Here is a 66,462-nt window from a genome sequence, read left to right as displayed (position 1 = left end):
TGCAGGTAGCGTGCAACAGTTGAAGGGGTTATTTTCTTTTCATGAAGGTGGTAGAAGAATAGGGCAATCATCGCCAACTGGCTGTGGGGTAGCTGGTATGCTATTAGACCCAGATGTAACTGTTCTATGTGAAAAGGATGGAGCAGTCCAAAAGAAAAATGGAAATATGGAAAAAATCTGCCCTTGTTAAAAGCAGGACAACAGCCTGCCTGCCAAGTGTATTTATTTTTATCTGTAACATTTGGCTTTTTTTCAGATTCCAATGAATACGAATTTTAAAAAGCCTTTTTAATGGCAAAATGAATTACTTTTTACCCAACTCTAACACAGGGAAAGGAGCTTCTCTTTAAAAAAATTTCACAGTAGAAATTCTCAGTGGGTTTCTGGTAAGAGCCAGAATACATACCCTAGAGCCAAGGCTGAGGGTTATGTCCTGGGCTACGCTTCTGTAATTTGTGTACTCTTGGTTATTGCTTAATTTCTTGTGCCTTTAAATTGCCTTGGAGATATCAGTACTGATTTGCCTATGGCTATGTTCACACAGACCAAAATGTGCTCCAAGATCCACAGATATCGAGAGCTATTAAATGCATTTTATTTTATTTTTTTTTTATTTAAGCTAACAGCAATGTTTTAACTGGCTGAACAGCCAAGTGAATATGATGAGTGTCAGTGTATTTCTAAGCTGTAAGAGAAGCACAGCCCATGACTCAATGTAGGAAATTTTGTAAATTTAGATGGGGCAAGCCACAAGGACAGGAATCCCAAGGCTGACTCAGCCATGCAAGAATGCCATCAAAAGGAAGACATGCCACTTCTGTCATTTAGTCACCTAAGAAACAAGCATATGAGGAGCTGAAAGGACAGTCAGACATGCTTATGCACCCTGAGGAGGATAAACTGGGACTGTTTCCCTGGAGAGACCTAGGAGGCAACCAAGTATAACTTTTATCTGTCAGACTAATTTTCTTGTGTGGAAGATACCTGAACTTTCAATCCCATAGGTAAGGAATTCATCCCTTCTGCACCCCTTTTTGCCTTTCTGCTGAGTACTAGGTCAATTTACCCATAAAGAGCAAAATGGTTCCTGGGCTTTTCTTCACAGGGTTTTTTCTGAGGAACATTTGGAGCTGTAGCTTTATTTTTTTTATTAACATACTCATGAATGTTCTTGAGGGCTGTCAATGAGCTACAGCTAAAGCAGTGAATTTCACAGGCACCTGAAGGAAGTGTTTATGTGTACACAGAGTGGGGTCACCCCTTTCGCTCGGTCTCAGCTTACTGCTCTTTAAATCAGCGATACGTGCACGTGTTGCTGTGGTTCACAAACAAGTTGGAAGCAACAGTGCTCATGTTTCATGTCCTCTTGAACACTTCCGACGAACTCCAGCTCTTCGTTCTCCTCTTCACCAGTCTGCCCTGACCGCGGCAGGTTAGTCTCAATTGTGTAGGGCGCACAGGTCCCAGCAAACTCTGCCCGTGTCGCGAGCCGGTGAGACAGGCACCGGAGCTGGTCCAGAAGGTGTGTGACTGCACAGGCAGCACTCAGATGGGGCAAATATGGGGGGGGGGGCTTTCAAAAGAGTTTAGCTAAACCCATTCAAAAGCGTTTAGCCCCCAAAATGGGGCCTTTCATCCCAGTTTAGCACACAAGTTTGGGTGCCTCACCAGCCCCTGTTACATGACTTTTAATGTCCTATGCCAGGCTCATCTTCTGTCTAGCCAATCATGAGCCAAACTTTTTAGTCTCTGTTGTAGTTTTGAGTGACCAAAAATAGTCTAAGGGAGATCCAATCACTCCAAACATCCTAACAGTTGGATATTAGGTGCAACACCAGTTGGAGCAGCTCCTGGACAATTTTGCAGCTCTAGATGAGCACTGTTGTGGTCCCTGTTGCCCCCTTCATGCAAAAAGAAGAAGAAAATGAAGAAGAAAAGGAAGAAGAAAAAAAAAAAAAAAAGATGATGATGAAGAAGAAGATGAAGAAGAAAAAGAAGAAGAAGAAGAAAAAGAAAAGCAAACAAACAAAAAAGAAGACTGTTCTGGGTTGGTTCCCCAGACCTCTCACTGCAGGTTCAGTGCTGTGCTGCTGGTGCAGGGGAGGTGGTGGGAACCTCTGGCCAGGAACAGAGGGAGGGCAGCGTCAGGCAGCATGGATTTAGCTTGGCTTAAATTTTTCTGGATCCATACCCTAAGCTCTTTGTGACAACAGAACTGCGGATGGTGATAGCCCAGCACAGCTGAGCAGCCCACATCACCCCACCGTACCGCTGGCTCCTGCTCTCAAATTCCCACTGAGAGGAATCCCACAGGTCACATGGAGAACTGAGCTCACAGCTGGGTGTCAGACAATCCCAAGCTCTAATCCTGCTCTGCCAGCTCTGTGCTAGGAGACACGGTGTACCTCAAGGGCATTGAGCAAGTTGTGTCAGCTTCCTGTCTCTGTAGACCATAAAAACTAGTTATAGAAAGTGCTTCCAGAGTGGCCTTTGCTCCAAGGCAAGATTAAATAGAATTAAACCAGTCCTTAAAAAACCATAGTAGATGGAGCTCCTAGCCTCCCTGAGCAACCGTCCATTGCAAAGTCTTTCTTAGTGTTTTGTCATCTTCTTAGGTGGAAAGTAAACCCATTAGGTTTTGTACCATCAGCACTGGACATGAAGGACAGTTGACAGCGGATAGTTGTGGTTTGGCTACCTCAGAGTGGCAACACATGGCCTCATCTGTGAGTGACTGTATAGCATGTTAATACCACAAAATGCTGTGTCTCATCCTAATGCTTAATTAAAGACAGGGTGACCAGAATTGTTCAATGGGTACTGGGTCCTCTGACGGTCATCCATTCGAAAGCTAATAGGGCCCACAGCTCATTGCACCATTAGCTAGCTGCGATCCCACCAAGAGCATGATTAATTCTGAAGCAGTCAACTATTCCCCCAGCAGTGTGCCGCTCTGCCCCTCCTCAGCTATATTCTCCACCAGAAGAAACATGGTGGTGAGTAAATGGGAATACGGGGTTGTTGTCACATTTGGGGATCTGCATGACCCAAGATTGCCCTCCCATCTCTTGCTTTGCCTGTCGGTTTTCTGATACTGTCTCATCCTTGTGTTGACACTAGCAGTGCCACCTGGGATAAAGTGGTAATGGGGTGATAGGTGCAGAGGTGGTTCTTTCATCAGGATTGGGCTACTTTATCATTTCCAGGGTGGAACTTCTGATCAGAGTGGTAGAACCACCCTGAGCCTCTGGGTCTCGGGTGCTACTGTTGTAGTGGGACTCACATGCCTTAGATCACTCAAAATGAAGTCCTGAACTTCACTCTGTCATATTTCAATGAATGTTTAAACACCTGCTTTCCAAATCAGCCTCTTTCCAAGCTGATAAATATTTAGCCCCTTCTCCACTTGGAGCGGTGGTCTCAAGAGAATTTCAGTTTGACTACAGCACTGTTTATAGGGTATTTCCTAATTCAAGGTTAATGCATCTCTTGGGCAGATTCAGGGTGTGTCTCTCCCTCATTTGCTTTTCACAAATAAGTCTGGAAGGTTCATTTTTTCCTGGGGCAAATGGTGAAGCCATTCAGTTTTCCATCCTCGGGATGGAAAACCTCTGCAGGCCCATTCAATCCTTTTGCTGGGTCTGGGAGAGAGCTGCAACGGTCTCTGTGCGAAGGAGAAAAAAAAAAAGATTCAAATGTGTCCACCGCATTCCAGTCTTTCTGCCAGCAAGAGATGCTGCCTGCTGCCCTGAGGTCACAGGAGGTCTCCAAGGCCGTTGCTGGCATTTAGAGGCAAGCCATGGACTTGGGTATGTTATTTCTGACACAGAACATCATACTTTAAAAGCAGCACATCTGATTTAGTTGAAACCAGCTGGGAATGACCCGAAGGCAGTTCAGGAGTTGCATAATTTATTACAGTCAGCTTTTAAGTGAAATTAGGGATTTAGTCTGGAAAAAACTGTAGTTCTACTCTGATCTCCCACCTCTTACACGAGATATTCTATAATGCTTTAAAATGCAACCGCTGAGCTAACCAGTGGCAGCATTTCCTGCACGATATCTACACGGCTGCTTGTGAGCAGGACTCCCACTGCAGTACAAGGGGGAAGGCTGCATAAAAATAGATGAGGAACTAAGGATGCTATACCCTTTTATTTGCTTTTCCACCAAGCGTTACGTGAGGGATCACCTTGCTGTGAGAGGGAGGTGGGCACCATGCTGCCAGTGATCAGACTTCTCACTTGAAGGGCTTTCTCACCAGCTTGGCCTCCAAGAAAGGTTTAACTCTGGTCAGTTTTTCTTTTTTCTTTCCATGTCTCTTCCTATTCCTAAAATTATCGCTTCCAAAATTATGGAGGAAGCATGCCCCATCACTTCTATTTTCTCCTGCTGCCCCTTCCCTTCATTTCAGTGTTTTGCATAGAAGAGGCTTGCTTTTTTCCATGTTTGGTTTGGGACATTTGTCTGTTTAATAACTCTCTCGGAGAAATACTCAGTGTGATCCAAGTGTTATCAGCTTGGGCTCAGGGTGCTGTCATCAATGTCAATCCTTTCCTCACACGTCTCTGTGCTGGGCTCCACATGGTCACGTCAAGAGGCACCCTGCAACCTTTTCTTTCCCCTTCAATCCTCATCTGGCATTGCTCGTGTCATGGGAGATGTAAGTACGGGAGGTAAGGGAAAGCCAAGCCTAAACCACAAAGACAGTCTGAATCAAAGCTCCATCAAGCTGCTTTTCCCTTCCCACTGGCCCTGAACAAAGAATAAAACATCTTTTCATCTTATGTCTCACTCCCAATGAAGAATGTGCTTCCTAGCAGACATCACACAGGCTTTTAAATCCCTGAATGTGTTTCAGGTAGAGGGTCCTGCCCTGATGGTTGGAAATGTGATAAACATAAATCAGAAGTTTCTCTGGTGGGTAATAAAAGATAAAACTGAAACTTCCACTATGAATCTAAATAAATAGTCTTCAGCGGTGGTTTCTCTAAAGCAAAAAATCCACAAAGCATTTTTAATACAGATTGTATTGGAAAGCAGCTACATAATCACCTGCACCACATCTGAAATACATAATTGCAAGTTGGAGGACAAAGTACATTTTTTCTGGTATTAAAAATTCTCTATCGGAATAATATGATAAATATAATGCAGTATGCAGAATCAGCCTGATTTTTATTTTAAATGACTTCTCCAGTACCATAGGGGTATGTCCTTTATGCAGGTCCAGCCTCCAGTCAGCCAAACAATTACCCCTGTAACAAAGGCCAAACATTTTGCCAGCTTGCAAGAATTGCCAAAACTGTAATATGAACTTGTGGATCTCTGGACATATTCTTGTACAGACTGGTGTCTTTCTGTGTAATGGGGCACTGCCTCAGATAGCCTAACAAATCCCTTCTCAAGCCTGTAATTCCAGTCTTTGTTTCTGCTCTATGAATTCTGTGCCTCAGAGAGAGAAGTCTGGGGGCTTTGATCGTACATACTGCGCAGGTTGCTTCAGATCCTCCAGTGTAACCTTATATTTTGTATATCAGCTGCTTGCTTCTTTGAGATAGCATACATTTAAGAGGCAACAGTGATGAAATGCCGAGATAACCTCCTACCACGTGTTCCCAGCAGGTAGCTATGGCACATGAGAGCTGCTCAATGAACACTATAAGAACTAACCCTATAGGGACTTACTCTCTACAAACTAATAGCTCTATTTCTTACCAAACCTGTGGTTGAAGTATCACAGCAATTAAACACATATCCTTCTCTGAGACTGAGACTATTGGTAGTTAAGTACCACCACACCGCTGCGTTTACTGTTGCAGAGCTTCCATCCCGTCTATTTCTAGAACATCCCAACAGTTTGACTGATTGAGTCCATACCATGACTTCACTCCAGTTTCTTAGTTCTAAATAGGGCTTGGTGGAAAGATTTCATGACTGGATAAAATGTAATGCTGCCGGAAATAAGGAGCAATGGGTAGAGCACAGACCTTTATCACAAACTTCTGCAAAAACCTTGGTGAAATGAGTCTTCCCCGTTTGCAACTTCAGCAGTAACATTTTATTGCCTGAACCCTTTACAAGAACCTCTTGCAGTCAGATCTGGTTAGCACTAGGAAAATGCTTAGAGGTCCTGAACAAAACACTGGCACACATGTGCAGAGAGTAACTAATATTTAGACCAAATGAAAAACTTCGGGGTTAGTACGTCTACGAGCTTCCTTTCAGCAAGACCAAGGCAAGAAGTTGCCTTGGGCAAAAGCATTTTGCCAGTTTCAGACAAATTAGCAACACAAAAGACAAAGTTTTTGTTTCTTTTTTCCTTCATTAACGCTACAAAATAGATGTTGCTAAATTAGAACCCAACTGTCTTCATAGTAATAAAACAGGAGGTCAGATTTAAAGAGCTACATTTGCCCTTGTGTTTCTTGGAAGACCTCTCTGTCTCTAAGCTGACAGTGCAGCTGTTCGCTGAAAATTATGCAGAAAGATTAATAAATTCTTAGTTGGGAATCTCAAAATATAAGGCAGGTCCAACAGTTTTAAGTAAGCATGGATCACATTGTTCAGCTGAAATAGCTGACACATTTTTACCCTGTGGCTGTAGTATTTATCAAGTGCAAATAGTAAAAAAAAAGAAATTTAATAGGGAAAAATAAATCAATCTGATTTCAGCTGCGTCCAGTCACGATTTCTCCCAATGTCCCGTGATGATGCGAGAGGCTGGGGGATACAGAGTGTGACTGTCATCCTGCAGCAAAAATATTATCACACACCTCAAAGCCATTGGCTGCCTTTCCTCAAATAAAGTCAGAGCTTTATCGTGCACCCTGATGAAAACAGGATGGCCCCTTTCAAAGCGAGACCATAGAGACAGATGAGGCAGTAAGACGAAACCAGCAGGAGCCAGCATGCACGGAGCTGCAGTAAATCCAAGCTGTAAACAGAATGCCTCCTCTACTTAAAACCTTCCGAGGCCCCTGAGCTTTCTGAAAGCGCGGCGGCAGCACCGCTGCGCCCTTTGGTCTTACAGACCTGCAGGGATTCGGAAGGGGCACTGATTCCTGCCGTTGTGTAATGACTTACACCCAAGAAACTAATGTTCTTCACATCTTTAGGGAGAAATGCGTGACCTTTCGTGGGCAATCAGCAAGGAAGTCCGATATATTAACGAGGCAGAGCTGAGAGGCCATACGATAGGGCCATACATAGCTGCTGCCGCTCCTGCACAGGCTGCCTGCGGTCATCCCGGTGGCTCGCCCCGGCGAGGACTCCCTGTTCAGGAGCAGTTAAGCTTCTGACACCGTCAATCACAGCGCAGCACTCCTGATGGGAGCTGCTGTGAGAGGGTGTGCTGCAAACCTGCCCAGCATGTTTCACTTGCAAACCACGGGATTAGCAACTGCTCTGTAAGTCCCAAAACTCATGTTTTTCACATGGTTTATTAAAACATTTTTAGTTTATTAAAACTAAATCTGAGGGGAGCTGCATGCTGTGGTTGGGTTTCCAGTGTTCTGACCACACAGGAGCTATTAAATTCGAAAGCAGTTTATGATCCAATATTTGCACACGCAGATAATGGAACTGCTCAGACTAAGTCTGGTTTACAGACACAGTTCAGGTGGGTTTTGTTTTTCTTTTTGAGAAGCTGCTGATTCTGAAAACCAGGCCTAGTAGAAACAGAGAAGCCTTACCTAATGTTTTTGTTCTGAGAGTTGACATAACTGAATTTTAACAAGTAAAATGGCATTTAAAAGCATTTTAAGTGTCACATGTCTAGATTGCAGTATCTGGTCTACAGTTACTTACACACATTCGATATGCTGTTACCACCGTTACACAGACAGGCAACTGAGGCGCAGGGCAAGCTGGGGTGAGATTTGGGTTTTGATAAGACACCAACATCTACGTGTCTGAAGTGTGGATGCTTACCTGTGCCATGGGTGTCTACACTCTCATTACAGCCGAGGGACGTAAACAGAGTCTGAAGAGTGACTCAAGTTGGGCAAATGTAGCAGCCTACTTCGGGATGCATCCCACCCTGATTTCTCAGTATAAAATTATCTTTTTCCCAGAGAATACAGCTAAATCTCTCGATGCGAAGCCATGGGGCCTGTTGCATGGGGACACGAACCCCTTGAAGTTCACTGCAGGTTTCCACATGCCCTGCTGAGCTACCACATGCAGACAGTCCTCCCCGATGGCCACCGCCCTTTGAAGTCACCTCCAAAAGAGCACCAAAAGATAATCTGCTGGAGGTTAGACAAGATACTTCTGTCACACACAGCAGCAGCTTCATCCGGGGCACTGTCCTCCTGCTAACAACCTGAATGAGTTTTATGGCAAAGAAGGGACAAGGTGACAAATGTTCAGACAGTTTGACTTCCAGAAGGTGTTAGTTCTATCCATGCAGAGAGGGAACATCTGAAGAATGGGCCAAAGGGAGGAGGCTTAGGGCTGAAAATGGCTTGGGGAAGGATGTAAGGAAGCATATAATCTAGTTTTACTGGAAAGTCAGGAGCCACGAAGATCTGTAATGATCTGACATTGTATCACACTTCTGGAGGATTCCAGGACCAACAGAAAGGCTGTTCTGACAGTGAAAACACAAGGAACATGATTAACAACTTCAACTACCACCGCACTTGATTTTAGTCTGGGGGCTGCAGCTACAGCCGTTCAGGAAACAGATACGTTACATCTACAGGTAACAGTGCAACAACGAGGAAGTAGTGTGCCCCTGTGGCCAAGAAGGCCAATGGCATCCTGGGGTGCATTAATCAGTGGTCAGCAGGTCGAGGGAGGTCATCCTCCCCCTCTACTCTGCCCTGGTGAGGCCATATCTGGAGTACTGTGTCCAGTTCTGGGCTCCCCAGTTCAAGCACAGGGAACTACTGGAGAGAGCTGGTGGGGGGGCCACAAAGATGATCAAAGGACAGGAGCACCTCTGTTTTAAGGAAAGGCTGAGAGACCTGGGTCTGTTTAGCCTGGAGAAGAGAAGACTGAGAGGTGATCTCATCAATGCTTATAAATCTCTGAAGGGCGTGTGTCAAGAGGATGGGGCCAGACTCTTTTCAGTGGTGCCCGGTGACAGGACAAGGGGCAATGGGCACAAACTGGAACACAGGAAATTCCATCTCAACCTGAGGAAAAAGTTCTTTACTTTGAGGGTGACGGAGCACTGGAACAGGCTGCCCAGAGAGGCTGTGGAGTCTCCCACTCCGGAGACACTCAAAACCCTCCTGGATGCGCTCCTGTTGAACCTGCTCCGGGTGAACCAGGTCAGACTAGATGATCTCCGAATGCCCCTTCCAACCCTGACCATTCTGTGATTCTACGACAATTCATTTCTACTTGGCGGAATACAGTCTCACTAAATGCTCTGCACTGCAGTGTAGCTGGAGGTAAGTCGGTTAAGTCAGATAGCATTCACAGCGCGAGGTAGAAGGAACTCATTCCAAATCCAGATATCATCTCTAGACTGGATGGACGAGTTGACTGAGGAGGCAGATTCCTTACATAAAATAGTGGAACGATGATGATCTTACTCACCAGTGGCTGCCCAAGCTCCCCATGATTTGCTGAGGTCCGTAGCCTAGAGAGTCAGCACACACACTGAACAGGGCATCACGCCCAGCTGCAAAGAAAGATTCCAGTATTTTTCTGCTTTCTATGCCAGCAGCGATCTGTTGGGTTGAATCCTTGAAGAATACATCTTGGATTACAGTTATCCTTTGACCAGCCCCCCCATCTGTCACATTGCTAGTTAGAGCAATCAGAGCAAAGCTTTCTCTATTGGTCATTTAGTATCGCTGACTATTCTTCAGCTAAATATGTAGATAAGACCATTTTTTCCCCAAAGAGGAATCCACACTGAGACAACTTCTGTTCACTTTGAAACGGCCCCTGTGTTACACAACAGCTGCATGCTGCAGGCTGCTGCAGGTATTTGTTAGGCAATTGTGCTAATTGTATTTTTATGATGAGGTTTGGAGAGCTGTCCGGGAGTAAGACATTGGTAGTGAAGACCAGAATGGCCGAGAGCAGTCAGGGCTGAGATGTGATAATGTATCTGTGAGAAAGAGACACTTTAGTTATCTGGGTGGGACATTAGTTTAGCAGGAGTCAGAAGAGTATCCCAGCTCCTGTAAGGCCAGCATGGAGGATGTTAGAGCACAAAAGGAATCCTTTAAACATTACAGCATGATTTCATACAGGTTTTCTTTTCTTCATCTTGATTTAGTGAACTCTATTGATACCTTCTGCAGGCTTGTTATCAGATTTTTTAATTTTTTTTTAAGGGCTCTGAACATTCTTTGTATGCGTTTATCTCAATTTTGGCCAGTAAAACACCCTAGTAGGGCTGTGCCTTCTTCCCAGGCACCTTGCTGGCTGAGGTCTTAAATTTTGTTGGTAGCTTTCCTTTTTTCCTAGTCTGATAAGAATTCTGCTTTATCTGATAGCTGGCATTAGAATTAGGGTAATTCATAAGGAACACACAGCAGGTTTTTAAGAACTACTTTCTCCATAAGGAGTAACCCACATGCGATGGGTTGCCCGGCTGAGGAGCAGAATAGCAATGTAATGTACCACGTTCAAACACTTTTCTAAGAACGCAGAGCTTACAGGGAGACCTGCCAAGAAAACCAGTATTTCCCTCTCCAAATCACTGTATGCCATTCAGACAGAAGTTTTGGAGAAGCAATACTCCTAAAGACATATTATTTTTGTTTGGCAAATTGTAGACACGGTGAAGAAATAAAAAGGTCCGCGTACCATCTCGCTCAGGAATTATATTGACTCACATATGAAAAGGGCAGCACAGAACATAGATAAGAGCTGGATGGGATGCTGGGAACTAATTAAGAGCATCCCCATTTCAAAAGCAAACCCAGCAGCAATATCGTGGTCTGTATCTTCCCTGTCACGTGCTCTTGGCACCAACTTTGATACAAAGAGCTTGCTATTAGTTTTTGTACTAGGTAACCAAGAATTACCATAATCAAAAATATAAAACACAGGTCTGACCACTGTTTAACACAACTGACTGCAGAAGGGCTCACTTGCTCTCCAGAACTAATCTTCCTCTTACCTGTCTTGGGCACAGCAGGTCAGTTTTCATAGAATCATCTAGGCTGGAAGGGACCTTTAAGATCATCAAGTCCAACCATCAACCTAACACTGCCAACACCACCACTAAACCATGTCCCTAAGCATCACGTCTACCTGTCTTTTAAATACCTCCAGGGACGGTGATTCCCCGACTTCCTCAGGAGTAACATAAGCTGTATGGATTAGGTAACTAAAGCTACTGCTGGTGAAAACTTAATTCTTGATGTAGGACCTTGAAAGGGAATGCTACTCCCTAGCAGATTTCTGCTTTAGCAACTTGCCTTTCACACTTACCCACATTAACCTCAGGAGACTAATCACAGAAAACATGTTTTATGTTAACTGGGACTAGACTGCTTTTGCCATTTCATTTTGAATTTAAAAATAAAAGGAGATTCTCTGCTGACAGTTGAACAGGCATAGCCCTGACAAAGGACTATATGCTGAGGATCATTTCTTCCCTTGATGATGAAATCAGCACTGTTTTGGTCCAAAAGACTATGCTAACCAGAAAAATACTATCGTAGCATTTAGTTAAAAAAAAAAAAAAAAGGAAAAAAATAAAAGGATGTAGGTTTCTCAACAGTCTATCAATGTTATTGTATCCTGTGCATATAGGAAAGCCCCATCTACCAACAAAGGGCCCCAAATTGAGCTCAACTGCTCCAGCAGTTGCCTGGGTTTTGGCATCAGCATCCAGGAGAGCCGATTCCTGATTTTGCATGCCTGCCGATGTCATTTAGGCAAATACTTTGTGCCTGACATATGATACAAGCATTATCGTATTTCTTAAGCTTTAAACTCCTGATCGTATTGTGTCCCCAAGCTGCCACATACAAAAATATAATACGGGTTATGGCTGTTTTCAAACATGTTCTGTTTTTTCTCTGAAGTTTTTTCCTCAGAAAATCTTACACCCCCTCATCTAATCCTCAAGTAACAACTTTAAAATTCATACTGCTCGAGTAACAAAACTCAGAAAAGATGAATAAGCTTCAGGGAGGGAAAAACCACACGCATGAAGTAATGGTTCAAGAATTTCACTCCAAAAAGACTCCAAAAACTCTTTTAGAGCACTAACAAAAAGGCCTTTAAGTATGCTTGTCAGTAGTAATAGATAAAACCCACAATATAAAATATCAAGCTTCACAATTCCAGGCGTGTATTAAGCTGTTTACAGATGGGTAAGCCCTGCAGGTATTACCCAAAACTATGTTAAGAGAAAAATTTGAATACCAGATAAATTACTAGTCTCGCTCATTTTAGCAGGTTACTCCACAAATACTGTGAAGTTCAGCATGAAATAAAATTTGTCAGAAAATTACTTATTACTCATTACTTATGTTTTGATATTGATGCAATGATTCTACTTCTTAGGAGGTAGCTGCATTCATTTCAAATCTGTGATTTCAAAGAACTAATGGTTTACTTTTTCAAGCTCAAAATAGCAGATGTGCCATAGTTTTTTTCTTTTTAATCACCAAACTGTTGTCTTCCACAACTGTATATAAACAGCCTCAAACTTTGGAACGCTACCTTAGGGAGAAGTGTCAGGCTTAAACAGGGACATTAAACCTCCACAGCTCACGTTCTAGTTCATACTACCCTGCCCTTCCCTTCTTCTCACTCACAAGAAAACTCCGGGCAGTAAACAAATACATAGCAACGGGAGTCCTTCCTGTCAAAGGACACTGGTCCTTTGAGAGACAGAGGTTTAGTATCTTCTAAGCTTCCCTAAGCCATTTTCACTTTTCTATAAATAAAGCTGCTTATCACTGTACTTAAGCTTCAGGAACTTTAATTAGACCAGGAATTCCTCTAATGATTAGATAAAGGCTGTTGCAATGGATTGGGAACAGTCTTAAACAAAACCAAAAGGATCTCTCCTCCTTTTTCCTCTTTACATACATCTTACTTGGGAAAGTAACCACTGCCTAATAAAAAAATTGAAAGAAAAGCCTCCTTTCAAAAGCACGTTTTAACCTTGTGTTTACTAAGTGGAGAGGAAACAATTATATACCTCAGCACACCCTGTAAGTAACAATTCCAATTTTGTCTCATACTTAAAGCCTTAAAAAAAAAAAAAAAAAATCACAGAAGTACTAAACTTCAAAAGAAAATATACAGCAGATAAAAATTTGAAGCGCTGGACTCTTCAGCTGCTTTAGAGGAGGAAAGCAGACTGCTGAAGTGTCCTGAGCTCAAACGCTACAACATGCAAGACAAAGATTCACATCTGTAAAAACCTCTTAAGTTAGAGCATTCGTTGACAAGAGTTAACTATTTGGTACTCCTTCTAGAGTGTTTATTAATGAAGCCATGTTTGTTTGACCTTGAACTGTGGCTGGATTATTGCACTCGCCTGCAGGAGTAGCTGTTTGCAGAGAAGCTGCTGAGCAGCCGTGAGATGTGCCAGGAGGACAGGGTGTCACATTCTTACTCATTGTGTTTATCCACTAGCACAATCCAACTTTCCAGAGACATGAAAACTACTGCGATTTGGCAGTGGCTATCAACTGCTCTGTGGACTTGGCTAGGCGACCAAAGTTACTTTGAAAGCGTGTAATCAATATGCAGATCTATTTTAAAAGCTGTGCCACAATTAGCACTTAAAAACCACACAGTTTTACGCTAGTTGGGTCAAATTAATTTTATTATGCTCCATGATGAATTGCCACCAGTGCAACATCCTATTCACTGTACATTTCAAAAATTCACATACTAAAAATTTCAGTTCGATAAATGGAAAACTGAATGATTGAGAAGTTCTTACGGATTTCATACGTACAAGTGGCTAGCTGATATTGTCTATGCACATAGAGTGTTGAGATACAAAAGCCTCATGCTAGTTTGTTAATTGCTAAGGCTATCTGGACAGTCATTTAACCAGAATATATACGAGAGGCCTTCATTACAATGTTTAGCAACAATGCACCAGTATCATGAAACGCGATCTTCTGCTCATAGTGCAAGTGGTGGAGTGCTGAAGCATGCAGTTATGACTAACAACTGCCATTGCAGTCTTTATGCCTGAAATTTATCATGTACAAACCACTACTTTAAAGTAAATATTAACCCGGACACCACAGAATGCGAGTGTACTTTTTGTATGAAGAAAAAGAAATAGAAAAACCAAAAGCTTTCTTTGGCCAGTATCTACAAATCAAAGTTTTATTCAATAAGGTAACTTCAGAGCTCCCAAAACCTGGAATAGAAGTTTTATTAATCAACGGTGATGCTTAATTATTAACTAAATTACAGAAATTCCAATTCTGGGAACGTAACAGCTAAACATATCTAGTAAGTAGCATGTTAGGAAAACCTCTAGGCCTCATCTGCTTAATTTTAAAACACCCTATATGCAATAAAAAACAAGGGAGCAGTGCCAGAAGTTCTATGAAAGCCATACAAATATCTTCTTTATACACAAGTTCTTCACTGCCATTAGCTACCCCAGGCTGCACTTGCACTTGATCCAACGCTCAAGCCATTACAGCAGCAAAGCTAGTAGGAAGTGTTTCTAGCAGCACAGGGCAATACAAAAGTTACCGCAAGAAAGTGAGACCACTTGGACATTTTTTTCCTCAAGTTATGTGCTTAAATTACTCTTGGAAGTAAGTTAGCATCCTCTGAATAATTTAACTACAACCTTACCTCTCCCACTACTTTTCAGCAACTTGCCTTTCTTCTCATACGACTAAATTAATTCGCTAAAGACTAGGTTATAACTGGGTTAGAAATCCAAGCCGTATCATGCAGGTCCAGCCTGTCAAGATCAGGTCAACACTGGGTTTCAGTCAGTACAATTCCGATAACTTAAATTTAGTTCGATAGCTTGACTACAGTCAAAGACCCAGGACACTATGCATTAACTACACTCCAAATATGACCGACTTAACTAAACATTCTGTGTCAGATAATGTGGTTTTTAAGAAGATTTTCTACCTGAAAGTTACAGTGAGTACAGTAATTAATGCTGCAGATATGAAATACCCACGTAGCATAGATTAGTAATTTGTAATAGGCAGATATGCCAATGTTTACTGCACTACAGAGTACAACTTATATAGATGTGCAAGCTGTGAAATGAGAATCCCATTTTCCGTCCACTTATTCCAATACTATTCTCATGAATTGGGTTCTTGATCTTCATCACAACCCTTGGTCTTAAAGCCAACATATGAAGACAGAATATTGCCATAAAGTTCAGTATTTATTAAAAGTGTATATTCTGAGTTAATGGCTTTCCAACTTATGGATGTAGGATTGGTGTTTCAGCATTTGTTGTGTACCATAACGCAAAGACTGCAAAGTAATACCACTTATGTTTACTTTATTAGTACACCAATGTCCTACAAATTTTAAAAAGTAATTAGACATTATTGAAGCAAGCATTAAACGCAGCCCTTTAGCCTGAAAACCACATAAAATTGATTTTAAAAATAAATCAAACTGTAGCAATTGCCAGCCTTCAGTATAGCCCCCAGTAATTTATACTTCTTCATTCTGAAAGTAAGAGCTGGGAAGGAAAAAAAAATAAAATAGACTGAACTTGTCTGCATCAAAGATGCCTTTACCACTATTACAATGTAAAGCCACCCTGTTTAACTTCAGATAGAGTTCCCTAATTGAAGGATTTAATTACTACTGCTGTTCAATAGCAGTCCGTATTGCTACAGTTAGGGCAAGGCAATCTTGACAACTAGCTGTGCATTTCTGTACTGATTTTGTTTTATGTAAAGCATACTGTTAAGATTTGAACTGCAAGGTTGTGATGTATTTGAAACCATGCAATAGTATAAACCAGCCTCAACATTCATGTAGCATTGCATTTGCAATGAAGGGGCTAAATAAACTAAGAGCTGCATCACTTAAAGAACATAGTGCTATACTAGGTTTTAATAAGAAAATTTAGATACAGAAAAAGTAGGGTATGAAAATAGTGTTTTCCTTCTTGCATTATAACTAAATTACATTAAGGTTTTTGTCAGTCTCACATATTACATTTAGACTCCCTTATTGATGGAATGGAAAGTATTCACATGTACATGATCATCCAGGTGTAAACTTGCACACATTAACAGGGAGTAGCTTTGTAGAGGATTATGACAAACCTTTACAGATTAAATGAGGTATTGCACAGATTAATAAAAAAGCAAAAGGCAACAAAAATATACAGCAAATTGGTAGAACATTTACATGATAATTTTACAGAATCCATAGACAGAAAGTAGTGTTTAGTATATCATTCACCTTAAAAAATATATATATATAATAATATATGATCAATCATCCCATTCGTCATCATCCTCAAAGTCTTCTTCATCATCTTCATCCTCATCTTCATCTGTAAGACAAAAAAAGCAAATCACTTGCATGCACCGAATTAAGATGACAAACGCATTACTGATTTTTAGCATAACTTCCTGAAAACAGAACAATCGGTTCAAGGAATTCACAACAACACACTTGCTAATACTCTATTTTAAGATTTCTAGACATGACATTCAGTTTAGACAGATCTAACTTTCAGCCAGTATCTAGTTTGTTTCCTTTCTCACTCTCTTCCTCAGGTAGGAAAAATGTATCTTGTTTTGTGCTATGAGAAAAAGAATCAGGAGTTGTTATTTAAAACTTACTACTTATTACTCTTACTTAGAGAATTATCAGAGCAGCCAGCTTTTTCTAGATTGGTTTTTAAACTTCAAGGACAGATTAATTTCTGAAACGTAAGACCTGCTTCCCCAGGTTTACTACATAACAGGATTTCTTTTTATTGTACAAGGAGATAAAAAATTTTTGTGAGCTAAAGTCCATTGTGGTTACTGGAATAGTCTAAGCTGTGTAATGCGCATCAACTTCAACAAGGTTTGTTGTTAACTTTATTGAGCCTTCCACTATTTTTAATATGTATCATAATTTAAAAATTGTAGCCTGTTAAAATTAAGCTACTTATTTGTTAGGTACGAGCATTTCCTTCCCTAGGTAAACACTGTCTTTAGCACCCTTCTGGTATTTATCATAGAATACCAGGTTGGAAGGGACCTCAAGGATCATCTGGTCCAACCTTTCTGGGCAAACACACAGTCTAGACAAGATGGCCCAGCACCCTGTCCAGCTGAATCTTAAAAAGCGTACGATGGTGGGGAAGCCACCACTTCCTTGGGGAGATTATTCCAATGGCTGATTGTTCTCATTGTGAAAAACCTTCCTCTTGTGTCCAGTTGGTATCTCCCCAGGAGTAACTGGTACCCATCACCCCTCGTCTTTCCCATGTGACTCCTTGTAAAAAGGGAGTCTCCATCTTCTTTGTAGCCACCCTTGAACTACTTGAACATGGTGATAAAGTCTCCCCTGAGCCTTCTTTTCTCAAGGCTGAACAAACCCAATTTAATTTATATAAGGTACCAAAATTGGAGATTACTACATAGGGCAGCAAATCAACAAACTATACTGCATTTCGTCAAATGGTTTGCAGACTTCTCTGGAAGAAAAATACACCAGAGCCTAAACAGAAGGGATGTAAACAAAGAGCTGCACTGCAGATACTGAACTGCCATTTATTAAAAGTTGGTATTTGAGAAGTGCAATTCCTCTTGCAGCCTTATTTCTCATAAGCACCGAAGTGTGAAAAGTTCATTCAGTACTAGTATGGGACTAGTTATCTGATTATTATCCAGCAGGTGGCACCCAAAGCACACTGGAAGCCACAGTTTTAAGAGAATGAATCTTGCAAGAGCTTTGGCTCCTCCAGACAAAAAGCATTAAAAACTTTCCTTCTAAAATATTTTGAAAACTTATTTCAGACACCTAGCAGAAAAAAATAAGTCAGTTGTAAAAAAAACCCAACCCAATCTTTATAACGATATTAACCTTAATTAGTAATATTTAATTCTGTCTTGCTGCAACTACTATACACCAGTAATTTAAAAGTAGCACGACGTAACCATTCAACCCATCACTAGGGGTCTGCCAGGAGCATTCTGTATTGCACTGTATGCTGAAATCCATGCTTTTTTCCAACAATATTTTATGTTGAATGGAAGTGCTAACTCTTGAAGACCTAACACCGTGAGGTCAGAAAAATTCCAGACTCACCTGAAGAATGAATGGCTTTGCTCCTTTTCTGCATAACTTCCATTAATGCACCCACAATTCCTGAGGTGGGTGCAGGTGTAGGTGGTGCACTCTCCTGACCATCAGATACCTTGGAAAAAAGGATACATTAGAAAGACGCCATTAGCAAACAGAACCTGTGTATTTCGAGACAAACTTCCTTATTAGGTTAATGAGTTTACTTTCAACCAGAAGGAAAAATGAAACCGCAGTTTGTTTCTTTAGCTCAAGCTAAGTTTTTATTTATTAAAAAAAAAAAAAAAATAATCAACTTTTTCTCTTTTGTCATACAACACAACTGTAGTTGGTCCATACTTAATCTTTTTTTCAGCTCTGACTATCATGAAGTGAGAGCTCACCTAAAGGAAAGCGCCTTAATATGACTGTAGAGACATGACTTGTGTAGCTTCATAAATATTATTTATTTTATCCTTGGTATATACCACAAAATATTTTTTATTGTTTGGGTTTATTAATCAGGTCTGCTTTGGGTTGATAGTCCCTTCTGAAAGCAATAGACTTTGATGCTAATAGCAAATAAATATTAACATGCCCTCACACTTTTTACATCAGAAGACTCAAGTGCAGAAGAACAGCCATAAACCAAATAGTACCTACAGGCAAAATTATTTTGAAGATATTCAGTGACATCAAGAAGAAATAGTAATAGTAATAGTAGTAGCCTGAGCTGCAACAGGAACAGCAGAGGCATCCCTCACGGGCAGCACTTTTCCAGACACAGGCAGCCACCTTCTTACAAGGCTCGACATTTGCAGAGCACAGGCCCATTTTAAGATGGAATAAATAAATAAATCAATCTAGCATTTGCCTTCCACTACCATTACTGCGAACTCATCCCCTGCAGTTGTTTAGATAATTTTACTGAAGCATTCAGGCGACCAGCAATCTTCCATAGTTCTTCCAAAAGTTCCTTACAGCCACAATACTGTGGTACCATCATTGTACGATTCATGCTTAAAGCTTTACAGAAAATTGAGTAATGAGTTTGAAACAAGGATAATTTCATGCACTGATACTCCTCTATAAGGAATACGCCTTCTAAGCATTTTCTCAGTACTATCATTTAAAGCATCACTTCAAAAACTCTACAGCTCTACAGGTTATGATCCATCTCAAAACAGAGCCTGTTCATATTGCAATACTGCAGACATTTGCAAGTCCCAAGTGGACACAGATGAGAAATAGGTTTTACTCACGGATTTCAGCTGTATACCCTGTCGTATCTGGTCTAACAGTGCATCTCTTCCTGAGCAGGACACTGGTCGACTGTTCTGTTCTACTTTCTTTAACTGAGCTCCTTCTCTGATTTGATCCAAGAGCGCTGCTTTGTTTGCTGCAGGAACTGGAAGCTGGTGATCAATCTCTGAAGGAAGGCCCGGTGGTGGAGGAGGACCAGGAGGGGGTGGAGGAGGAGGAGGTGGTGGAGGAACAGATGACCCACTTGCCGGTGGCGGTGGTGGTGGTGGAGGGCCGGATGGTGCAGATGACGAATGCGCTGGTGGTGGTGGAGGATACATCCTGTTTGGAGGAGGTGGGGGCACTGTGGCACCTGGTCTAGATGGAGGTGGGGGTGGAGGTGCTGCTGTGGGAGCTCTTGAAGGAGGCGGAGGTGGTGCCCCTCGGCCCCTAGCAGGAGGAGGAGGAGGGCCCGAGCTATGGGGAGGTGGTGGTGGAGGTGGAGGGGGTCCTCCTCTGCATGGTGGTGGAGGAGGTGGGGCTGAAACGAAACAAGACAATTTACAATTACATGCTACTCAGTACACGTAAGTCTTTTGGAGACTAGCAGAAAAAGAAAAAAGGCTTTGCCTTGCCTTGCCTTTTGCAAGGATCTCTGTGCCTGCGCAAGTTTTAGCAGTTCTGGATTAAGTTGAATATAGCTGAATATAAACTATGCTTACATGAATGCAAACCAAGCTCAATATAGCCCCTATGTCTGTCCTGTATTTTGGAAAAGAATAAACACTGCAGGAAGCAAGTGCAATACATAAAAAGACTAATTAAAGTCACAAAACAAGCTTGGTCATTAATTTTGGTTTGGTCCTATGGTAGTAATTTTCTTCATAATCCAAGTGTATCTTAAGTTGGTGTTTCAATTTCTCATAACAAAATGCAGAAAAATTTCAAAAGAATCCTGTAAATTTTGTTGAGCTAGGACAGAAGGCAAGAGAAAGAGGTTTTAGAAGATACACTTAAGTGAAATACAAAATTTCCACTTTGTGGAATCGATCCATTATTTCATTAAGGAATTACAGATGCAAATATTTTTTTAAGCATCATCTTCTAGTAACAAAAAAAATTATGACGCAGCATAAACTGACTCTTAGTCCCATTTACCAAAAATTAGTTCCTACAATATCTTTATGGAAGGGACTGTAGAAAGGAAACCACTTCAGAGCTACCTCAATGCACAGGATCATTTCTATACAAAGTGGCCTTGAAATGTACTTGCTCTGCTAACGGTGTTTTAAGTAGCACCGTTTCATTTCCTCTTCCATTAAGCATCTGATGGCTTATGGTACTTTAGGTTGTGTGGTTGTTGCATGTAACTACTTTATAATCTAGGTGCTATCATCCAACTAAGAAAATTCACATTTTCTTTCATATGCTTTGATAACAAAAAGGTTACCAGACTCAAAAAGGTCCTTCCTGTTACATGCTGATAAAGTAGGCTGTCTGCACTGGAATAGAGAGGGACATCCCTAAAAAAGGAATTTTGAGGAAGTAGGAGACACTAGTACCTCAGTGCCTCCTTCCCTGCTCATCTTAGAGAAACACGTCCCTTCTAAAACTACTGTTATGTTCTTAAGTTCCATAAACTGCTTTGTTTTTTTCTATCCCTTCAAAAGAATAACATGGGGAGAATCTCTTCTCAGACTTCATATATTTTGCAAGAGACGTATTGCCAACGTTCTTCATTTAAAAAAAAAAAAAAAATAAAATCCCACCACTTTTTGGCTGACATAACTGTAGTCTCCTTTTTGGCCATTGGAGGCCAGTATTTTCAAATATAACTTACTCAGCAAGCACTACAGACAGTTCTGTACTACTGAAAAGATATATAACACGGTCACGCTCCTGAGTCCCTACTGCCTGTAGATTTTGAATACAAGGTTTAAGTTTTCCTGTGGAGAAAAGTTTTACTTGCATCGTATATAGAGATATGCCACATCCAATCTGTGGCAGTAGAGTTCAGGAATTTTTATAAGGCTTGTCTGCACTCAGCTGGAGTGAAATGAAGGAGGAAGAATAAGCAGGGAGCACCATTGCCTCATCCTCTCTCCCTTCCCCCCAACAGATGGTATGAGCAAAGCAAGAAAATAATTTAGTCTTTTATAAATGCACATTAATCTGAACATGGCTATTAACAAAAAAAAAAAAGTACATAAAATCTTCTATTGATGGAATTGTCACTAAAAAAACCTAACTAACAGTACCAAAAACTAGGGAAAGGGCAGGAAAAACAAGAAAGTAACTTCTGTCTGAGCAGAACAATGTATCTGCAACCCTCTAGTCAACATCCTAGCAGTGTGAATAAATAAGCACAGAAATTCTTGCAATAAAACACAGAAAAATGTGTTTCAGTTGAGAAAGAACACTTCAAACAGCAGTCAAGCCTACACATCAAATAACATAATTGCAGATAAACCCACTGAAATACTGGAATATTTTATCTACCTCTATCAAAAAGCACAGAGGTAGATTATTATCATGCACGTTAAAGGTGAGGCAGCTTTTCTTTCAATTGCATACATGCAAGTGGCTGTAACTTGAAGTTAACACATACATAATAGAAAAATAGCCATTTTTAAAGTATTTTAAGCTAGTCATAAGACTCCAAGGCAAGTCTTAATCCCATTTTATGGTCAGGAGTCTGGGATCAACAACTCTGTAAACATTTAAACAGAGTTAAGAAACTGACAGATTTCTTACTAAGAAGAAAAATCATAACTGAAATTTTGCTTGCAATTTAACTAAGAAGTTTGACCATAATTTTTAGTATTGCAGTCAAACAGATATGGGCTAAGGTTTCTCATCTAGGAAAGAAATCACACAGCAGCATAAATACTTTGAAGCATATGCTTAGATGCCAGCTCAAATACATACCGCTCCACCGTGGGGGACCTAAGGAATAAATGTAACAAGTCACTGCACCCTGAATCCATATCTCTTCAGTCACTCGAACAATTTACTCACTAGATTCAAACCGCTATAATTTCAACGGCACTTATATCCTATTTCTCTTGAGAAGTGTTCTAGGCAAATTTTTGAAAGTTTGACTTTGGCAGTGTAATTTTCAGACTGATTTGCTACGTTCCACTAGATAATGCATCAGCTGAGATCACATTTAAAGGTTAGGCAGGAAATGGCTTATTTGAGAATTTTCTTGCAGCAGAAGCCTACTCAAAACTAGTACTTTTTACTTTAAATTAGGGGGAAAAAAAATCTTTTTTAAGTATTCATATAAAATTTTCAGGCCTTTAGATGTTGCAAGGTTCATTACACAGCGCTGCGAGGGTAAATGGGCACCACACATACACCTGTCAGGCTACTTCTATAACTGACAACAGAAATATCGCTAAGATTTTAATTTATTTCTAAGATTGAAATTATAAAATAACTATGCAACATACACAGTCTGAAAAATCTATATGCAATATATTGCATAGCTTTACAGTCAAACTAAGTGTTACTGGAAATTACTTAAAAGAATAGGCAAGATCCTTATTCGTTAGGGAACTCCCATGGGTCAATGCACGAACATTTTTACATAGTGTATGGTATACAGAAATGTTATGAAATCCAATGCAGCTGCGGTGACATGAAGTCCAGGGAAAAGAATCAAAAATTGCTCATCATTAACAGCTTCTACTCTAATCCTTAAGGCAAAAAACGCCTTAATTTTTACATGGAAATAAAAAGAATCCCACCTTGTCTGCGCAGTTCATTTTTAACAGCTTCCACACCTCCCGTTTTTTCAATGAAATCATATATGACCTTTGAAGTTTCTTTGTCTTTTAGTTGAGCCTCTGAAATTCCACACAGATCAAACAGGTTTTTCAGTTCTGGGTCTAAGTTATTCACCTGCAAGTCAAACACATTACTTTTCAGTAGCTTGAAATAGAAGAATTTTTTAAAATATCATTTGAATTTAGAAAAAAAAAACAAACACAAACCATGTAGTTAAAAGGAACAGCAAAGCCAAGGACATGTCTCTGGGTTGACTTTTCAGTCTGAAAGGACTATTTTAGTAAGTACCTTGCACAAAAACCTAAGTGTTACATGTTTTCCCCTCAATCCCAGATCTCTCTTATTCCCTTCTACTCCAACATCTGTTTGAATCATATTACAAAATCACAATTTATAACTATTTTGATGTACAGTCAAGTTTATTTAATGCCTATCTGTGCCATTTACATTAAAAAGCCTCTAAAGCTTCTAATTATTCAGTGTCTTGAATAATTTATAAATTACTTACATCAAAACCTGTGTTTGGATCCCAACCAACATGTCCAATGTGTCTAAAAAAGCAGAAAAGTCCATTTAATCAGCATAAAAAGGACCTCATTAACTAAAATAACAGGACACCAAAATACCTAGAAATTACTACCAGCTTCTGCCTCCAGGCTTTTAAGACACTAAGCAATTCTTACATCTAAGTCCTCACTTGAGAACAGAACAGTAAAGCTTCCCTTACTCTCACTTTTTGTCAAAAAGCTCAAGTGGAGAAGTTATTTTGCACCCTTTAGGTTATGGTCTGTGGTACGACTTTGATCCGTCATAAACAAACAGTGACAGTGTTGGTCTTCACCAGTATCGCAGCTCAAGTTACATACAAGTTATCCTACTGGCATATTTGCCTCACAATACTAAACACCAATTCCCACATGTTTGTACAAAACCAGCAATTAAAGTATCTTACATGGTAAGACGGCACTTAGCTGCACTCTACAGAAAACTTAACTAGACCTTAAGCTGAACAAAATAGACATTCGATCTTCTTTTGCAAATCTCACCACTTACAATTTAATGTTACATTTAGTGATAGGGTAACATATCTTTTCTTTGAATGTCATTAAATATTTTATCCTCTTATTCTCAGCTTCTCTAGGTCTCTTAATATTTATGAGTGCACATAGTGTTTTACAATGGTCAGAACCAAACAGACATTATACACAAAGTCTCAAATTAATTTTATATCTGCACTTCTGCACAAGCCCTTCCACAAATTCTGACCAGAGGTAAAACACACTAATGCAAATTATTATTTGCAATTTTGCCTGCATATGCTGAAGTCTGCATCAGTAGAACTACAATGGTGACCAGCTACAAATCACTATTAAGTTTTCTTTCTTTCAGTCTTCCTCTTTTTCTGCATTTTTCAGTTTAAGTAACATTAACAGATGCAGCACTTCACTGATACGCAGATCCGAAAGAACATGGTTGATGTCTGAATTGTCTAAGCACAGTCTGGTTAGGGAAGCATTTTAGCCTTTCTCTCCTTTTCCTTTCTGTCCGCTATCCCATTCTACAGAGCAGTCTCTCAAAACACTGTGCAGCAACATTACTGTAACTGGTAATACCAGCATTACTTTTATGGAGCTTTATTCTGGGAAGGCACGTCAGCAGAAGCAATGTAAAATAACTGTTTGAAAGAACAAGACATTTACTTGGCACGTAAAGCCCATACTGGTTTGCTAATACTTCACAGAAACTCATCTTTCCAGTAATTAACTCAAACTCTTTCAATTCCTGTTGCTTTAGCAAATAAAGGACACTTCTTTCAAATGGCAGAAGATTAAAACACCAAATTATAGTTCAGGAAAACAAGAGTTAATTCAGTAAACTGACCAAACCCAAGTCTCATGAAAATGAAGCTTAAAACGATACACCATAACTATTCTAAAAGATTTAAGATACGTAAGAAACAATATTAGAAAAAATCAACCCATTCCCAAGAGGCATATACAAGCATGCAGTACTTTCATCCCAAGATATAGGTACTAGCCTATATACCAGGAATAAGTAAGTCTGTAAACAGAAAGCTAGAGCCAAAAATATGGCCTTCGTCATTTCTGCTGTTCTGACAAGTCAAGACCCACATGTGTATTTTGTATGATGAAGCACAGCTAAGGCAGGCACAGCTGTAAGAATAACAGTGTTAAATAGTTGACCACTGAGGCTAAATACGAGTCTGCACTGAGCTGACCACTTCAATAAGACATTTTTATGCTGCTAAATTGCTTTTAAACTATTTTAGGATAGCAAGTTACTTTTTGTTTACAGTTGCAGTAAACCTCTCACCTGTGTATAAACTAACTTGCTTTTAAACCCCAGAGCATTCCAGCCAGCACTCACTGTAGTTCAGGTTAGACACAACAGTCACACATTTAAGTCTTGAGCATTTGCAAGTGCAATTGACAGAAAAAAAAAGAAAATAAAAACGCCATAAAAAAACCAAACCTAAAAACAAAAGAAGAAAAAACCCCACCAAAAATAAAACCCAACCTCAAAAGAGTCCTTACTGGAAATTAGATGGTGTTCCGATATCTGCCTTTGTCAATCTTCTCTTTTTAGTTTTTCCTTTCTTCTTTTCTTTGGTATATGAAATATTGTTGACTTGTGGAGTATAAAATCTGTTAGTTGTAATTTCTGGGTTTTTGATATCAACAGTTGCCATTGGTAGATTTGGGCCTGTGAAGGTAAAGTACAGGATTTTTACTGTTGTAAGTTAAATATTTGTTGAAAAACAAACTTACAGATAAGAAACAAAGCTTGAAGAGCAGTGACAGTGAAAACAGCAGCAGAAATAGAAATTAAACACTCACATTATGAATTATGTTCTCAAACCTTGTTCTTCATTATAAACAATTCTGAATTACTACTCTCATTATTTAAAGTGTATCTGAACTATACTCCCACCAGTTTTAGCATTTTAGTATTATATTACTTGTGTAATACTAGCAAATGAGTATACCCAGCAGTTTCCCACTCAGTTTTTTTAGTTCTGACACAAGATAACCCTTGACATAAGTAAGTGATAGTAGTAGTTAAATACTAAGAGGGAGTTTATGCATTTTTCATATATATATATATATATATACACACACACACACACACAGACACATATGTGTATTTTTAAAGAAACCTGCGAAAAGGGCAAGTGATCTCATTCTTCCAAAACTGAAACTAAGCAATTTAAGACCAGTTTGGCAAACATCCTCCACTCTGCGATGAGTTGCTACCTAATGGTTAACAAATCAATTAAAGCAAGACTCATGCACGCAGTCTTGCTGGGCAGATGATAAAGATGTCTAGTTAGACTTTGATAAATATGAACCTTATTGACATTATTTTTTCATAACTGCATTTTCTATGGATAATTCAAAGTTCCCCTACGCATTCTGAAAGGAGCAACAAGCCTTAGGTTTCACAGACTAACGTCCAAATCAGAAACGAGAAGGAGACAATACAATAGATAACATAGCTGAAGTTTGGAGTTTAACACCTCAGTGGGAAGCACCTAGTACTGGCCAGAACAAAAAAACAAGAACAGAAACACAGCACCAGGCTAGACAAAACTAATCTAAAACCATATGACGACTCCTACGTTCCTGTAGGAGTCTTAAAGGACAAGATTTAAAACTGCATTGAAACCGCATGAAGAATTTTTAAAATGTTTTCTGCTAAGCAGAAATGCTTTTATCTAGAAATGTTACGATCTAGACAACTGTCCTTTGAGAACACCAAAAAAACAAATTGACTGCATATATCCAAGCAAAACAACTTGTACTGTTAGAGTTACACTTGAAGTTAGCATTAATTCACTAACTGACAAATATTATCAACCCAAAACTTAACAAGTGGAGTTCAGTAAATCTTCAGGATTAATTGAAAGTTACAGCCTTAATTTCATTAGATTCAAAAACAAAACCAAAAACACTGTAGGAGTTCATTATCACTTCAATCAGCTTTTATATTTTCTCAGCATTATAGTGACATATGTAGTTTCAAAAGCTATGCTGCGGTTCAAAAAGAAACGTACATGTTAGCACTTCTAGAAAGTTATTCGTCTCACAATCCCTAACAGTCTTTGAAATTACACCTTTTTGCACGTAATATCCTAAAGTAACCATACATGGTTTTAACCATGCAAAGCAGCAGCCATTTGCGAACTGAAATTTTATTCAGCTGAGCTGAAATTAAGGACTGATAGCCTTGATACTAGTAACATTCATACCAGAGATCATAGTGAAGTCTCAAAGATGAAATTTTTTCTTACCATCAGGTTTAGACCTTAGAAGTCCACGAGGTATAAAAGAATGGAAAGAATTGTATTCTTCTAGAACTGCCATATTTATATCCAGTAAGATTTTTCCCATCATAAGACATGCACCTTCCCCATCAGGTGTAGACAGCTCAATAAACGAAGATGAGAGAGGCATATAGAGCTCATCGTTAGGAAGTACCTGACAGTACAGTGGCCTTAAGCATCCACTGTTATCAATATCTGTGACTTCTTCAGAAGGCGCTCCAGTAAATGTAGTACAGAACATTTTGAAATGTTAATTCTATAAAATTCTCTGTATTTTATTTAGAACCTCTCTAGGCATCTGTCCCAGACTACAGACAGTCCTACAATAAATGCAAACTGTTCTAGTTAACATCTGAAACAAAATTCTGCCACGTGGGTCTTAAAGATACCCTCAAAACCTAATTCTCTGACAAATCCTTATTTCATCCAGAACTTCACTAAAAGGTCAGTTCAACCACAGTAACTCTTCTTCATTTGCAGGAAGAGACCTAGCTATTACAAATGACTGGAACATAAATCCCAGGAAATTACAGACTAATACATTTTACATAACTGTTAATGCCAATTTGATTTTAATCCTGCAGTTCTACCAAAAAAAAAAGAAAAAATCTTAAATCCGTACCATTGAAAACATCATATGAAAAGACAGAGTGCTTTTTCCATGCAGCTTCAACGTATGCAGAAAATCCAGACAAACAAGCCCCACTAAAACAAAATTCCCCACAGTATTTCAAGCATGGATCATGTGAGTACAGAAATGTGACCGTTCTTGTTTTTCAGTTTTAAAGGTAATTATGCATTGATACCCAGTACAAAGAAGCAGGTGTTCTGTTTTTTTCCCCATTAGATTTTCATTGCATATGGAAAGCAAAACAAAAAATAGCTGATCCTACAACAGTTTTTCTTTTTTCCCCAGTTACATGCTGATAGTACATATCTGCTCTAGTCTGAATTCCAAGTGAATGAGTCTGTATAGAGTACCACCTGAGGCTATAACCCACACCCTAACCATGTCTCACCTGTGAGTACAGAGGGTATGACCCCACTTAACTCTTTGCCAGCTGAGAAGCCAGGCATTATAGAATTTGACAGAATCAGAAAAGGAAAACAGGACAGGTTGAGAAAGAGTATATGGATGCTCCAGGCAAACAGTATACTACAAAGCAGTGAAGCTCAGACCTCTGACTAGAGATTATAATCCTGAAACATTGACATAAACCTATGTCTTCCATAGAATATTCAGGATAAAGGCAGAGGACCAATGAATGCAAGTTTAGTATGTGAGTATTATTCTCAAAAAAATGTTGCCTGAGGTCTTACAGGATGAATTATGGAGACTATTTTAATCATGGAAGTTTTTGCAGGCTTAGATTTTACAGGTTTAGTTTTCTTAAATCTTATTCCAATCACAGATAGCAAACTGGACAATCAAATTGTTTGTGTTATTATTGGTAATTTTTTTTGTAGTAGGTGGCACTACACAGTCACCACTGCCGTCTTCCTTCCCATCTGCTCTGCAGATACTGCTATCAGGGATGCACTGTTTAGGTGAACAGAAGCAAATGTCACTCAAGACGCAGAACAGCTAAAACCTTCCAAAAGCTCAAAAAGCTGTAAGACAATCATGGATGGTATTTCTTTGATTGTTTCAAAACTAAATAACCCAGTCCCAGTTGAAGGAATTGATACTAAAAATGCCTGGTGTAAACTGATGATTGCCTGCACTTCCTCAAAATTTAATGTTTACGAAAAAGAAAGTGTAATTTTTTTGAGAAGTATTCCACAGGGGCAGGGGTGGGGTTATTTGGATATAAAAGATATCAGTAATTCCTGTAATTCGGGATTAGTTAAGAATTACCTATTCTGGTGACCTACTGAGATGCTTGGATGCTTTGGTTACTACAAATTTAAGACTACCTCCTCAGGTCATAAGGGGACCTCAGATGATCAGCTGACTAAACCCTTGCTCAAGCAGCAAACTACAGATACGGTGATATGACCTATGATCTGGATCACCAACAGAAATATCACAGGAGAAACCACTTTTTAACTTCAGTGTGAATTCAGAACTACGAAGACTCCAAACTTTATGTTCATTGATGTCCATTTTTCACTTGATTTTAGAATAGATGGTATAAATTTTTTTGATCAAATTGATACGTTATTTTGACTCATTCCATCAATTTAATGAGAGGCTCTCCTGCGAAACCTCTATCTTCATGCCAGTGAGCTATATTCCCGAGAGGCAAGGAGATTCAAATAATTCTTCATGCAAAAAAGAGTTTAATATGGACAAACTTATGACATATGAGCAAAAGGCTATGTCACACAGTTAGCCAGATAAACTGAAATTGAAATGTTATGGATGTTTTATGAAATCTGTCATCATTATGCCTGCCTTTAGACAAACAGGGTAACTTTTAACTTCAGAATATATAGGATCACTATACAGAAATGAATGCTGAAGACCAAGAAGCAAATGTAAGGTACAAAGTTTTTTTGTCAGTTTAAGCTGAAGGGCCTCTATCCAATTCGCAATAAAACATGCTCCTCCAAAGACATTCTTTACAAATGCCAGCTAAGCCACAAGTCTTTCAAGCTACAACTAAACAAATACCAAAGAACAGAAAGAAAACAAACATACTAGCCTCCAGAATAAGAGTTTACTGCTTTTGTCACCACAGGACTATCTCGAACAAGTCCAAACCAAAGCTATACATAAACAGTAAATGACGGCAGTAGGAAAAAATCAAATGCAGTGATTAATGTAAAAAGCTTACCATTTGGTGGGTCTCGTCTTTTTTCTGTTGAAAAAGAAAAAGAATTATTTATTCATAAGTATTAGAGAAAAATGAATTCTAAATTTTAGTTTCTAGTGAAGCTTTCAATGACCCTGAACTCGAATGTAAGAATCTATTAATATCCTGAAAGCCTACTTGTTGTGCAGTTGGAACAAAGCATTACATAACAATAAAAACCTAATCTTAAATAATAAGCACCAATTTCAAGTGAGCAAGCCAAGTAGGAGCATAAGGAAATAGCTACTGAGTTGGTTTCAGATGTTTTGACTCCAAAGTAAGATGAAATATTTGAAAAGCAGCTGTTTTGGTACAACCTATCAAAGCAAGCTTTTCTAAGCGTTATGCATTCTGATTTCCACTGAATTAGACTGTCTTTCCATTTTTATTTGAAATACAATTAGCACTTTTATATTGTTCTCCCACAGAACCTAAATTATATTATAATTATTTTTTGTTTTATGCAAAGAAAATAGGACACAGAGGGGCAAGACACTTCACCTATGTTATCCAACAGGTAACTGAATAATATGGAACAGAACTAGAATCTCTTTAGTACTAATCTGATATTCTATGCACAACGGTAAACCGTTTCACAGACCGCGATGAATTTGGTTTAATGATTTAAAATGTAGTTGTAAACATTTCACACCTCAGTACTCTCAGCCTATAATAGTAAGTTCTCCTTTAAAGGAGATCTCCCTCTCTATTATCCACCACATTTACCTACCCTGCAAGCCACCAAAAATAATATTTATCTACCCAGCAACTGTCCTTTAAAACCCCCACTACACAATTACACTATTTGTGTACCTGCACAGGCTCTTAAGCGGCCATACCCATATGGACAAGCAGTTTGTCATCTCACCACAACAAAAAAACATGGCTCTATAAGGAAGGCTGTACATCCCTTCCTTTCAGATCAGGAGTATTTGAAATCTAACAGGAACTCCCAAGAGTTTTGTAATAAGTATTTGTAACAGACATTTCACTTTTCAGCAAGTCCCAGAAAAACTGCTGACTTGCTATATTTTTTCCAGACACAAACATAAGGGGAAAGGAGAAGGTGCCTCCACAGAAGCAAGGTCCAAGCGTTGACCTTGTCGTAGCAATATTAAAAAAAAAAAAAAAAAAAAAAAAAAATCTCCAATATTAAGTGTGCAAGGCAAGTCATCCTCGTATCAGTCAGCTGGTCTTCAGGGAGGAATAAAGAACCTGTCAAGGTCAAACGTTTAGAGGAAGGTGACCAAAACCCCTTGAATCAACTTTCACTGAGCAAGCCTTCTAAAGGCAGAGAGTTGCTTCTTAGTTCACAACAGGTTAGTTTTAGGCATAGAGGTGGGAACCTCTGCAAGTGTGCCTCAGCAAAAGGCATCAGGTCTGAAGGGAGAGAGAGAAAAAAAAAATACCAACAAACTTTTGGGCCAAATATTGTGCTTTCTCTTCCTAGAATATTCAGTTTAAGAAACCACTGTTGTTGTACTGCCAAAAAAAAAAAACACAATCAAACCCAAACTCAACTTTTGGAACATAATTAGAGTTTTATTCAACAACTCAAGAGACAGCAAAGGAGAGCGCAGGACTGACTGCAAGTCATTTGGCACAGGATGGGAAGCTGGCAAAGGCAGGAGGTATTCATAGAAGTGTTAAGTGGCCTGGGGCCAAATCATGGGAATCCATTACAATTTTCATCAGAAGGAGTTCAAGAGAAAAAGATAGTGGAAAACAAAGCAAAACATTTTAAACACTTCCTGTAATTTTTGCTGGGTATACAAAAGATTAATTTGTGGCCCAAAGACACTAGATCTGTTTTTGTCTGGTTCCCGCTGCTGACTAGAAAAAATGAGCTCCTGTTCTGAAGTGCAGATGACCTGATTGGAGAGTGGCAGATTTCTCCTTTTTTGAAAATGGAGATGCCTACTGATCTAAACCAGATCAACCTCACCAGCTGCCTGTGTCCAAAAAACACAGCTCCCTTCAGTAAGCATGCCTGGAAACAAGAATGATCTCTGCTGAGACTTGAATCCAATGCAAGCTGAGCACTTCAGAGATGCCATTGTCTCCCAGGCAGAAAAACCAAAAGCTGTGACGAAAGATAAAACAAACAAACAAGCAAACAAACAAACCCTCTCCATATTAAGTATCCAGCTTGAAGTCTACGAAGTGCATTAGGAAGGGCATCAGGAGCCAAAAGCTTGTGGAGGAAAAAAAGACAGCTTCAGAGAGGACTAACAGAGCTCCCACCCATGCACTACAAGCAGTCCATAAAACATTAGTCAAGAAGCATCCAACTTCAGAAAGGCAGTTAAGAACAAGGCTCTGTTCTACAAGTCTCTGCTGCCCTTTTATGACTGAGTGCTCAGCATGTGGAGAGGACACTTGTGTGTGTACATACATTAACACTCCTGAGGCAAGATAATAAAAATAAAAACTAATGGTACCTTTGTGCAAGAATATCCAAAGTGAGAATGTACTACACTGACAAGCACCGAGAAAAGAAACCTGCTTACCGGGGGAATTATCTGGCATCGGTTTAAGAAGGAAATGGAGAGATTATTTAAGTAAATCTACCAGAGAAATTAACTAATTATACTAATTTCTTCCTAACCCAAGGTTAAGAATTTGAATTTTAAAATAAAAAAATAAAAACAGAATTTAGCTAGATGAAAACCAGCCTGATATTAAAAAGATTAAGACAACACATCAATAATTCTTTCTCTGCCTTTCCCCCTCATTCTGTTCTCTATTAGATACTTTCTACATTTGCAAGCTTTTGTACATTCCCTATTTGGAGCCAAACTTTCACCTCTCTGGAACTCCAGATGCACTTACTCAGGAGTTGTCCATATACTGGAGTGCGTTTCATGCCGAGTGAGGAAGAGCAGAATACTGTTGCCTCTTCTTGCAGCTGTCAGACAATGTTTTGTGTACTAGTCTCGGCACGAAGACATAGTTTCGTGAGTCAGAACTGCTGTTCTTGCTACCTTCCAACAACATAAGCTTTCCATAAGACTCCTGGAAAAATCTCCTAGCAAGCCCTGAATGCTATAACAGGCTGCTAATCGATCACATGGAGTACTCATTTCAATTGAAAGCGTGTCAGGTGGCACTGCCATGAAATGAAATACATTTTGGAAGGCATGGGAGTAAAAGTCCCATTAAAGCAGAAAAGCATCAAAACTACCAGACTGTTACCTCTGTGTTTGAGAGTGTGTTTGAGAAACTAAAACAGATTAGAATACACATACAATTTATATATACATTATAAACAATAGACAATTTTTATATATCATATATAATATATAAATTAATGTTTTATATAAGCATTTATAAATAAACACCACCAGCAAATCAGCTTTGACTTGGGTAAGTGCAAAGCCCAAGCATTTTAGAAGCACAATTAGATACAGTTGCATCAACGACAAATACAGAACTCCACCTGGTGGCTTGACTGAGGAATCTCACGATTCCTTCAATTCTTGTTTTGTAGCTCTTAAAAAGATAAAAAACATTGAGTATTTTGTTTTGGTGTGGTTTTTTTTGTTTGTTTGTTTTTTTTTTTTTTTATTAAAGTTGTCTTCAAGTTGCAAGTGTTTGAGGAGGGGGAGTTGTCTGTTTGTTAAAAGACAATGTATGGAGTAAGCTATTCCTACGTGTTTGAAGGTCCTGTGAAAAAAAAGAAACGAACAACTGTATGTGGAAAGACAGAAGTGACCTTCTGTCCTGTGAACAGGAGGTTTGACTGAACCACCATCTTCAAAGAAAGTTTGCTATGGCCAGTAATGCAGACATGGTCAGAGACCACTTGGCCAAGCTGGACATTCACAAGTCCATGGGCCCTGATGGCATGCATCCGTGAGTGCTGAGAGAGCTGGCGGATGTTATTGCTAGACCACTCCCCATCGTTTTTGAACGGTCATGGAGAACAGGAGAGGTGCCTGAGAACTGGAGGAAGGCTGACATCACTCCTATCTTCAAAAAAGGCAAGAAGGAGGACCCAGGGAACTACAGACCAGTTAGTCTAACCTCTGTCCCTGGGAAGGGAATGGAGCGACTCATTCTAGATGTCATCTCCAAACACGTTGAGGAACAGGAAGTTATTGGAAGTGGTCAACATGGATTTACCAAGGGTAAATCGTGCTTGACCAATCTGATAACTTTCTATGATGTTATAACTGGTTGGCTGGATGAGGGGAAAGTCGTGGATGTCATCTACCTTGACTTTAGCAAGGCTTTTGACACTGTCTCCCATGACATCCTCATTAGGAAGCTGAGGAAGTATGGGCTAGATGAGGTGACAGTAAGGTGGATTGAGAGTTGGCTGCGGGACAGAACTCAGAGGGTTGTGATCAGCGGCACAGAGTCTAGTTGGAGGCCTGTAACCAGTGGTGTCCCCCAGGGGTCAATACTCGGTCCAATTTTGTTCAATATATTCATTAATGACCTGGATGAGGGGACAGAGTGTATCCTCAGCAAGTTTGCTGATGATACCAAACTGGGTGGGGTGGCTGACACCCCAGAGGGCCGTGCTGCCATCCAGCGTGACCTGGACAGGCTGGAGAGCTGGGCAGGGAAGAACCTAATGAGGTTCAACAAAAGCAAGTGCAAGGTCCTGCACCTGGGGAGGAAGAATGCTAGGCACCAGTACAGGTTAGGGGCGGACCTGCTGGGAAGTAGCTTGGAGGAGAAGGATCTGGGGGTCCTGGTAGACAGTAAATTATCCATGGCCCAGCAATGTGCCCTTGTCGCCAGAAAGGCCAATGGAATCCTGGGCTGCATAGGGAAGAGTGTGGCCAGTAGGTCGAGGGAGGTCATTCTCCCCCTCTACTCTGCACTGGTGAGGCCACAACTGGAATACTGTGTCCAGTTTTGGGCTCCCCAGTTCAAGAGGGACAGGGAACTGCTGGAGCGAGTCCAGCGAAGAGCAACTAAGATGATTAAGGGCTTGGAGCATCTGCCTTATGAGGAAAGGCTGAGAGAGCTGGGACTCTTTAGCCTGGAGAAGAGAAGGCTGAGGGGAGACCTTATTATGGTGTACAAGTATCTAAAGGGTGGCTTGAAGGAGGATGGAGCCAGGCTCTTTTCAATGGTTCCAAGTAACAGGACGAGGGGCAATGGGCCCAAGTTAGAACACAGGAAGTTCCGTTCAAATACACGGAAAAACTTCTTTACGGTGAGGGTGACAGAGCACTGGCACAGGCTGCCCAGGGAGGTTGTGGAGTCCCCTTCCCTGGAGATGTTCAAGACCCGCCTGGATGCAGTCCTGAATAATGTGCTCTGGGCAATCCTGCTTTAGCAGGGGAGTTGGACTAGATGATCTCTAGAGGTCCCTTCCAACTCTGAAAATTCTGTGATTCTGTGATTCATATTTCCTCCCAAGTCGCGGCTGTGCACTGTAGCACTGTGTTTTAGACACATAATAGACTAAAATTTCAGGAAAAGGAGATGCATGGTGATGCAAGATTACTTTTACACAAGTATGAGGAACATTATTAATGCCTCTTCTTAACGGCTCCACTTCTCATGAAGTCCTATGAACTTATTCTAATTCTGAGCAAAGGAAATCCTAAAGAAGCCATTTAAGCTTCTGGAACAAATGCTCTTCACCTGAGTCACCATACCTGAATGCAATCCAAGTGAATACGTATGTATGGGAACCTACTCATGTAGGTTCCCAAGAATATTTGAATAGATAGCGCTCCCAGATGAGGGCTTCCTCCCGTTACATCACTCTACACTGCATTGCTAGTGCAGTTCAATTCCAGAATGGACTACAAAAACGCATCCTGTAGCTTGAACCTAAGTCCAAGATACGGCTTACAGCAAGCCTGAGCACATCCATGTGTTCCCAGCCCATGTTTTATATCACCTTACTCTTCATGGACATACGGCTGTCAGACAGACAAGTTGTTTATGGGCTCCCTGGAAAAGGACCCAAACAAGATCTGTAGGAAGCCTGAGCCTCCTTTAAACCACTAACCATGTTCCTAAGGCATCTTACAGCTGGCAAAAAGCACGCAGTGCTGCAGGCTGTCCTGTGCTGCTAAGGACAGTATAGGCACATTACGTCTCCTGTTCTTGGACTCCGCCAAGATCACCAGTTTTGAGTAAAAGATATTTCACTACTAAATGCTGGACCAATGCCAAAATTTCATTCACATCAACTACTGAACGTACCAGATGGTAAAATCCTTGTTACGACCCACTTGGGCTGAATTTAAACAAATCAGTTATAAACAGCCCAGAGCTAAAAGAGGGTTTAGTCAAATGTGGAAACAGCTTACAGAAAGATTTCTAGTTTTCCCACTGACAGCTTACCATTTTTGCTTCCTCCTGATCTATATTTTCAAACACTGCAACCTTGTAGTCTCAGTTTACAAGGAAACTTACAGCAAGGGGCATCAAGTTAGGTTATTTCAGAAAAATATTATTTTTGCACAATACAGAAAAAACACACGCTTTAATAACACAATCACTTTTAAATACAAATATGGCAGTAGTGCCTCCAGTGGCTTTCGTACACAGAAGTAGCTTCCTGCCTCCCCCCAGAACAACATAAACAAGCCTGAATTTAAGATTAATTTGAATATTTACCAGATTTTCTCTGCCGTCGTCCAAGTAAATCTGTTACTGTTTTGCGGAATAGTTTAGCTTCTTCTTCATTAGCAAAATTAAGACCAACTTGACATGTCTGAAAAACATTAATATTCCCCCACCCATGACTAAGAAGATGTTTCAAAGGGTTTCTTAAATGTCTTCTTACATCTTCTGAAGGTATAATCAGAAAAAAATAATCACTGCAAATTTGGAACGAAGTCTTTGTGAAACATTCTACCTTAGGAATGTCTGTCTACTAATCAAGTTTCTAGAGAACCTGGCTAACAAATTTGAGCAAAATCTGTAGCTTGAATTCAAAGTGGGGAGAGAAAAAATTGTGCTTTAAGAACATACGATACTTCAAACATCATCTGCAAATCAAAATGTAATTTCATTAAAGGAAGTTGAAAATACAGAACTGCGTTTCATGCTTCTGTCCTATGGATTAAATTTCCTAGCTGAGATTTAAAAAAATCCTTTTATAAATAAGCTTAAAAAGCCTCAAGGAACACAGGTAATATTGTACTTTTATAAATAATTTACAGAATGAAATAAAAGCCTCAGTTATATTAAAAGAAGCTACTGTTCAAATAAAAGGCATTTTAAAACAGGTATTCAAAGACATCAAGACTCACATCTCCAGCAAAGGTATGAAAATATCCTCTAGGACTATTATATACAAAGTTATTGTACAGCTCCTGCTCCCACAATAATTTTCCATCCTGAAAAGAAGAAAAAAAAAGATTTTGAAAAACTTGGATGAATTGCAAAGTTTAACTTCTTTCACAATAGAACCTATTAAGAATTGGAAGCTGCATGGTGTTAAGCATCTACCTTGCTATTAACCCAATGAATGAGCTCAAAAATCAAAACATACTGGAACTTGTGGAAGAGCTGTGGAAGACTATTGCACCAGGTCACTGTGTTCTGTTTGAATTCCTGGATGTTTTTAAAAAACATCTTTCAACTTCTACAATCCTGCAATAGTGATACTGGGAGCAGCAATAGTGCCCAGTCATAGGAATACAGTGGTAATAGCAATAAAGGAGACTTCCAGTCTCCTGTTATTATCTCAGGCTTGACTTGAAAACAGTTAACTTAGAGGTAGCAAAAATCTCACCTTTTTAGGACGCTTTATACATTTAAATGATATTATAGTTCAGCATCCAAGGAACAGGTTTCTCACTAAGTCCAATAGTCAAGTGATCAAATCACAAAGTCAAATGCAAGTGCCAACTGGCAATCCTGAACAAATCTGAGAGACTTCACGCACTGAATGCTGACAGATAACGAACGAGCTGTTCCTAGCTGTTGAGATAATGGGAAGCTTTCCAAAGTTTCAGCAAAGTCAGTACGACTTATGCTTCTCAGTTTCATTTTTGTTATGAAAACATATTTTGGGCACTTCACCTCTTAGTCCTCATTGTCTTGAGTGAAATATTGTAATAGGACAAAGATCTTCAGTATGAATGTATATATTGTGGAGGGAAAAAAAAATAATTGTCCTGCAGTTTGCACATGCATCACACTAATCAAAAAGATTGTTTCCACCCATACAGAGGACAGCATCTATTTTGTTAATATCATCCATAGTGACACCCACTAGAATTTTGACAGCTATCCGTATCAGTGAAGCTGTACTCTTTCACTAGTTTGAGTAATCAGACCTGTACAAGACAGCTTCTGTGAGCTGTAAGAAAATTGTATCTCATATTTATTTCATCCATAAAAGCTGACATCTATGAAATAATTTAAATTTAGAATACCTGAGAAAGTTGCACTTGCCTATTTATAAGCACTGTAATTGCACTGCTTAAAGCACAACCATTTACTTGAGAATTTCTATGAGTTTGTAGCTACGACAACCTACACTCACTCAATTCAAAATGGAGAATGAATATAACCAAGCTTAGAGTCTGAAAAAGAAAAAAAAAAAAAAGATGCTTACCTTAATGTCAAATATTCTGATAAAATATGACCTCTGCGGATTGTCCTTTACAAGGCAAGCTACACCACAGCATTTCTTTGACCACATGGCATTGCGATCTGCTGCATATATTTGAACAACTGCCGAAGACATCGTCTAAAAAGAAAAGGTAGCTATTACTTTTAAGGTAAAACCCACAAAATCTACTTTGCATCTTTTAGCAAAGCATCTCTTAATTTTCTTCCCTATTCCAGGCAGAAACTTTGATGATTTCTCAGGTGGTAACACAGTAAAGTTCAAATGACCCAAAAATCACTTCTATGCTTTGGATTTTCACTTCTATGCAAGATTTAGACAGCTTAAGAACCCAATTGAACTTTTTGTTCTTGTTCATAAAAATCAGCAAAGAGACTTTGCCTCTAAGAGGCAGACCAGTAACTATGGAGGTTACACAGTGAAGCCCTACTATGCAATTATACTTCTTTATGTTCAGTAATTCAAACTGGATAGAAATGCAATACTCAAGCTAGAACTGTAAGTTACACAGTGCCTGGAAACACTCCCAGGTACTCAAACGCAACTGTCTACATTGCTTAATTGTTCAAATGGTCTCTGGCATGATTTTAGCCTATGCCAACTAGCAAAATCCTAGAATTCTTGGGCATGGTTTGAGTATTCACATGAGCTAGGCTCATTCCCAGTTGGCAACTTGAAATCGTCCTGTTTTCAAATTGAGAGGTTTTAATAAGAGATGAAGATTATGCCACATCAGATTGCTTCAGTCACTAGGAATGTTCCTCATCATATTTTCTAGTATATACGTGTCCTGTCCGATGAGGGAATGAAAACTGGAGCCTTTGAAGAATATTTATTTAGCAGCCATGTCATAAGGACATAAAGCTTAAAGGGTCTGTAATGGGACAGACTAGAGGCTATCTAGCCCACGATCTACTCTCCAACAGCACAGACGCCTAAGTAAGAATACAAGAGTACAGTGTTGCACTATGGGAGTATACCCCCTGCAACTGGCAGGATGGAGCTCAAAGCTCCCCTGAGCCAGCATACGTGTTTTACAGCACATGATGGATTTTTCCTTTGTGAATTTATCTAATCATTCTTCAGACCCATGTGAACTTCTGGGCACCACAACAGTGGGAAAGATTATATTTCTCAGTTCACTTATGCACTGTGTGAATAGTTAGCTACTTTTAAAAAAGTTTGCCACCTGCTAGTATCAGTTGACTGTCCCTCCTTGTTCTTACACTAGGAGACAGTGTTAATGGTTTCACAGTTGCCTCTCCACGCTGCACATGCTTTTATAGGTATCTGTCGCATTTCTTCACCCTGTAAACTCTCTACTGTTTAGGAAGTGATACTAGTTTTAAGTCATTCTTGTACCAAGCAAAAAAAAAAAAAAAAAAAAAAAAAATCATTCTACAGTTAAATTAGCCTTGTTACTCACATGGATCTCACCTAGTCCTACTCCATCCTTCTTTGATTAGGGATAAGAATTATGCTGTATGATCCAGCTTGTTAGACTTTTGAACACAGGGTCACAATAATACTGGTTTCTTTTTCGTTCCCTATTTCTTTCCCTGTAAGTCAGAGAGTTTTATTTCCTTTTTCACTACGGAACATTAAGCAGATGTTTTCATAGATCTGTTACAGTTCCAAGACCCTTCTAGAGGGATCATATCTGTTCTGAGTAATAGGGTCCTTATTAGGTTTTCCCCACCCGCTCTGCAAGCATTACGTTTCCTTCATCAACACTAACTACTTGCCAAAACAGTAGACTTCTAGAATGTAGGCATATCTTGTTGTATTATAAGATTATCTACTAAATATCAGTATCACCCATGTCAAATTTTTCAACTGGTTTAAAATAACCAAAAGAATAACCCAAGTTTCATGTGGATTTTTTTAATCAAAAAAACTTCCAATTTTGTTAAAATAGAGTCAAAGTAATATAGCCAGACTGACAGCTACTCCTTGTGGAAGCTTTATAAACTTTGCCCAAGAACTCTTTGCAACTATCTCTTCTGAAGTTGTCAGACCAACTACTCATCTTTCTGGTAACCTACAGAAAAAGTTAAAGCATGACTAATTGATGAGAAGAAACCTGCGTGGTTGCCTCCTCTGATGCTCTACAACTAAGTGTAGAGTAAAACTTCTCTCCCTATAACCTACAGGGTACTATGAATAATTTAAACATAACTGGACTTGTCAGATGAGTAAAAAGGGACTTTTGAACTGGCTGTGTTACCACAAGGAAACAGTCAGCTAACATTAAGTTGCAGGTATAAGATATGCCGTTTTCCCCCTTGTGTTGCAACAGGCAAAGACAATTTGGGGCACAACTGGCCAGATTTTGTTCAAAACTTCTGCTAACAGCCTTTTCTCTCATTTCTCCAAAATCATCTCATTGTTAAACCGATCATCTTATAGACACAAGACAACAAAAAAGAGCAGAGGTGGGCCATTCTACAGTTGAAACGAACGCATCACATTCAACCACAGCAACTATCCCACTGTGCACGAAGCCGTCTCAATCCTCCAAAACAAGCCCAGCTCCACTAACCTCCCCTCAACAGGACTACCCACAGAAATGGGAGGTCTTAGCAGGAATTATGCAACTTAAAAATTCAAGGCACAGAACACAGGGATCTGTGTCAAGAAAATGCTCCCTATGTGTTGCTTCCTATCTCATCTAGCAGCAAAAGCACCAACTGGATTATCTGGGTAAGTCAGTAACCGTCATAACTCGGCAACTGCATACAAAACTTTGAATCAGCACCTACCCCATGAGTAGATAGCTGAATATTACACAAAAAGAGTGTGTCCTCATTCTGCATAATCATAATAGATTTAATGTACGCTTGGATACCCTATAAGTAGAGCTTAATTTACAAGTTGGAGAACTATTTCACTGAATCTAAAGTAGGTGTTGTTTTGAGGCCTACCAAGCTTAGACTTCAATTACATTTTAACTTATTCATTAGCATTGTGCAAATTCCTAGTGTTGACAGACTGCGATGAGGCTTTCGCATGTTAGAACATATAATTACAAATTCCACTGTTACACCACTACCATTTTTTATTAGAGGGACAGTACAGGAAAAAATACAAGATGTATTTTGGGGGGAGAAGGATAATAAAATCCAACTCCTTTTCTTTCAGCCACTGTTCATTTTCGTCATGCAGAGCAGTGTTGCCCTGCTTTATGCTATTCAGCTTCTGGAAGACAGGTGGCAAAAATATTTAATCATCCACAGCCTTTGGAAACTTACAAGCTTAGCAGCAGAAGTTAAAACTTGTGAAAATATATGAACCATAAACTTAATCTACTGCTATTCATTATGAATCCTAGCCACACAAAATTTTTTTAAACAAGCCAACTTTAATTAAAGCATTGCAGCATCTGAGAACGCTTACACAAATATCGTAAGTTGAGTATTCTACTGCCTTTTCTGAATGAGCATTCACTTCGTCTATTTTGAAGCCAATGACTATACCCAGCTCAGTCTCTCACAGCATTCTTGAAGTAAATGTTGCATTTAGAAGTATGGATTCTATAAAATTATGTGTAAATATTTCTTCACAAGAGGTCACATCACTGATTTCAGACAGAATTGAACAGAACTGCCATTAAGTACTCAACGTCATTAGTGTACTTTCTCTGATACAGTAAGTTGATTTGTTACTTAATGTTATTATTGCATTTTCAGGAGGAGGATTTTGAGGTTGGCCCTACTGCTTTGCTTAACAATTTTGGTGAGGATCTTGTCCTTTTTATATACCTATATATTTGGAAAAGATGCACAGGAGAATGAAATAAGGTAGTTCACCAGCTACTGATGGGCCACAGAGATGAGAATCAAACTCCCCTCAGTTCCCTTTATTTTGTCCACTGTCAACCTCTGGCTGGAAGACATGCCATCGATTCCAGGGACTTCTCACACCCCTCAAACCGATGAGCTATGAGGCAATCAGGCTGGTGGTGTCAGTTGTATGCTGGCTGCCCCACTGGCAGAGCTGGTCTCATCCTTGGACACACATACTGCAGGGTATGCAGTATCAACAAAAGGCTCACGAAAACACTTTCTGGCTGCAAAAGGTAGCCACAACTAGTCATCGCACATTTGTAGAATGTGGTCACAGCAGCCACTGATAGTTTCCAACTGGGCAGCAGATAGCTGTGTACTTTGATCAGCTCCTGGTGTGAACATTTGCTGCAGTTTTCTGTCAAGTTAATGACTTGCTGTAACTCAGTGTTTCTCAAAAACAGTAAAACAAGCCAACACATGTAGTGGCACATCTTGATACAACAAAGAGCCATCGCACTACATTGCTTCTGGTCGACACAGATTGTAAAAAGCTAAGAAATTACAGGAGACTACAGACATTAAAACACAGTGGGCCAAAAGTCACAACAAAGAGCAGCAGCAAGATTGAGGCTGTAAGAGGATGTTCAGCCACCTCAGCATACACCAGAACAGACAGCATTTTAAGACCCATCGGGATGGTTTTTGTAGTGTTCACGTACAGCTGAAAACTGCTTGTGGTGCATAGATCAAAGACTCACAAAATAACTTTGGTTGGATGTGACCTCTGTAAGTCTTCCAGTCCAACCTCCTGCTCACAGCAAGGGTAATTAAAAGCCGAGAGTTCAAGTTGCTCAAGGTCTGTCCAGTTAAGTTTAAAGGCTGCAAATCACCTTTGGAGAACCTGTTCCAGTGCTTAATCATGCCAATTTTAGTGCTTGTAAAAATACAACTAAGTTTAATGTATTCTTCTAATGGTTCAGCATTGTTACGTGTTGACAGTACTACTGAAGACACACTAGCAGCAACTTTCAATCTTTTTCCAATTTTAAGAGTCAGTTTTTTCCAATAAAGGTGCAGACCCCGGCATACGTTCGTAATTTAATCCCACGTAACAGGCTTGCTTCTCTTAGTTTTCCTTCCCAGTCCCTGGAAGTATCTTACAAATAAAACTAGGGAAAAAAAGACCTTGCCCTGTAATGTAAGAATACAAGTAGTAGCAGTTGTTTCCAAGCAGAGTAACCTCTTGGAAAAAAAACCCAACATGCTGATACAATGCCTGCAGCTTCTTCAGGAAGTCAGTCTGAAGACTTTCAGCCTGAAAGTCACAGTGAACACAGTTAGCTACTTTAAGATTTCTGGGGGGAAAAAAGCTACGGTGAATAGTTGTGTGCAATCCAAACCCTGTAAGAATAGAAATCAATATTTCTATTACCTTTTCCTTAAAATAGGTATCCAGAAAAGTTGTCCTGATCAATACTACAGCTGATGAGAAGGTACCTGTGGCAGGCATTTTTTAAGACCGTCTATGGTGGCAATCCTTCTTACAGCTAAGCCAACATGCTGAAGCCTGACCAGGTGATGCTCAGTGCTCCTGGGTCACTCATTTCTTCTTTGATACAAGACCAGGAAGATAGCCCGCAGTTTGCTTCTAGGTTGACAATTCAAGCATAAAGGGCTGTTGCTATTCATTGACATTGAAACAGTGGTAATAGTCTTCCTCAGACAGCAGGGTTCAGGAACAGAGCCGTGCTAACGTCAAGTACCACTTCACTGTAGAAACCGCTTAGTGAGGTGTAACTAATCTTGACCACAGCAAGGACAGGAAGCTTCAATACCAAGGCAATCTCTAATAGCTTAGCATTATCTGAGTCATTGAAGAAGATGCGGAAACTCATTAAGACTCATGAATGACAAAGACAAGAAGCAGAAGTGAGAATGCAGAGTAGCTAACTCTGTAAGAAATCAAGACTGATCCACAGAAAATTAGGCAATTAGACAGAACTCAGTGGCTGACATTCCTTCCTCTAGATCACAAATATTCTGCAGGAAAAAAACCAAAATGTAGCACTCACCAATCAAGCAGAAATGTTGCTTGAAATCTTAGTTTATCTCAAAAAAAGCTGATGTTTAAGCAATTACATATTTAAATGTCAGTACTTTAATAAATCCATGTTATTCAAAGCAAACAAAATTGGAGTTAGACAGTGATAATACCTTCACGTTGTTACCTTATCTTCAGTGTCATAAATGTATGGAGCTTCCAAAAATGTTTCTGCAATGCTCAATACAGCTATGTGTTTTATCTCATCACCCTTTAACACAGAAACACAAACGAAGCCTGCTGCAGGGACCAGGCCCTGGAACCTCCTCACCTTCTCATGGGAAGGCCTTTGGTGGCCTACACAACCGAGCTCTGCTCACTCTTTCTGGCAGTTCAATTTCCCTTCCGCACAGTGGTCCTGTTTCAAGAGAAAATGTAGCTATTTTCTTGGCATTGAGGATGTCTCCTGCCATGTGGGAACAGTGTGTTCCCTTCCCGCTAGGAAGAGCTGATAACCCACTTCCAGGGTGAATGTTCTCACCATCACGCAATCCTACAGAAGGCATGCACTGCAATCTCCTCCAACTGTGTTTTTAAATGAACTGAATAAGCCTGCCACTATTCAGATGATCCCTAACTAATTAGGCCACATAAACAACATGCAAGTATGCTTCCCCAATAATCCCACATTATAAGTAGCAGAGGCATTTGCTAGAGTAGACAAAAATATTTCCTAGCACTTTCACAGAAACATAGAAAACTTGTGTTTAATCAGGTTCAGAATCCTACAATATTTATTAGCCCTGGATAGTGGGTAATCCAACCCTCTTAAGCGTGGGTGTCTAGTATGATGGTTTATGTGCAATTCGGGCATAACAGCAAGAAATATGAACATAAATCAACACTTTCACCAAATTTTAAAGGTCTCGATAAGTATTCACAAGTGTCAACTTTAATTAAGGGATGGAAATAGGAACAAACAGCACAAGGAGAGAAAAGGCTAGTGACACTAAAGGCAGACTGCTTTTGCTTCCTGCTGACACCTTCATCTGAAGGACCACAAGGATTATGGCCCCGAATGACAGAAGAATAAGTACAACAGATGCATCCGACTGTCTTTTTAGCCTTTTTCCCCCTCAAGAACAGTGCATCAGGCTATTTACAGTTACTGCATCTTGTACAGAAAAAAAAAAAAAAGAAAAAGAGTGTGATGATACTGCCTTGATAGTACATACACGTTTCTGTAGATACAAATACTTTTCGAGGACTCCACAATACTTTTACCATGAAATTAGATTTCACTAGGTTAGATTTTGCAACGCTCAGACTGGCTTGTAATTTATGTCTTTGCACCAGGTTGCCTCCAGAATTTTCACAAATGACGCCAACATGTGACAGTGTTTGTTCACGGGGGATTTGGATACTTCTTTATTTGCAATTTGGGTAAACTGCGATTACTTCAAATTTTAAAGCTATTATAGCTGTTAAAGATGTATTTAACAAATTACTAATAATCTTATCTTTAAAGACAAATGTGTATTGCAAAAAAGTTATCTTCAGATGCTAAGACAGGATTTTAAACTAGTTTCCCATAGAAAGAAGAAAGACAGAACTTCAGAAGTTTGCTGGCAGATTTCAAAACTTAAGCAGCTGGAAACAATCTTCAGTTTTGTATGCCATTTACAGGGCATTATTTTCAGAAGACAGACTGATTGCTCCACAGACAGGAAAACTAAAGCAAGATTTCACATTATTTGACAGAACTGACATAAGAGAGCCTTTTGTAAATACCCAATCACATGAGAAAAGCTTTATTTGGTGCAAGCTGAAAAGTTATTCAAGACACTGAGGCCTCACCAGTTCTACTGCTTGTGAAATTATTTACTACAATCACCAACCATGTTCAATTTTAAGCTTAAATCTTGTTTTCATGTTTTAATTTCCCATGACCGCCCACTGATTTAAACACGCACTATGCATAGATGCTAAGAAATTAGTATTTTTTCCACATACGCACAAAATTAGGCTATGTTAAAAATAAAGCCACTGCATAAGGGATGTTGCCATTTTCTTATTTGAAGGGAGAAGAGAGGAAGTTTTTCTGAAATAGCAAAAAGCTACTTTGTATATTTCCTATCATTTCTGAAACAGAAGGATCTTGATCTAAGTTAAAAGACAGTTCTATGCAACACATAGTGCAAAACATTTAAGAGATCAAGAGACCCAAACTAATTTAAAAAAACAAAACAAACACCTTAATACTCAAGAACAGATTCCCTGCCTTGTTCTGATCAGCACAGAAGTCAGCTGCAATATCCTCACTGAAGATCTTTTATTGACGTGGAGTAGGTAGCAGTGATCACTAAGTGACATTACCACAAAAAAGGGATGAAACAAGGGACTGCTTGTTTAACAAATCTAAACTACACAAGTGATTGTGCACTCTTAAGTCTGCAGTTGTCTAGCAAAGCGATCCTTCACTCCTAATCCTCAGTCAGACTTAGACAGCTCACATCTTTTCTGGGTGTCTTCAGATACATGTTCATTTACATTTCCAGCACCTCCCAGAATGGCCCAGTTCAGCTAGAGCTGGCCGACTCCTTTTCAAACACTCCTTGCTCAACTGTGGACCACAGAAGACCAACAATTAAGATGTGGGTAAACAGCATAGCATACAAAACCAAATCAAACAGCACATGATTTAATTAAGAGAGACATGCTTTTATCAGACACAGAATAAAGATATTTTTAAATCTGCAACCTCAGTTCAGCCAACACATGCGAAACTTCAGCCTTCCAGAGATATGACATAACTATAACCACAAGCACGCTCCAGATGATAATATTCCAAGCCGGTCTATCTCTGCTTAGCAGATCATTTACCAGATGACATACACAACCTGGGGTTTTCAATGACGAGCAAGCTGAATGCTGTCACTTCCTGCTGACCGGCACAGCATCATTACCAGCTTGCTCAGCTGCGTCTCACTGCTTAATGCTGCTGAAATCTTGGCTGACCAGAAGGCAGAAGACACATGACAAAACACAGTTGTTTGTGTTCTGTTGTTAAAGTTATACATTAAGCTACTTTCAGAACGAATGAAAGTGTGCTGTGCACAGGCTCTCCACAAATTTGTCACTGTCCTACTGCAACAGAGCAAAAATTCTCACTGTAGAAGAAAGACATTTTGTCTTGCGGTTCCCACTCTCACCCCCAACCTCCCAAGACACTCAAAATCAAGGCACATAAGACTGTTCCGTTTCAAAGCTCGGGGAATTTTCAGATGAAAAGTTAAAGTCTACCTTTTTATTTTGAGCCATTTTAAATTAACCAAGACTCTCAAGACTAAGATGATCCTGACACAAATAGACTACTGTACAGATATGCAGATTAACTTGTTCTCAAAACTATGTTTCACGGTCATGCACAGAAATTGCAGATTGATGTTTCAAGCCATAGAGATTCAAGGCAAGAACCATGAGTTTCAAGCAACCCATGGGACAACATTGGAGCTCAAATCTGTTTTGTCCTGTCCCACTGCCTATTCAGCTATAAGGAAAATCAGCTCTTTTAACTCAACATCCTATTCTCTTCTACAAGCAACACATTGCCTTCATGCACTAAGGTCCTCTTTCTTCAGCCTTCACTAACCATTCCATTTTCTACACAACAATTTCCAGATGCTACGTACTAGTTCTGTATTTAATACAGGTTCTTATAAGCAGATCCTCACACCCACTTTGAACCTACAAGAGTGATTTGAGAAAATATACTAGAATTCAGACCCTTACCACCCATTAAAAAAACCCAAACAAACAGGATTGCTGTTTTTTTGGTTTTTTAAAAGAGATAGACCTAATTTCAGTTCTTTATAGACCCACTTAATGCTACATGTATCATCATGTTCACAAGCAGAACTCTTCAGAACAACAGTTAAATTGATTAAAGAAAGGCTGTGAAACATAAGCCTCAGGAATTCTTCAATTATCCCAGCTCTGGAATACTCATTAATGAACCCTTGAAAATGCTATTTAGCATCTACTGGTAGTCCCAGGTCCAGACAAAAAAAAGAATATATGCTTTGCAGAGGTGAGGTTTAGGTGAACTTTTCTTATGATCTTTACACTTGAGGACAGAAAATAAGGAACTTTGACTTCACATACTTTGAGAACACTGAAATAAAACATCTTAAATTGTTTGAAAAGAAAAAAAAACTTTCTTATAAGAAAACATTAACCTCATGCCAACATAAAACAAAGAACCCCCTTCAAAATATTAAAAAAAATGTGAGAAAAGGCTATTAAAAGTAAAACCTCTTTGAATAATATCTAGCAAGCAGTCCTGCAATTGTGCATACAACTTGTGTCCTGTCCCATAAAGCAGACTCAATCCACTTACATAAACTTACTTAGAGATGCAACCCCCACACACACTTTTACCATGCCACAACACATGTTTTAATGCCTCCTTCAGCAGTTCAGGTTTGAACAGAACAGTTATGACAATTCAAGTCAGACATAAGGAAACTCATAATTGTACATAAGATATCTGTTTTTATACCAACAACTGAATCTGCTCTGAAAAAAAGTTATTCCCAGTTATAGTCTTAAAAAGTAGATATACTATGGGAAATAATAGCATGAAGATGTAGTAGTTATATGATCCCTGGCAGTTTCAAAGCTCATTCCAGGGACACAACCCTAAAAGCTCTTTCAGAGTAGAAGACGTACCTAATAGTGAAAGCATCAGCTGAATGTGGGAAGACTGCTATTTTTCATTTAGTTCTGGCAATAGCCTGTTGCATGGTTTACATTAAATTTCTTCCCTGTGTCTCAGTTTCCTCATCCATAATATGGAGATACGGACCTCTACCTCTGTACAGTGCCTTGAGAACTACTGATGAAGAAAAAAAAAGTATTATGCTGCCACAGACAGAAATCCATTATTTTGGGGGGCTGTGTGTGTCTAAATTACCTTCTCTGCTAATAGCAAAGGTTAAAAAAGCTTAATTTCCATGTCGCTAGTGTTAGTTTTCTCCCCAAATGGAGTGGGGAGGTATCACCATGTGTGTATCAACATCACTATTTAAAGGGTGGCTACAAAGAAGACGGAGACTCCCTTTTTACAAGGAGTCACATGGAAAAGGCAAGTGGCAACAGGTACCAGTTACTCCTGGGGAGATTCCAACTGGACGCAAGAGGAAAGTTTTTCACAATGAGAACAGCCACTGGAATAATCTCCCCTGGGAAGTGGTGGATTCCCCATCACTGGACACTTTCAAGATTCAGCTGGACAGGGTGCTGGGCCATCTTGTCTAGACTGTGGTTTTGCCCAGAAAGGCTGGAACAGATGAACCTTGAGGTCCCTTCCAACCTGGTATTCTACGATTAATTCTTGATAGCCTGGTCACTGTTGACCATTTTAGATAAGGAAATGGAGATATTATTTTACCATATGGATGCCCTTTGAGTAAAGTGATGTTTATTACAGCTAACAGTTACAATTGTCACTGCCTGTACAGGCTCCTTTGCAGGTCCAAAGCACTGCATTTACCAAAGCACTGTGGAGGCCAAAAACCACTTAAATTCAGCCATAAGTAAACAATCTTTGGTAGTCTGGAAGCAGTGTCACAGAATGGTGGTCTTATGTGGCCAATTCTATGCAAATGTCAGGCTTAAGGTAAGTCACCTATTCCATTTCAGACAAACCATAGCTGTAAATTCTTTGTAACACACTTACTAATGCTTTTGTAAGTTATCATCACATTTTTCATACGGCATTTAACATTTGATTCTTAAGATGGAAGAATAAAGAGCATATGACTCAAAACAATGGCAAAAGTAAAATTATTTTTATGAAACAAAAGTAATTTCCCACCTACCTGGCATTTCTCAGGGGTCTCTTCCATAATAACTCCAATCCCTGAGCAAAACCCCCTGAAATCTTAGTACATAAGGACTGTGAAAATCATGAGACTAAACACCAAAAAAATAAATCTGATGTTAGCAATAGCAGAGGAACTAGATAACAACCTGGCAAAAGTAATTTTGAAAACTAGGCACTCTATCCTAGCTCTGACACAGCCCTTCAATAAGGGCAGTCATCACCCCATACATCTAAGTTCTTTTAAGAAGGATTAAGGGTACATAATAAAAAATACTAGAGATCGTTTATTTTAGCTTTTGGCATTACTACTTATGCCTCTTAGAAACTACATCAAGAGCCTCCCCTCAGTGATATCCTGTAGCACGGGCTCTGCAAGTTAAAATCTGTGTTTAAATTCTCAGGCCAGGTATTACACACCCTCAATTTCTACTATGTAAGAAGAGCTCCCCTTGTGTTTCTGTTACACTCTCCCCTTGGATTATCTAAATGAACAATGCAAAGGTAATATTTAAGTGTAGCTTATTGATGGGAAAAAACAAAACAAAACAAAACAAAGCAAATAAAGGAATTGCTGAGTTTGCAACACTCAGCTTTCAAGGTAAAAAAAAAGGATACAACTGACCTCTGCCAAGCTAGGATTTTAAAAAAAGTTCAGATGAAGAGCAATTTTGAAACTCAGATATTAACAATGGACTTCACAATTTCCTTTCTGAACTTACTACCCACTACCCAAAAATAAATGCATAGAGGACTGCTGAATGGGAAAGCTCCTTTCCTTAAGTCAAAATTCTTCCTCTGTAACTCCGTAAGGTGCCAGAATGTTACTCTGCTGGGCACAACCAGAACAGCAAAAACTGTAAAAATCTACTCATTTACAGTTAATGATAAAGTATTTATTTATACAACAAAAATGTTGTACAAAAAGAGCAGCAGGATGTATTTTCCCTCTGCACTCAAAACTTTGGTGTCTGCGTCCAGACACCAGTTTCCAGTTCACATTACACAATACTTATTTTTTCCTTCAGTGCAGAGCTGCTAGTACAACTTCACACAGCAGTTCTAATGAGCAACCATAGGCAGAACTGAGGAACAGAGGCAGTGATGTTGTTCTCAATCTTTTATTCTTAAATATTCATATGTTTGGATGGGTCAGAACAAAAGCATCCCCACAAAACATAATTAGCTCTCCAGTACTGCTGTGTTCCTGTTCATAACTTGCAAACATTGTTCAGCAGCAACAACAAATATGCTATACACAAAGTTAAAAGTAAGTACCAGCCTGAATTTACAGATAGTAAAAAAATTATTTCACTCTACTTACAACAGTACTGAAGTAGCATTAGAATTTGCGTGAGAAACAAAGCTTACAATAAATAAAATCAATATTCATTAGATCAATACAAGAGTTTAGAATCCACAAAGTCACACCAATATAATTTTAACATGAACACAGTAGTTTAAGATATTTTAAAAACTCTTGGGACAGAAAATATTTATTTCAAAGAACATTTAGAAGGAACATGAGGTCTGAAACTGACCTTTACACTTTTTGGTGAGTATTGTCTGAATTAAAGAAATACAGCAAGTTGAGCCAAAATAATACCTTTAATGGAAAAGATCTTAGCTTTGCTTTTGATCCCAGTGAAAATGAAATACTGCAAACAATCAATCTGCATTGCACTGGCAGTCCAATCAGCCAGTAACATTACCCTAATCAAACATCAGATTTGACGCATTACATGCTTCAGATTCTGAATTACTTCTCTGCGAATCTCCAAGTCTGTTCTGGAGTGAACAGTGAGGGCTAACGTGCTCAATATCACTGGTTCTTGCTGCTACGGAGAACCGGCAACAGCCTTACTGTCAGGTCAAGAGTTTGTCACTTTTCTGAAAACCTCCACTTATGCAATGACAAGTTACAGTGCTTTTATGACAGTATAAAGACAGCAGGTATGTTGTTACACCATACTAACAGAATAAAAAATGTTCATTAATACTGGTTGTAACCATTAAACAGAAAAAAGTTATTAATGACATAGTGATTAGTTTTTTCAAATGTGTAACACCTTTGGAAACGAGATATTTCTCCATAAAGGCACGGATGCAACCTAAACCTCAATGACTGAAAGAAGGTATCCCCTTGTCAAAGTAGACACTGGTTTTCCAGTTCTTGTATGGATATTCCCTCCCTTCAGGTGCTCTGAGCACCTGAATGACCTCAATCTTCGCATAGAAACAGAAAGTTCTTGATGTTGACTATGTGAAAGATAATACCAGTCCCAAGAGTATACAGTTTAGAGAAAACAAGCTGATTACCCAATTAAGACAGAGTTCAAGAAAAATGACACCCTATTTAAGACTTTATATGAGTACAGAAATAGGATATCTCTTCCAGTCTTCTGGAAGAAATAATCCCAGGAGTGGGACCTATACAACAGCAATGCTAGAGGTTCAGCATGGTGAATTTTATGAATATCAGATTAAAGTCTGTACAACTGGGTCCTCAAAAGATCAGGGAATTAAATTGTTTGCCAGAAACTTCAACACTGTGGTACAAACACTGATGGTCTAACTACAGGAAGATGGAGATGGGAGTGTGCCAGTAACACAGCTAGACTTTGAACAAGCCCGGGGAGAAGAAAAAAAAAAAAAAAAAAAAAAATCATTTCTTGGTAGTCCAGAATCCACTCTTGGGCACATAGACTATTTAGAGAAGATGAAGCAGATGTACAGAATAAATTGAAAGGCTAGCCATCTTCACCGATAGAAGCATCCTGTGAAACATTTGTTATTCAAAAGTGCCTCCTTCAGAAGGCGGCCTCTGCCATCCACTATGTGCCATGCAATACGATACAGAACTTTTACAAAGTTTTATATTAGCTGATGTGGAACTAAGGTCTCTAAATCTACCAAATCCCCACATAAAAGCTTCAGTTCCACAACAAACACTACAGTCCTCTGAAGAACCCCAGAGTCAAAGCAGTGACATGTCAGCAACCTCACTTCAGGACCAGGTTACTCCGACAAACCAGGGCACCATGTTGCACTTCAACAAAGTGCCCAAAGCATCTGAAGTGAAAAAACATCCTTGATGATACACGGCAGGCATTCTTATTTATGGCTGGTTTATTTATTTGGAATAAGCCAACTATGTAACGCCCTTTGCTAATTCAGACTTGCATCATAGTGATATTGTCTGTATGTGGTGACCTTGGAGAAGTTATTTCCAGTGATACTGATATCGGTACTGAGTCATTTCATTGCAATTATTGCAAACAGAATTGACATGCAAGTCACTGTCCTGAAATTAAGACTAAAAGCAAAGCACACAGGTTCTAAATCTGTGATGGATTGTTATCTCCCTTCTGTTCTGAAACAAAGCATACCTGCTGTAGAAGTGCTCGTACAGTACCCAGCATCACCAGGGGTCCAGTTCCTGCCAGTGATGACTTATAAAAGCAGACACTGGAAAGAAATATGGCTTGAGGAAGAAAGGGAGATCACAGGTTAATAGGGCGGGGAGGGGGAAATAAGATAAAATTAAAACTTCAGGTAAGCGTCTACAGAACTGAGACATCTAAACACTATCTAACAGATCTAATGGATGTAGAAGACAGAACTGAAAAGGTTCCTGAGCTCACACCTTTATGTCCCACACAGAATCAGTGACTAAGGGCAGACACCAGAACAGACAAGGTATGTGATGATCAAACTGTCGTTAATTACACTACTTCACATCCTAGAACTGTCTCTGAAGCTCAAGTGGAAAACAAATTGTTGCATCTGAACTGACAGAAAACCACTAAAACACTCCAAAATGCAGCTGTAGGGAAGATTTCAAGAAACCTCAGCACATCCCCAGAGTCTCTGAAGACACACAGAACTTTTCTTAAATTACTTACAAACTAGTAATCAGAAAAGAAAGCTCTAGGCAGGAATTCATTTTCTTGGTAGGCCAGTGCTCTGTAACGAAGAGGAACAGTAAGTGAAATGCTGCAGCCCTTGAGGTCACCCCTGCTGTACCTAATGCAGTCTGTAGAAGCAAGGCTACAAGTTAGCCAGATCTCCTTACCAGAAGGCAATTTTTTTTTTTTTTTTTCTCCTGAAATCAGAGAAGAGGATCAGGAACCTTATAAGCTTATGTTCACAGTATGTCAGATGCACTTGATAATTTGTCCACTACAGTAGGTTGTTACATGCACAGGCACACTTTCATCTGATGGAAACTTCTAGTCACCTGCATTTTCTCAGGTTTCCAAAAGACATTTCTAAGAGCAGAGAGAAAAGATTGAATTTTTTTTCTGGCAGAACAAAACAGGTTTAACTCTAGCTTGATGTCAAAGAGGATAGTTACGAGAATGGCAGCAGAGCTGACCCTTATTCCATGATGTACATGCTGCTGACAACACTGGAAGAGAGAGCTCACTTCTGTCTCCCCATCCCCAGCACTACAGTTGCTTTTGTCTCCTGGTAGCTTTCACTGGTTGTGCGCATATTAATAACTAGGACCAGGGGAACTTTCTGGATCTGATGGCAAGTGGTACAGCAGAATGCACATCTGCACAGAGGAACTCTCTCTCCTCCCAACACAACCTAAATTGGATAAGGATGGCTCTACCCACACCGTCTATTAGGAACTGTGTTTACACCATTCTTTTCCCAAAACCATGCTCGTTAATTTGGGCAAGTACTAGCTAGCATTACCCAAACCTGTGCCAGGAAGCGTGCCAACAAATTAAACACCACAGGCAGTCGCAAAACAGTGCCTGAGTTCATGCTGCTGCCCTATTACATTCGCTAGCATCAATGTTAGCACAGCTGGCTGACAGACCAGAGATGCAGGATGCATCCTTCTGCCACTAAGCTTCAATGTATCCTAGGTGGGTATCTCACATTTTGAGCCTGTCAGTTCTAGTTATCAGGGACAGAAAGGTATGGTCCAGACAGGTATGGCCAGTGTGAGGGATGGACCCTGTGGTTACACAGTGTGAAGCTTGGAGCAGCAGCAGGAACACTTGTTCAATAAGGAGCCCTCATCTAAACAACACGAACAGAGGGCAGAGGAACAGACAGGATTTGTTGTTTACAGGCAGCAAAGGCCAGAGATGTTCAAAGAGACTGTTAAGGAAAAGTCTCAATGAAGAACTGGAGCACTGAGAGACCTCCTAAATGACATAAAAAGATGAAGCAAAAACCATGACATGGAATAACTAAGCTCTACAAATCCATCTCCATAGATCCTATCAAACAAAACTGTAATGCAACTAGGTGTATTGCATCTTGTACACGCTTGAAGTAAAGCAAGAAAGGGCATGCTTTGTGCAGATACAGAGGTAGTAACAGTGTCTCAGGTATATAAATATTGGCACCTGAATATGACATGGACAAATCTCTCAAAGACAAAACCAGAATTAATTATTTTTTAAATAGTTAAGTGGCTTGCTGAATTGCTACTGAGTTATAGAGATCAAGTGCAACCAGCATTTTCTGTTGCAATGACACTTTTAAACCCTGTTGTAAATTTAAAGTTCCAGCTACACAAACTGAGAACAGTGCTAACAGTGCAGTATAACACCTAAAGAGGCCAACATTGTTTAAGAAAGGTCTAAATTATACCTATTGTATGGCTAGAAAATACTGGCTGATACAAAGTTGCACAAAATTAAGCCCCAAACCTATATTTTTTTGAAACTGTTAATTGCCAGGTTACTGAAAATATAAACGCTAATAATCCTGTGTGCCCGTTTATAAAATGAATTTCATACCTGAGACGCTCTTAGTTACAGAATGAAGAGAAATAAAGAAGAAACTGCCCTGCATCTTGTGTATTAGAACCTACTGCTTCCTTCTTTGCAAACGCAAGGGGAAGCTTTTGCCCACGGTATTGCACAGAACACATACCACTACAGGATGTTCATAGTTTTCTTCCTCTTTTCAGTTGACCACAAAAATCAAGCACAGTTTTACAGAGAGGAGCCTATTTGGATGCCTTTGTGTATATTTAGTGTCATAAGCCAAGTGATGTTTCTATTTGCTTTGGCTGACTGAGGGGGAGTAAAGGAAAAAAATGTCTGCTTACAAAGAATGACCACATCTTAGCTGTGCTGAGAGAGAGCTGTCACATGGTTGGAAGAGCAGGAAATAACTTACAGTTCACTCAAAGCAGGCCTAAGTAATTCTGTGGTTTCAAATCTGAGCCCGTAGAGTTGCTGAAGCTGTATCTTCTAGTATATAGTTTCTTAATATAGCAGCTTACGAACTGGAGAGTCTGGTCCTCCCTGGAGAAGCAGCGGTGGAGGGTGGAGCAGTGCAAGAAGCCTGAGGAATATCTCTTTTCTATAGCAAAATGAACAATGACTTCAGGCCAGTGAAGGTGAAATAGGAGAGAAATGCCTAATAGCCACATCTCAGGCTGAAGTGCACTCTATGTATGCAGCAGCAAACAGCTGGCTGACATGAAGACTGTCTCCTCTCCTCATCTCTCCTTGTGCAATGCTCTGTTGAGTTAGAAGAATACAAACCACATCTATCCCAGCACTGGGTATAGGTAGGACGACATGTCTGATGAGACACAAAGTTCATCAGCAAGAACAAAGCACTTGTGGAACTGAGAAGTAGGGGGGTAAGGGAGTGGAGGGAAGAACAGTGAGGAAGAGACACACTTCTACCTGGAGATCTTTGTGCAGATTATGGATGCAGGGGCTGGAGGGAGAAAGGAAGATCCTGGAAGTACTTGAGGTACAAGAGGGAAAGAGAAAATAAGGGGAGAAACCCCTTTTGCTGGGACAGAAGGACAGAAAACTTGTTAAAAAAAAAAAAAAAGCGCACATGATAGGAGTGCAAGGAGACCCCGATGAAAGCTAAGACACAAGATTCAGAGGACAGAGGTCACTGTGCAGGACTTTAAAGCAGATCAGCAGGACTGGGCTTACAAAAGAAATAGTGGTTAAATTGATTCCTAAAATATCATTACCAACTTTACAGTAACCTGCTGTATAAAAATCTTAAAGCTTTACTTTCCACATAGAAACTAAGATTCTTTTTAAGTCAATAAATTAGTGCTTCTATTATAAAATGTACTAAGAAGGTTGTAAAACATCTTACTTTTCTTTATCCCTAACATAGAGAGCTATTAATACAACAAATTAATATTCATTTATTTTCTTATTCACAAATCACATACAGATAAATAAGTCTCTTGGCTGTCACCTTGAGGGGGGAAGAAAACATTCACAATTTAGTGTCAAATTCCCATATTCAAATATTCTTCTTGTTCTTCAGCCTAGACAGCAAGACAAGTACTAGGACTTGCTACTTAATACTCAGAGAATGTTTTTTAGGAATCCATATTTTAACTTAACCTTTCTTGTAAATAATCACACCAAGTGCTGCCTAACTTTTGGGAAAACCATCATCGATAACACTTGAAGTAGCAAACACTTTTAAAAAGTACATTTCTCTTAGAGGCAAGAGTTAGCTTTCCGTAATTAAGAGTTCGAATAACGTAATACAGTTTTCTTAGATTTTCAAAGATGAGAAAGTCACATTTTCTTTCGTTAGGTTGGTGTTTCTCAAATTGCAGGCATAGTACCGCTGCATACAAAATATGCTTGGTGAGCACAGATAGGTTCCTGTATAACTATACTGCTCTGATGCTGCATAGTGGCTAATTAACAAGGGGCGATAAAGGCAAAATAACACATTCACTTTGAATGGAAATGAGATGAATGCAAGGGACTTCTGAATTACACATAAAGTTCTGAGGGGGAAAATGGTGTGTGAAACCACCTTATAGAAATGGAAACACTTATGACCTTGATTAGCAAGCCTTAGTGTGGTCTTTTAGCTTTAAGATAGACACATTGGAGAACTGGAAAATGCATTACCACTGTTTCTCAGAAAACTTAAAAAAAAAAAAAAGCTGCCTTAGACTGAGGATTTTAAAGCTAGCCAAATAAACAGTACAGGGAAAAGAGCTTCAACAAGGTGGGAATGCATGTATGAAAGCAAGTGCCCAAGGTGAGCTGCAATCTGCAAATCTGCCAGTATGTCATGGAGATCTGCAGCAGCATTTTCCTTGCCAGCAATGTTCTCCACAGCACATTAAGTATACAGGAACTGAGTAATTAATTTAATGAACTTCTTCCAGAATCACATATTCTTAACACAGGCATTCTAATTTGAGATGCCTAAAGTGTCATTCACTGCATAAACATGAAGAGGTGTCAGGGCAATTGTCTACCTTTAACACACGGATAGCTGAAAATACATTACCGAATTTGAAGAATTAAGCAAGTATGCAGCTTTCTGAGAAAGTGCCCCAATGATTGTTTGCATTACATCTATTCTTTTTGCATTTCACCCTTACAGGACACTGTTCCTGTCATGTGAAAATCACTGCACACTTCAGGATCTTAGACTTTAACTGGAAATGTCCCTGAAGGTAGCTGCATACCTACTGTGCCTATTTTAGTGTTTATCCAGGCATAAATAACATGTCTGGAAGCCACAGAAGTCAGTGTACCCAAGCAAATATGTTGAGAAACAAAACTATCTTGTACAGCATCTGAGTCGTGCCCTGGTAGAGGGGCTGTTTAAAAGCACCCATGAAGATACACTTCTAGTTCCACTAAATCCATTTTGCATGATTTACTGTTACAAGGAAAACAAACTGGTCAATACAAAAAAAAAAATCCCTCTGTGCCCAAGTAACACAAAATGCCAATCTTTCTTAAGGAAATTGTACCCTAACATACTAATAAGCAACTCTGTCTAGTGCCCATGACACATTTTTGTTACTTCCTATGTTTTATTATCTAGGTATTAGGTCATGAAACCATAAGTCTTCTGCACTATACTAAATTTTATTTCTGTACTACAAAGATTCCTCAAGAGACAAGCCTATGAAACATGCTCACTGGAAGAGAGGACACCATAAATCTTATCACACTGCTTTAAGTAAACAGCAAACTTTCCTCAACAAACTGAATGCTTAAAAGCTCAGCAACCGTCATCTTCACTGCAGACAGCTCTGCCTATAAAAGGTCAATGAAAGAATCAAAACTTTTGTTATGTTGGTTAACAAACTACTGCAAAGTTCCTAGATGATGCTCACTCATCATATGCAAAACACTTCAACACTTCACTCTGTTCCAGCACTGAGCTCCAGTGGCAATTGCTGCCATTGCTGGCACCTGCAGCCACTACCTGCCAATGACAGCAGTAAACAAGTTCTTAATTCCTGCACTACTAGAGATGCTAACAGTAGTGCAATAAAGGTCATCAGAAGCTCTACAGAAAAGACAGGGAAGTTTTTTCATGCAGAAGTATCAGAATTCCACCAACAGAAGAGATTCACAACCTGAAAGTTAGAACATTCTCCCTTACCACCTTTTTACTCTGAAATGGCATGGTATAAGATGGACTTGATACACTCTACTTGCTACAAATTTGGCTTATACTAAACCCTTGAGAACCCCAGAAGAGACATTCATAGAGGAGACATTCTAGTGACAACATACAAATAGATATTTATGATCAGATAATGTAGAGAAATTACAACAATTCTCCATTAAAGAAAAAAGTAGAGCCTTTCCAGTTACATAATTACATGAAACAGTAAACTCAATCTTTATCTTTTAACAAGAAACTACCTCGTCCTTAGGTGTTCTCCTAAACAAGTGGTTTCTGGACATCTTGGAGGAAATCTTGTAGTCAAAACATGACTGTTCATCTGAATCCTACAACTTTGCGTTCTAAATTCCTGATTCTTAGCTGCAAAAAGCTGTAAGTTACAACACAACAGCCTGTGACTACAAATTGTTTTCATCCTGTTGCGTCTGTGTCCTATAGGATTCCACAGCATGTTATCAGGAGCATGAGTAGCATGCTTGACCAGCTGATAAACCACAGAGAGGCTAGGAGACTTTTGGCACTTGACTACCTCCAAAACAGAGATCTGTAAAGCAGCTCAGAAGAGAACAAAAGAGCACTGAAGCCTGAATAGAATAAGGTACTTGTTCCAGGCCTATATTACTAGATCACCTTCTGTTTAGCAACACATAACACTTCCTAATAGAGATACACAGTGAGTGAAATTTGTTAATAGGACTCAACTAGCATGTCAAAGCACAAATTTACGTGTCTAGCACATGAGCTACAAGCATGGTCAGGAGAGATGTAAACACTACAGTCACTGAAGCAAAGCCACAAATTCAGCTGATAATTGTAAGTTTCTATCTTAAGGTAAGTTGAATAGGAGATTTAGGTAACAGCCAGTTATGTCTACTGACAATGATGGGATTTTATCACCTAAATTTCTGTCTCTTACTCCTGAACCAAATCCCACACAGTGAATAGATGCTTTTGTCTCAAATACATACAGCTATGAGATGCAATGCCTTGCAGAGTATTCACATGTGGTTTCAAACATTTCTCATCCATGGGAAAATAATCCTTTTGCGGCATAGTGCACTACCTTAGCTTAATAGCAAGCTGTGAGGAAAACAAACATGAAAAACACTTTATGATAAGTAACCCTACTGTAGATACATGGAGGCAGTTAGAACACTATGGCTAAAACACTTGCTCTGAAGAGTCTGATTTGACCCATTCCTGCAAAAATCAGTTTTGTAACCACAGGTTTGGTTCAGAGGAACTGTCAAAACCCAATGTAATTCCCTCTAGGGAAGATTATTGCTGACGCGTTGTTTAGGGAAGTGCCTCATGAGTATCCAGTGGAGTCATCTGAAGATGTTACATATCTTTTGATAAAGCAGGACAGACCTCAGAAGGAATCCAGGCATAACTCTCAATATTGCTCTGTTCCATAAGACCCTATCCTTTACACTTTGTCTTCTCCTTCTGTATGTTATTTAAAAACACATGCCAAGATGAGATAACCACCGCTGAACTGATGACTCAGTTCTTCCTATCTGTTCAAGAGATAACTCCTTTTCAAACTACAGCCTTAACCTTTTTCGGTTGTACAGCCTGCAACATAAACTCAAACTGAAGAGCCCACCACTTCTCAGCCACACGAAGTGGCCCATTACTCAGACCTGTAGTCCATCTTCAAATCTTAGTTCATACTGTTTTCATGCGCACAAATAATCTTGCAAGCCCTTTCTTGATAAAACCTTTAATTCTTATCAATTAAGAGCTATAACTGCCATTCACAGTTTTATTTTATCTCAACTATTACTGTAATTCGTCCTTTGGCTCTGACATACAATCTTATTCTGGTCACATGCACTTTAAAAGCAGCCAAAACAGTTTTCTTAGTTTACTGCTGAGTCACTTATCTTTTTGCATTCTTTACCAGTTCCTGTTTACCATCTCAACAATAGCAAGATCTTACAAATAACAACCTATTCCTAGCCTTACTCATTACACCTTATCCAAGTGTTGAGACCCACTTTTCAGCATTATGAAATATCCATACTCCATCACCTACTTCTAATGTTATCAAGTATATGCTTCTCATGTTTTCTTTCTTAAGGCCTCTCACGCATATAGAAATATTTCTACAGAATAAATTAGTTTTTCATCAGTGATATTACTGACCAATATTAATCATGCAAATTATAAAAGCACCTTCTTTAATAAAGATTATTAATGGGGCACCTAGCATCTGCTTTTCCTTACAAAACTCGTTCTTAGGACAAAATTCAAGTGACTTATTTGTAACTACACAGACTTAAGCAAAAACCTTCCAAGTTTGGCATAACCATGAAAATATTTCATTAATATGCACAAAAGTAATGTCATAGCTCACCTTACCATAAGTTTACATAGACTTTTATTTCTACATTATAATAAAAAATAGTTACTGAAAAATTTCTACAGATAGTAAATTTTATACCTGACCTCAATAACAAGTGTCAGTTACATGCCTAAGCAACAATGAAAATCCTCAAGGGCTACCTTATGCTGGATACCTACTGCAAGTAGTCCTACATTTGGATTCATATTTCAACCAAATTAATGATAGCTGCAGCTTTGACTATTAGCCAGTGGCTTGGTTTTGAAAACCTCATCTGTCACAGGCGAAGGTATTTTAATTGCTTATAGATTCAGATAAGCATTTTACAGCTCAGCAAGTGGGGGGGCGTGTGTGGAAGTAAAAAAAAAAAAAAAAAAAAAATCAGTAATCTTCTGTGTGTACATTGGCCTACTAGTCAATGAGATTCCCAAAGTTATCAGTAGTAGTCCAGAAAACGGTATCAAACTCAGCAACACACACAGAGCGATGGCTCTCCACCACTTCCCCCGCTCCCAGGCCATTTTTGTGTTTACCAGTCATCTTTACTCAAGATGCCATTGAAATTATGTCAGTATTGGAGTTCATAGGTTGCGAGTACTCAATCAAAATTAAGCTACTTGATAAATTCCTTTCCTTTTCCATAGAACAAAAATCGAGTAGCTGAATCCCCAATGTTATTTCAAAGTAGCTGCCTTGTTATCAGTGAAAAACAGTGTCAAAGGAAAGAATGTTGAAATAAATCAGGTCCAGAGCACCACATGCTTTCTTCACCAAGCCCCTCAGGACTGATACCAACACTATGCCCTCCATAGGAGCACTATAAATTATTACTACAAAAAGAGTATCTAGGATCATAGTTTAGTTTCTCAACTGTTCCTCTGGCATTCATTTCACTAGTAACGTAAACACAAGGTCAAGTCAAACATAACCTAAAATTGTGTCGATAAGGCAGATGCACATCACACCCTTATCCATGCACCACACTGACAGAAACACCACCTATAGCAGCCAGGTAGCACAGAAAATTCAGCTGATGGGAGAGCAAGCTGGTAGCATCCTATGAGACTTGCAAGATTAACAAGAAAGTAGCATTTACAGTCTGAAGTTTCACTAATAAATAATTTAAACACGGATATTAAGAGATCAAATATCATGTATATTACAGCAAAAAGGCATTTATCAGCATAGCACGCCAACACCGAGCCAGGCTAGAAGGTCAATAGTGTCAAGAGTATTATTGGGCTCTGACAAGACAGACATTGTGGACTGAAGTTAGCCAAAGCCATGTCGAAGTGCCCATTCCACTTCTCTGATAGACAATGCCCTCCAAGGGACAGAAGCGTTCAATTTGCCCATGAATTATAGTTTCTGAATTGTCATCATTTTCGGCTCATGCCACAGTAAGCTAAAAAACCCCTGGTTAAGTATCTCTAGAGTTTCAACACTCAAGCATTCAAGTGCTCAAGACTGAGCAGAGATCTTCAATTACAGTAAGATAAATCTATGCTTAACCTAGAGACCATATGGGGCTGGGGGAAAAGAGGAAGAGAATGGGCCGCAATTAGAAGAACCTCAACTGGAAAGTCATCTGAGAATCACTGAAAACCACAAGAATGTGTAGTTTCAAGAAAAATACAAAGCAAGTCATGTCTATGAAGCTATCAACCTGTCACAAATCGCGTGACACCAAGATACTGTGAAGATACTTACCTCCAAAATCTGCTTCCAACAGGCTACTTATGCAGAAAAGTTGAGAACTTGAGTAGGTGAGTGTTACAGCTGAGCGTAACAAAACCGGAAAGTGTGCTTACTTGACAAGAAAATCCAAGTCGTAGAAAAACAAACTGGAGATCAACTTACACATACAAATTCATGTATTATTTTTAAATTTAGGAAAATTTTAATTTTTTTTTTTGCAAAGAAACTAAACATATGAAATGCGTACCTAAAAGTAGTTCAATTAAGGTGTTTTTTACAAGTCTATTACTTTCCAAAAAACATGCTTTACAGTCACACCTTCTGACCTGTTTAACTTAGTTACAGTGACAGCATCTTATTTAACCCACCCCAATGTAAATATCATCTACTTCCTGTTCAGTTACTACATCTTATGCTTTCCTTGCAACAGTCACTCTGATCAACAATGCCATTTCAAAGTCCAAAGAGCGATGTGGAACCATTACGACTGCACGGATATCCTGCTTTAAATCACAACTTTAAGTTCATGAAATACGCTTCATAGCATTACAGCAAGATGCACAGCGCCTGACATCAGTATGCTAGGCACTGCACATAAGGCATCAGGTGACATAATTTTCAATGGCTTCCAAATGTTGTTTTTTTTTAAAAAAAAAAAAAAGAAGCTTTTTTAACCCCCATTTTTTAAAAAATATGATTTTTTTTCTAAAGGCTGCTCCTTTTCTAAAGAAAGTGTTTAACTTCTGAAGCCTTCAAGTAGCTCTTTAATACAGATAAGCACAGTTTTAATACAGTTCCATATTAACATGCAAGAAGGTACTCTGAAAACGAAGAGCTTGCCAATATACTTGGTAACACATTTACTACAAGGCTTTTCCTTTTAACCATTATGTTGCCTTTATATATATATATATGAACAGGAAGAGATGCAATATTTGAGTCGCATCCGAGGACACGAGCCTGCTGTTCAGGCCGGGAGAAGTACAGCCTCAACCCGAGGAGGGCCTAGCACCGACAAGACCTTACAACTCCCTCAACATCGCTTTGTGGTGCCGCAGGTGCACCTGGGGCTCGTCCCAACCTCGCCGGGGCCACCCAGCCCCTCGGCCGCTCCATGGCCGGCCAGTTCCCCCTTACAGAGCACGGGTCGGCTGCAGGGCAGGGCTGAGCCCCACCGGCCGCCCTCCGGCAGCTCGGTGCCGATGGTCGGGAGGGGGACACAGAGGGCCGGAGCCGCCCCGGTGCACACGGCGCCGGCGGAGGGGGCGAGGCCGGGCCCGCCGCTCGGGGCAAGGCAGCCCCGCCGGGCCGGGCCCGCCACCCGCTCCCCTCTGGCCGCCGCCGCCATTCATTGCCCCCAGCACCCACCCGCTCCGCTGCCACCGCCCGGGGTGCTGCGGGCCAGGCGGGCAGGGAAGCGAGGCCTGCGGAGGCCTCCCCCGGGTCTCGGGACGGGGCAGCGGAGCGGGGCCCGGGTCGGCTGAAACTTCCGTAACGCTCAACTTCCCGGCGCCCCGGACGGCCTGTCCTCACACGCCCCCTGCCTACCCCGGCCCCCGGCCCTCCGCGCCCCGGGTGGGGACGATGGGGCTCGGGGTCCCCCGGCCCCGCAGCGCCGCGGGCCGCCCCCTCCTGCCTTCCCCGCCGCCGCGGGCCGGGACTCACCACGCATTTCTTCCCGAGGAAGCTGAAGAGGCTCTCGTTCTCCTGCGGGGTGAGCAGCAGGGAGCCCACATTGGTGACCCGCCGCGGCTGCGGGGGCTGCTGCTGCGGGTTGCCGCTCATGGCCGGGGCCGGCCCGGCGCTGCCCTCGCCGCCCTGCGACTGTTGGCGCCCGCGGCCCCCTCCGCCTCCTCCTCCTCCGCTGCCGCCGCGGCCTCACAGCAGCCGCATCGCGGAGCCTCCCTCTGGGGGCCGGGGAAGAAGGGAGGATGGAGAGGGGCGGCGGGGCCTCGGCCAGCTGCCGGCGAGCCGGGGAGGGGAGGCGGGGAAGGGGACAGCCGCGCCGGTGCCGCTCCGCACCGGCGGCCGATGGCGCCCGGCCCCTCCGAGAGGCGCTAAACTTCCAACTCCGGCCCGGCTCCGGCGGCCGCACGATCCAACATGGCAGCGGGGGCGGGCGAGACCACAGCGCGCGGCAGCCAGAGGGGAGGCCGGCGAGCGCGCTGCCGCCGCGACCATGCGCCGTGAGGCTGGGGGGGGGGGGGGGGGGGGGAGGAGGAGAGGCGGGGGGCACCGCCTTCTGCTCCCGCCCCGTCGGGCCGGGCCGGGCCGCGCCTCGGCAGCCCGCGCCCTCCCGCTCGATACCTGCCCGGCCGGCCCGGGCGGGGAGCAGGGGAGGAGGTGGAGGGGGAAGAAGAAGAG

At 40.2% G+C, this 66,462-nt stretch overlaps 1 protein-coding gene across 2 annotated transcripts; it reads right to left on the bottom strand.

The window, feature by feature from the left end:
• Positions 1-13,755: 13,755 nt before the first annotated feature.
• Positions 13,756-66,178, bottom strand: WASL (WASP like actin nucleation promoting factor). 2 transcript variants are annotated; one of them, XM_082485738.1, is made up of 12 exons: positions 65,764-66,178; positions 38,906-39,040; positions 37,593-37,679; positions 36,955-37,051; positions 30,343-30,366; positions 25,773-25,941; positions 23,726-23,768; positions 23,178-23,331; positions 22,354-22,371; positions 19,446-19,966; positions 18,211-18,319; positions 13,756-16,459 (listed from the first exon to the last, which is right to left on the bottom strand). In XM_082485738.1, exons 1-12 carry the CDS (start codon positions 65,881-65,883, stop codon positions 16,398-16,400), a joined length of 1,539 nt encoding a protein of 512 aa, XP_082341864.1. In that variant the 5' UTR covers positions 65,884-66,178; the 3' UTR covers positions 13,756-16,397. The 2 variants fall into 2 exon arrangements, with proteins under 2 accessions (XP_082341864.1, XP_082341865.1); XM_082485739.1 differs by lacking the exon at positions 22,354-22,371.
• Positions 66,179-66,462: the final 284 nt, after the last annotated feature.

Source organism: Vanellus vanellus (genome assembly GCF_965231255.1).
Source record: "Vanellus vanellus genome assembly, chromosome: 1".
In the NCBI taxonomy this organism is placed as follows: Eukaryota; Metazoa; Chordata; class Aves; order Charadriiformes; family Charadriidae; genus Vanellus; species Vanellus vanellus.
Note: the sequence above shows the minus strand (reverse complement) of the source record. Positions and strands in the feature narration are given on the sequence as shown.

What these genes read in the sequence shown, in the direction of transcription:
- WASL (XM_082485738.1), bottom strand. Translation starts at nt 65,883, where the DNA reads ATGAGCGGCAACCCGCAGCAGCAGCCCCCGCAGCCGCGGCGGGTCACC. An exon ending in TCCTCGGGAAGAAATGCGTG is followed by an intron (nt 39,041 to 65,763) that starts GTGAGTCCCGGC and finishes TTTTCTTTTTAG; the next exon opens with ACGATGTCTTCGGCAGTTGT. An exon ending in ACGACGGCAGAGAAAATCTG is followed by an intron (nt 30,367 to 36,954) that starts GTAAATATTCAA and finishes CTTTTTCAACAG; the next exon opens with AAAAAAGACGAGACCCACCA.